The 72,089-nt window shown below is 43.7% G+C and overlaps 2 protein-coding genes across 4 annotated transcripts in view; both read right to left on the minus strand.

Annotated features, from left to right (window-relative positions):
* Nucleotides 1-27,206: 27,206 nt before the first annotated feature.
* ASB9 (ankyrin repeat and SOCS box containing 9) lies at nucleotides 27,207-59,732 on the minus strand (the record flags this gene model as incomplete). Its single annotated transcript, XM_079911112.1, has 7 exons — nucleotides 59,624-59,732; nucleotides 51,747-51,826; nucleotides 41,210-41,317; nucleotides 37,222-37,372; nucleotides 35,185-35,319; nucleotides 33,536-33,727; nucleotides 27,207-27,331 (listed from the first exon to the last, which is right to left on the minus strand). The coding sequence occupies exons 1-7, from the start codon at nucleotides 59,715-59,717 to the stop codon at nucleotides 27,207-27,209; spliced, it is 885 nt and encodes a 294-aa protein (XP_079767238.1). The 5' UTR covers nucleotides 59,718-59,732.
* A 9,588-nt stretch (nucleotides 59,733-69,320) lies between these two features.
* ASB11 (ankyrin repeat and SOCS box containing 11) overlaps nucleotides 69,321-72,089 on the minus strand; it is a gene marked incomplete at its 5' end in the record, with an annotated part of 25,000 nt that continues 22,231 nt past the window's right edge. For all 3 annotated transcript variants that reach the window (XM_079911109.1, XM_079911110.1, XM_079911111.1), the window contains one exon: nucleotides 69,321-69,910. In XM_079911109.1, the coding sequence (XP_079767235.1) occupies nucleotides 69,786-69,910 (125 nt within the window). In that variant the 3' untranslated portion in view covers nucleotides 69,321-69,785. The remainder of the gene's footprint in view (nucleotides 69,911-72,089) is intronic.

The raw sequence follows: 72,089 nt of genomic DNA on the forward strand, positions 1-72,089 counted from the left end.
TCCAACTCCCTCCAGGCACCTTGTTGGAGCTCCCTCCACATCCGGTACATACCTCTGTCTATCGCACTGCAATGCACAGTTTTCCAGACCTTGTCTGCTCCCCAAAGTGGACTAGGGGATCCTTGAAAATAGGGTCATTGTCTCTGTATCTCTAGCAACTAAAACAGGAGCTCTTCCTGAGTTTGGACCTGGAAATATCTGTTAGATAGATAGATAGATAGATAGACAGATTAGATAGATAGAAAGATAGATTAGATAGATAGATAGATTAGATAGATAGATAGATAGATAGATAGATAGATAGATAGATAGATAATCTCTGCTCTGGGTGTTCTTAGCCAGAAATCATGTGTTCCCTTTCACAGCAGTGCGATGGATAATTTTATGTGTTGACTTGACTGGGCCACAGGTAGGATGCCCAGGCATTTGAGTAAACATTATCCTGGGTGTGTCTGTGAGAGTGTTTCTGGATGAGATTAACATTTGAATGGGGAAACTGAGTTAAGCAGATTGCCCTCTATAACGTGAGTGGGCCTCATCCAATCAGTTGAAGACATAATACAACAAAAAGGCTGACTCTCTTGCAAGCCAGACAAAACTTCTCCTATCTGGCTCCCTTTAAGCTGGAACATTGGTTTTTTCCTGCCTTCAGACTTGAATTAAAACACTGGCTCTTCCTGGGCCTCAAGTCTGCAGGCCTCTGGACCGGAACTACACTATCAACTCTCTTGGTTCTCAAGTTTTCAGACTCAGACTAGAACTACAATATCAGCTCCCCTGGGCCTCTGGCTTGCCTATACAACCAAGTGAGCCAATTTCTTGAAATATATATGTGCATACACATCCTATTGGTTCTGTTTCTCTGGAGAACCCTGACTAATCCACATAGCTTTTTATTGGAGTCTTTTTAAAATGTAAGTCTACCACCAATATTTTACCAAAATCATAGACTATAAATTAAGATCACTGGCTAAGAAAATTCTGTCCCAAATCTCTAGGCAAATAGTGCAAAAATGCTATATATAGAAAATGTTAACCCTGGAGACACATTCACTTAAGTATTCATTTCTTATATGACTCAGGCGTTTTGGACTCATGAGTAGAGCACTACTTTACTCCCCAAAACTTCACCGTATTCTCCAGCATGCCGAAGAGCTACAAACCAAACCCCAAAAAAACCCCGAAACCCGAAAAACATCTTTAAAAATGCCACCTTCCTGAGCCATTAAGGAAGCATTATACGACAGATTATGAGCTGCAGTGTCACCTATAATCCTTAATTTTTTCAGTAAATTGTACTTTCCACTTCACAGCACCACACAGTACACAATTCCCAGCATCACTGCATCAGCGCCTGTGAGAATTCAGATAACACAGCCACCGCGTGCGTGTTAATGAGGTATTTATGGTTGGCTCATCCTTCCTTCTTTATTTACTTGCACTGACTTACAGAGGGTTTCAATTCCATGACTTTAAAAACTGCATTGTTTTGTGTCCGTCGGCTTGATACAGGCTGGCATCTCTCGGGAGACAAGAGGATATTCATCATCAAGGATCCCTTTTCAGGACTTCCCTGGTGGTCCAATGGTAAGACTCCACACTCCCAATGCAGGGGGCCCGGGTTCAATGCCTGGCCGGGGAACTAGGTCCCACATGCCACAACTAAGACCCCGCACAGCACGCATGCGTGCATAAATGCATAAGTAAATAAATAAATAAATGATCCCCTTTCTCTTGGAATGATTTTCACCTTGACTTCTAATGTAATATATTTGCTTCATTGTTCTAACATCTCTAAAAATACAGTTGCTTTCCTGTCTGAGATGGATCTCGTTACCTTCCTCTCACCTATTAACCATCAACAATGGCAAATCAAATTCTTAGATCTTTTCTCTCAATAAAATTAGATTATATGTGTATCAGTCAGGGTTTGGCCACAAAAACAGAAACCACTCTAGGTATTTTGAACAGGAAGGGATTTTTTCTTTGAATTTTATTTTTATACAGCAGGTTCTTATTAGTTATCTATTTTATACATATTGGTGTACATATGTCAATCCCAATCTCCCAATTCATCCCACCACCACCGCCCCCCCACCACTTTCCCCCCTTGGTGTCCATACGTTTGTTCTCTACATCTGTGTCTCAATTTCGGCCCTGCAAACTGATTCATCTGTACCATTTTTCTAGATTCCACATATATGCGTTAATATACGATATTTGTTTTTCTCTTTCTGACTTGCTTCACTCTGTATGACAGTCTCTAGGTCCATTCACATCTCTACAAATGACACAATTTCGTTCCTTTCTATGGCTGAGTAATATTCCATTGTATATATGTACCACGTCTTCTTTATCCATTCGTCTGTCGATGGGCATTTAGGTTGCTTCAGTGACCTGGCGGTTGTAAACAGTGCTGCAGTGAACACTGGGGTGCATGTGTCTTTATGAGCAAGAAGGGATTTGCCATAGGGAATTAGAGGCTTACACAGCTCCTGGAAGGGTCGTAGGAATGAAAGTCAGGGAAACTGATCAGGAAGTATAGAAGTCACAGGAACTGCCACCAATGACCTCAGATGCCTGCAGTCTTAAAGCGGGCAGTTTTCAGGAGCTCATCTACAGCTCTTGTCACCTGCTTCCAACCACCACAGAAAGATAATGGCTTTCCAAACTGTGCTCTCGTTAACAGAATGAAACTGGAACCCTCATGGCAAGGGATCTGGGAGATGTAGTTTCTAATCTACAGGAGAGGGGAGAGCTCAGAAGGCCTGAGACCCTACTCCGTATCCACAGAGGATATTTGATACACTACGTGAACACGTGCAGTAAAACAGTGAAGTGCCAAGGCTGCAGAGCCAAGAGTTCGCTCAGCGCTGGTAATACAAGATCTGAGCAAGAGCATTTGGCAATAATAAGCAGGAATGAATGAGTGGGAAGAGTGGGACAGGGAGGGAGGAAAAGCCAACATCAGAGTACCTTTCCAAAGTCACTGCTGTGAGAAACGAGGGCACCATGTTACAACAAAAGCAGAAAAAAGTGACCACCCTAAAGATGGCGGGTTGGAGCATTTATACATTAGCTTCCTTCTGTCATAGTGAGGGTAGATCCTGAGGGTACTTCCCTCATATTTCTGGCCTATGCTCGTACAAGAGCCTACTGAATTTCCAAGGTGTCAGAAGAGATCTTGAAGCAGAATGCAGAAAGGTGTGTGCTTGAGGTGGGGCCTTGTAATTGCAAGCTAAGTCTAGATTTTCAAGAACTGTCCAACTTGGCTGCAGCTGAAATCAGTGGTAGCCCAAGGAACATGACACAGGTTCCAGAGGCATCTTCCTTAAGAGATCAACCCAAAGCTTCCCCTTCCCTTCACTGGTTTCTTCCTAAAAGAGTGGCCATCTCCACTTCCTCACCTACCATTTGTTGCCAACCTCCATGATCAAATTTCAAACTCGATTAAGCCAAGTTACTGTTTGATTGTCGTACTGATGACTGCCATATCAGATGGTCACTTCTCAGTTCTTATGTTTGGGAGTTGTTGGTATAAAGATGGCATTTACAGCCATGAGGCTGGGTAAGGCCACCTGTAGCTTTATGGATCATTAGGAGTGTGGTGTCATTTTGCTTAAGAGGACAGAGACAGTGGACACCCTAGGTGGTGATTGATGGGATTTTCTGAACGTCCCTCTGAGCTCCACCGTCTGTTCTTCCAACCTAGAGAAGAATGACATTGGAAGCTGCTATTTTGTGTTCTGAGGACTCTTCTGTTTCCCAGAATCTCCAAATACTTTGCTAGAGGGTACCCTGGGCTTTCATGAACAAACGTCCGAGCACAAACAGTTAGCAGCTAGTAGACTCCAAGATGGTTGCATAAACGGATCATGGTTTCTATGGTGGGAAAAGGGACCACAAGAGGTGATTAAGGAGCGCCACTCATTACAAGTTTGCCCTACTTCACAATCTGCCGTAGGTCTGGTCGGAGTCCCAATACCATCTCCCACAACCCTGTAAAATGCGCTCCCTTACTCCTCTCCCATCATTTTCACTGTCCCAACATGGCCTTTCCTTTCCACAAGGCAAGACAGATCAGAGTTGGAATATTGTTTGAAGACCCATTTATCGAGCTGCGCCCAAGCCCTGAGAATCCGCCGCCACTGCGCAGGTTCCTGCGGCCGCCCTCGCCCCACAGATAGTTAAGACTTTATTGTTGATGTTTTCGTTAGGCAAGTAAAGAGTTTTTAGGCCCATCAGTAACTACGAACTCATCAAAGATAACAGAACTTAAGATCTGCTTTTAAAACTAATGATGTGAATGTTTTAAGACAAATGAAGAATTTGAAAAACTCATTTCTACTGTCTGATGTAAATTCATGTGAAAACAGAGAGACCTTCAAGATGGCGGAGGAGTAAGACGTGGAGATCACCTTCCTCCCCACAAATACATCAGAAATACATCTACATGTGGAACAACTCCTACAGAACACTTACTGAACGCTGGCAGAAGACCTCAGACTTCCCAAAAGGCAAGAAACTCCCCACGTACCTGGCCGTGTGCCTCACAGGGTCTTGGTGCTCCGGCCGGGTGTCAGGCCTGTGCCTCTGAAGTGGGAGAGCCGAGTTCAGGACACTGGTCCACCAGAAACCTCCCAGCTCCACATAATATCAAATGCCGAAAGCTCTCCCAGACATGTCCATCTCAACACTAAGAGCCAGCTCCACTCAACAACCAGCAAGCTACAGTGCTGGACACCCTATGCCAAACAACTAGCAAGACAGGAACACAACCTCACCCATTAGCAGAGAGGCTGCTTAAAATCATAATAAGGTCACAGACACCCCAAAACACACCATTGGACGTGGTCCTGCCCACCAGAAAGACAAGATCCAGTCTCATCCACCAGAACAAAGGCAGTAGTCCCCTCCACCAGGAAGCCTACACAACCCACTGAACCAACCTTAGCCACTGGGGACAGACACCAAAAACAACGGGAACTACGAACCTGCAGCCTGCAAAAAGGAGACCCCAAACACAGTAAGTTAAGCAAAATGAGAAGACAGAGAAACACACAGCAGATGAAGGAGCAAGGTAAAAACCCACCAGACCAAACAAATGAAGAGGAAATAGGCAGTCTACCTCAAAAACAATTCACAGTATTGATAGTAAAGATGATCCAAAATCTTGGAAATAGAATGGAGAAAATACAAGAAACATTTAACAAGGACCTAGAAGAACTAAACAGCAAACACCAATGATGAACAGCACAATAAATGAAATTAAAAATTCTCTAGAAGGGATCAATAGCAGAATAACTGAGGGAGAAGAACGGATAAGTGACCTGGAAGATAAAATAGTGGAAATAGCTACTGCAGAGCAGAATAAAGAAAAAAGAATGAAAAGAACTGAGGACAGTCTCAGAGACCTCTGGGACAACATTAAACGCACCAACATTCGAATTATAGGGGTCCCAGAAGAAGAAGACAAAAACAAAGGTTCTGAGAAAATATTTGAAGAGATTATAGTTGAAAACTTCCCTAATATGGGAAAGGAAACAGTCAATCAAGTCGAGGAAGCACAGAGTCCCATACAGGAAAAATCCAAGGAGAAACACACCACGACACATATTAATCAAACTATCAAAAATTAAATACAAAGAAAAAATATTAAAAGCAGCAAGGGAAAAAACAACAAATAACATACAAAGGAATCCCTATAAGGTTAACAGCTGATCTTTCAGCAGAAACTCTGCAAGCCAGAAGGGAGTGGCAGGATATATTTAAAGTGATGAAAGGGAAAAACCTACAACCAAGATTACTCTACCCAGCAAGGATCTCACTCAGATTCAACGGAGAAATTAAAACCTTTACAGACAAGCAAAAGCTAAGAGAATTCAGCACCACCAAACCAGCTTTACAACAAATGCTAAAGGAACTTCTCTAGACAAGAAACACAAGAGAAGGAAAAGACCTCCAAAACCAAACCCAAAACAATTGAGAAAATGGTAATAGGAACATACATATCGATAACTATCTTACATGTAAATGGATTAAATACTCCCACCAAAAGACGTAGACTGGCTGAATGGATACAAAAACAAGACCCATATATATGCTGTCTACAAGAGACCCACTTCAGACCTAGGGACACATACAGACTGAAAGTAAGGGGATGGAAAAAGATATTCCATGCAAATGGAAACCAAAAGAAAGCTGGAGTAGCAATTCTCATATCAGACAAAATAGACTTTAAACTAAAGACTATTACAAGAGACAAAGAAGGACACTACATAATGATCAAGGGATCAATCCAAGAAGAAGATATAACAATTGTAAATATTTATGCACCCAACACAGGAGCACCTCAATACATAAGGCAAACACTAACAGCCATAAAAGGGGAAATCGACAGTAACACAATCATAGTAGGGGACTTTAACACCCCACTTTCACCAATGGACACATCATCCAATATGAAAATAAATAAGGAAACACAAGCTTTAAATGATACATTAAACAGATGGACTTAATTGATATTTATAGGACATTCCATCCCAAAACAACAGAATACACTTTCTGCTCAAGTGCTCATGGAACATTCTCCAGGATAGATCATATCTTGGGTCACAAATCAAGCCTTGGTAAATTTAAGAAAACTGAAATCATACCAAGTATCTTTTCTGACCACAACACTATGAGACTAGATATCAATTACAGGAGAAAATCTGTAGAAAATACAAACACATGGAGGCTAAACAATATACTACTTAATAACCAAGAGATCACTGAAGAAATCAGAGGAAATCAAAAAATACCTAGAAACAAATGACAATGAAAACACGACAACCCAAAACCTATGGTATGCAGCAAAAGCAGTTCTAAGAGGGAAGCTTATAACAATAAATCCTACCTCAAGAAACAAGAAACATCTCAAATAACCTAACCTTACACCTAAAGCAATTAGAGAAAGAAGAACAAAAATACCCCAAAGTTAGCAGAAGGAAAAATATCATAAAGATCAGATCACAAATAAATGAAAATGAAACGAAGGAAACAACAGCAAAGATCAATAAAACTAAATGTTGGTTCTTTGAGAAGATAAACAAAATTGATAAACCATTAGGCAGACGCATCAAGAAAAAAGGGAGAAGACTCAAATCAACAGAATTAGAAATGAAAACGGAGAAGTAACAACTGACACTGCAGAAATACAAAGGATCATGAGAGATTACTACAAATATATGCCAATAAAAGGGACAACCTGGAAGAAATGGACAAATTCTTAGAAAAGCACAACCTTCCAAGACTGAACCAGGAAGAAATAGAAAATATAAACAGACCGATCACAAGCATCACATCTCTGAAATTGAGACTGTGATTAAAAATCTTCCAACAAACAAAAGCCCAGGACCAGATGGCTTCACAGGCGAATTCTATCAAACATTTACAGAAGAGCTAACACCTATCCTTCTCAAACTCTTCCAAAATATAGCAGAGGGAGGAACATTCCCAAACTCATCCTACGAGGCCACCATCACCCTGATACCAAAATCAGACAAGGATGTCACAAAGGAAGGAAACTACAGGCCAATATCACTGATGAACATAGATGCAAAAATCCTCAACAAAATACTAGCAAAAAGAATCCAACAGCACTTTAAAAGAATCATACACCATGATCAAGTGGGGTTTACCCCAGGAATGCAAGGATTCTTCAATATATGCCAATCAATGTGATACATCATATTAACAAATTGAAGGAGAAAAACCATATGATCATCTCAATAGATGCAGAGAAAGCTTTCCACAAAATTCAACACCTACCTATGATAAAAAAAAAAAAACCCACAAAGTAGGCATAGAGAGAACTTACCTCAACATAATAAAGGTCATATATGACAAACCCACAGCCAACACTATTCTCAATGATGAAAAACTGAAACCATTTCCTCTAAGATCAGGAACAAGAAACGCTGTCCACTCTCACCACTATTATTCAACATAGTTTTGGAAGTTTTAGCCACAGCAATCAGAGAAGAAAAAAAATGAAAGGAAAGCAAATCGGAAAACAAGAAGTAAAGCTGTCACTGTTTGCAGATGACATGATACTATACATAGAGAATCCTAAAGATGCTACCAGAAAACTACTAGAGCTAATCAATGAATTTGGTAAAGTAGCAGGATACAAAATTAATTCACAGAAATCTCTTGCATTCCTATACACTAATGCTGAAAAATCTGAAAGAGAAATTAAGGAAAAACTCCCATTTACCACTGCAACAAAAAGAATAAAATACCTAGGAATAGACCTACCTAAGGAGACAAAAGACCTGTATGCATAAAACTATAAGACACTGATGAAAGAAATTAAAGATGATACAAACAGGGCCTTCCCTGGTGGCGTAGTGGTTAAGAATCTGCCTGTCAATGCAGGGGACACAGGTTCGAGCCCTGGTCTGGGAAGATCCCACATGCCGCGGAGCAACTAGGCCCATGAGCCACAACCACTGAGCCTGCGCGTCTGGAGCCTGTGCTCTGCAACAAGAGAGGCCTCGATAGTGAGAGGCCCGCGTACCGCGATGAAGAGTGGCCCCCGCTTGCCGCAACTAGAGAAGGCCCTCACACAGAAACGAAGTCTCAACACAGCCATAAATAAATAAATAAATAATTTTTAAAAAAGAAATTGAATACAATATTTTTTTTAAAAAAGATGATACAAACAGACGGAGAGATATACCATGTTCTTGGATTGGAAGAATCAACATTGTGAAAATGACTATACTACCCAAAGCAATCTACAGATTCAATGCAATCCCTATCAAACTACCAATGGCATTTTTCACGGAATTACAACAAAAAAATTCACAATTTGTATGGAAACACAAAAGACCCTGAATAGCCAAAGCAATCTTGAGAAAGAAAAACGGAGCTGGAGGAATCAGGCTCCCGGACTTCAGACTATACTACAAAGCTACAGTAATCAAGACAGTATGGTACTGGCAGAAAAACAGAAATATATATCAATGGAACAGGATAGAAAGCCCAGAGATAATCCCACACACATATGGTCACCTTATTTTTGATAAAGGAGGCAAGAATACACAATGGAGAAAAGACAGCTTCTTCAAAAAGTGGTGCTGGGAAAACTGGACAGCTACATGTAAAAGAATGAAATTAGAACACTCCCTAACACCATACACAAAAATAAACTCCAAGTGGATTACAGACTTAAATATAAGACCAGACACTATAAAACTTTTAGAGGAAAACCACTGTTTGACATAAACCATAGCCAGATCTTTTTTGACCCACCTCCTAGAGTAACAGAAATAAAAACAAAAATAAACAAATGGGACCAAATGAAACTTAAAAGCTTTGGCACAGCAAAGGAAACCATAAACAATACAAAAAGATAGCCCTCAGAATGGAAGAAAATATTTTCAAATGAAGCAACTGACAAAGGATTAATCTTCAAAATTTACAAGCAGCTCATGCAGCTCAATATCAAAAAACCAAACAACCCAATCCAAAAATGGGCAGAAGACCTAAATAGACATTTCTCCAAAGAAGATATACAGATTGCCAACAGACACATGAAAGGATGCTCAACATCACTAATCATTAGAGAAATGCAATCAAAACTACAATGAGGTATCACCTCACACCGGTCAGAATGGCCATCATCAAAAAAACTACAAACAATAAATGCTGGAGAGGATGTGGAGAAAAGGGAACCCTCTTGCACTATTTGTGGGAATGTAAATTGATACAGCCACTATGGAGAACAGTATGGAGGTTCCTTAAAAAGCTAAAAATAGAACTACCATACGACCCAGTGATCCCACTACTGGGCATATACCCTGAGAAAACCATAATTCAAAAAGAGTCATGTACCACAATGTTCATTGCAGCTCTATTTACAATAGCCAGGACATAGAAGCAACCTAAGTGTCCACTGACAGATGAATGGTTAAAGAAGATGTGGCACATATACACGATGGAATATTAGTCAACCACAAAAAGAAACGATATTGAGTTATTTGTAGTGAAGTGTATGGACCTAGAGTCTGTCATACAGAGTGAAGTAAGTGAGAAAGAGAAAAACAAATACCGTATGCTAACACATATATATGGAATCTAAAAAAAAAAAACTTGGTTCTGAAGAATCTAGGGGCAGGACAGGAATAAAGACGCAGATGTAGAGAATGGACTTGAGGACATGGGGAAGGGGAAGGGTAAGCTGGGACGAAGTGAGAGAGTGGCATGGACACATATACACTACCAAATGTAAAATAGATAGCTAGTGAGAAGCAGCCGCATAGCACAGGGAGATCAGCTCAGTGCTGTGTGACCACCTAGAGGGGTGGGGTAGGGAGGGTGGGAGGGAGGGAGATGCAAGAGGGAGGAGATACGGGGATGTTTGTATATGTATGGCTGATTCACTTTATTATAAAGCAGAAACTAGCACATCATTGTAAAGCAATTATAGTGCAATAAAGATGTTAAAAGAAAAAACAACATTTATCACCCAGTCGCTCTACCGTGTGAGTTATGACTGCATTCAAGTTCCTTATTTGGGTAAGAGCTAAAAATAGGATTAACTAGGAGGATGACATAGGCACAATATATTATGATTGATATATGATAGATCACTATTCGGTGATAGTGTATCAATATTTTAGCATAAGATAACTGAACGAAGGAGTTCCAAGTGTGGACGCTTTCCTGGGTGGTACCAGAGCCTTGCTAGCCTTCCCTGATCCTGGCTGCCCCTTTTTATGCACAGGAACCATGAAAACAGGAGAGAAGCGAGTAGCTTCCATGAAGCAATCTTAAGTCCAAAGCAGAGTCGTGTTTGGAAGATGCGTCAGAACAGACAAAATGGTATACCTTTCCTTCCCTTCTTTCCCTGGCCACTTTGGTCCTCCTTTGAGACGCTCGTCTCTGCAAGCCTGACGCTACCAGGCAGTTCTGTGCACCCTTCTCTACGCCAGGGTTTCACACTGTTGGCTGCTCACGGTCTAGGCCAGGGTTCCCTGTGGTGAGTGCTGTCCTGAACCCTGTAGAATGTTTAGCAGTATCATCAGCCTCTACCCCCCAGACGGCAGTAAGTATCTTCAGACATTGTCAAACGTCCCCTGGGAAGGGCCTAAATACCCGCCACTGAAGGACACCCACAGGCCCAAGACGTCAGCGAACCCAAGAGGACTCCAGAAGATTCTAGTGCATTGCAAAGGATGGAGGAAGGGCTGCTGGATTAGATGTTGGATATAAGCACTGAATTTAGATGATTGCCAGATGCGGTTAGAACCCAGATCAATAACTGAAACAGAACCTGAGGGGTGCATAGTTCTCAGCCTAGAGGGTACGGCTGAGCAAGCCTTTTCTCTTTCTTTTTTTTTTTTTAATTTTTTTTTGCGGTACGCGGGCCTCTCACTGTCGTGGCCTCTCCCGTTGCGGAGCACAGGCTCCGGACGCGCAGGCTCCGCGGCCATGGCTCACGGGCCCAGCTGCTCCGCGTCATGTGGATCTTCCCGGACCGCGGCACGAACCCGCGCCCCCCGCATCGGCAGGCGGACTCTCAACCACTGCGCCACCAGGGAAGCCCTTTTCTCTTTCTTTAAGTGGAGGCTTCAGCCAAAAGCATTTCTGAATAGCCGAGCCCTATAAACAAATCTCTGGTTACCTGAGAAGCGAAAATCAGCAGAGGTGCAGGTTCCCTGCTGTGTTCACGCATCTCCTTAAGCTTTCATTTTACCCTCAGCAATAATGTGCCCAATGCCAGTCCATTTGCGACCTGCTCATGGGGTGCAGTTTCAGATTCTTCTGCCTTCACGTTGTCTGTGGCCTCTTTGGGAACGCTCCCTGATTGCTCTCCAATCATTTCCCACCCCTTTCGAGAACATTAGGTATTAATTCAAGCTTGTCAAATCTTATATGATATATTCCATTCAGGAGATAATACCTCATCAACCTTACCTGGCACTGGAAAATTCAGCTTCTCAAGATACCAGCTGTTATCCTGGAGACCTCGCATATCTGTTTGGAACAGCTAATAGCAAATGTTCTTGCTGAGCTCATTTTTTATTTTTTGCAGCCAGTAAAGTTCTATTAATTATACGTAAAGTCTACCTCAGTGAATCTTACAAAATAAAGAAAATGAATCAATTTATGACGTGTAAGTCAAGTGCTTCTCTGTCATCGCCCTAAATAACAACAAATACAATAACACTACCGCACATACATGCAAGTTACAGGATTTTTTGGAAGACGTTTTCGTGTGAAGGCTATTGTTGCTTGGTTTCCAAAAAAGAAAACACTGGACTGTGGAGTAGTCTTTGATAAGGCTGGGGGCCCATCTTTTTGGATATCTAATCAACATGACACACATCCTTTTCGTTTGTTTTAATGGTTACCGGTGTTGAAAAGTCAATCCACAGAGGCACATTGTTACAAATGGAATTAAACTTCCACAGCTCATTTTACAAGGCGCAGATAATCTTCTCTCAAAGACATCAGAATTCTCCCGAGCTGTTTGTTTGTTTGGCTTTGTTTTGGTGGTGGTGCTGCTGGGTTTTTTTTTTGTTTAATTGAGGTGTACTTGACATATAACCTTATATTAGTTTCCAGTGTACAACATAATGATTCCATATTTGTATATACTGCAAAATGATCACCACTACAAATCTAGTTAACACTCATCATCATACATAGTTACAGAATTTTTCTTGTGGTGAGAACTTCTGAGATCTGCTCTCTTAGCAACTTTCAAATCTACTCCCTTAGAACTTTCTGAGTTCAACTCCAGTTATGAAAATAATCAACAGACAGGAAGATCGTGGTCATGCGTAATCTAGCAGCAGGTTAATAACTACAGGAATTTCAGAAAAGTGAGGAACAGAAAAGGTATTTCAGAATATTTGCAAGAACTACAGTGTGATACAAAAACATCTGGGAGATCTATGGATAGCAGTGTTAACAAGTACTGCAAATACTACTCTGGTTGCCTGGTTTGTTTGATTTTTTTTTTTTCATTCAGTGCTGACCTTTTACTTGACATTTTATTTTCTTTTATATTAGAGTATAGTTGATTTACAATGTTGTGTTAGTTTCAGGTGTACAGCAAAGTGATTCAGTTATACATATACATATATGCCTGAATCCTTAATTGAAAGAAATGCTCAACTTCAGTTAGAGGTTAATGAAAATATAGATTTTTTAAAATTCAAATTTACAGGTCTCTTGAATTATATCCAGAGACTCCTAGGTTAAGAATTCCTATTCTGGGGACTTCCCTGGTGGTCCGGTGGTTAAGACTTTGCCTTCCAACGCAGGGAGTGCGGTTTCGATCCCTGGTCAGGGAACTAAAATCCCACATGCCTCAGGGCCAAGAAACCAAAACACAGAACAGAAGCAATGTTGTAACAAATTCAATAAAGACTTTAAAAATGGTTCACAGCAAAAAACTCTAAAAAAAAAAAAAGAATTCCTGTTCTAATGGACTGACAGAGTCCATTGCAACATGAAGGGAAAAACAAAGCAAAGTCCAGAAACGTTTCAAAGGCAACATGATTCAGATTTCCACCTGGTATCTGCTCCTTACCTCTTTGAGATCATCTACTAAGTTTTTCCCCATCATTTATTCAGCCTTGACCTCAGAGACCCCCTTGTGTTCCCCCTGAATACAATCCTGCCCCAGGGCCTTGGCATTTGCTGATCTCCCTGCCAGGGGCGGTGCGGGGAGCTGCCTTCAGATTTCTACATAGCTGCTTCTGTCACCACCCGGAGATTTTGGCTTAAATGCCACGCTCTCAGTTAAGCTCTCCCTGACTTAATATTTAGAACTGCAGTCTGTTATAGGTTATTACAAGATATTGAATATAGTTATATAGTGCCCTGTGCTATACAGTCTTTATCTACTATATATATAGTAGTGTGTATCTGTTAATCTTAAACTCCTAATTTATCCCTTTTGTAATAACCTATGATGGAAAAGAATGTGAAAAAGAATATATATATGGATATAGACATATAGATAGATAGATAGATCTGAATCACTTTGCTGTACACCTGAAACTAACACAATACTATAAAATCAACTAGAGTTCAATTAAAAAAAAAGAATTGCAATCTGTGCTATGGGAGTTAATTGCAGCATGCCTATAACTAGCCTAAGCTGTTCTTTTGAAATAAGAAATGCATCTGTATGGCACTGACCTCTGACCAAGGCATAAAACCTATTAATTAATCATGCTGCTGTGTGACCATGGGTTTGAGGACTTTGGGAAGGTTTGTACCAGCTTGTCAGCACTGTTTATTGACAATAGATTAACGATCTGCGTCTGGTCAGGGTGAGACCCTCAGAAGTCTCTGTTGTTAAAGCTGGTTACACAGCAGAAATATGCATAGGGAACCAGAAAAATATGAATAACCCCAGCCAAGACTCCGTTTGGGGTTCCCTGATTCCCAGGGGTGCCATGTACACATCTATGGCTCCTGATCAGAAAGCAAGAGTGCATCGTGCCACAGCCCTTACAGACAGAGGACGATAGATCCCTATGAATGCTCTTTTCTCTAGTGGCTATTCTTCTCCTGTAATAAACTGCAGATTTGTAAGCATTTCACCGAAGTTCCTACGTGTCTTCTTCAGCAATCAAACCCTGTTGAACTGTCACCATTAGTGCGTAATTCTGACCACGACTCTCCCTCCTGCTTGTCTGGTTTTCCTGTCTCCATGGCACTTAGCGTCCTCTGACATACTATATATTTTACTTATTGACTGTGTTTATCACATTAACATATTCATTGACGGTTCCTTTAGTATTAATTTTTACAGTCCTCTCGCTGGGGAACTCCATGAGGGTAGGGTTTCTGGTCCATGTTTTTTTTTTTTTTTACTGCAGTATCTCTGAACCATAACACAGCAACTGTATTTATTATTTGATGAATAAAAGAATGAACTGAAGGGGACTTCCCTGGTGGCGCAGTGGTTAAGAATCCGCCTGCCAATGCAGGGGACACGGGTTCAAGCAAGCCCTGGTCCGGGAAGATCCCACACGCCATGAAGCAACTAAGCCCGTGCGCCACAACTACTGAGCCTGCGCTCTAGAGCCTGTGAGCCACAACAACTGAAGCCCGCGCACCTAGAGCCCGTGCTCCGCAACAAGAGAAGCCACCGCAATGAGAAGCCCACTCACTGTGATAAAGAGTAGACGCCGGTCACTGCAACTAGAGAAAGCCCGCACGCAGCAACAAAGACCCAACGCAGCCAAAAATTATAAATAAATAAAATTAAATAAAATAATTTTAAAAAAAATAAGATATATCTATATACCATATCTTCTCTACCATATCTACAATATTCCATTGTATATATATACAGAATGGAATACTCCTCAACCGTAAAAAAGAATGAAATAATGCCATTTGCAGCAACATGGATGAACCTACAGATTATCATACTAAGTGAAGTAAGTCAGACAGAGAAAGACAAATACCATATGATATCACTTATATGTGGAATCTAAAAAAATAGTACAAATGAATTTATTTACAAAAGAGAAACAAGCTCACAGACACCGAAAACAAACTAATGGTTACCAAAGGGGAAGGGCGTGGGGGACGGATGGATTGGGAGTTTGGGGTTAGCACATGCAAACTATTATATAGAGAATGGATAAACAACAAGGTCTTACTCTATAGCACAGGGAACTATATTCAATATCCTATGATAAACCATAATGGAAAGGAACATAAAAAAGAATGCGTATATATGTATAACTGAATCACTTTGCTGTACAGCAGAAACTAACACAACATTGTAAATCTACTCTACTTCAACCAAATAAATTTTTTTTAAAAAAATAATGAGCTTCCCTGGTGGCGCAGTGGTTGGGAGTCCGCCTGCCGATGCAGGGGACGCGGGTTCGTGCCCCGGTCCGGGAGGATCCCACATGCCGCAGGGCGGCTGGGCCCGTGAGCCATGGCTGCTGAGCCTGCGCGTCCGGAGCCTGTGCTCCGCAACGGGAGAGGCCACAACAGTGAGAGGTCCGCGTACCGCAAAAAATATATATAAAAAAATAAGCTATTGTCATTATGTTGCCTCCACTAGGTCAGGTAAAGCGTTTGCTGAAAGGCTCCTCTAAACTGAGCGCAGCCAAACGTCCAATACTGTCCTGTTAGTCCACATCAGATGAAAACAAGCTTCCTAACTAATTTCTGAGTCATTCTTTTCATGACTAACCAGCTTATTCAGAGAAGCTCATTATGCCACGACTCTCCACTTAAAGACAGACCTTTGCTCACTGTGACAAACCTAAGACGATGAAAGTTTACAGGGAAAGTCATCTGTTTGGATGAGTTCTTCGAGCATGCTAGAGTTGGAAGTCTCACATCAAACGAACGTTTTTCTCCCTTCTAAAGTAGCTGTCTCCACAGATGTAGAAAACAGGCTTATGGTTACCAGAGGGGAGAGGGGAGGGATAAACTGGGAGACTGGGATTGGCATATACACACTACTATATATAAAATAGATAACTGATAAGGACCTACTGTATAGCACAGGGAACTCTACTCAATACTCTGTACTGACCTATATGGGAAAAGAATCTAAAAAAGAGTGGACATATGCATATGTATAACTGACTCACTTTGCTGTACGCCTGAAACTAACACAATATTGTAAATCAGCTATACTTCAATAAAATTTTTTTAAATAAAAATAAAAAACTTAGGGAATATAAAATCCATGATGCTAAAAAATAAACAAATAAATAAAAATAAGGTAGCTGTCTCCAATCCGGACCTAGAGTGGAAATCCCATGAGACACAGAAACCCACAGCATCAGGAAACTATCTACCAGCCTCATTGAACAACCAATTTGGCATCACTACCATGGTGGGGGATGCCTAGTAGAATGGCTGCCTTCCATCCACCGTTTATTGAACTAAAGACAGAGAGCTGCTTATTCATTCATCAGAGGGAAAGGAGTCATCATTGATCAGGCGTGGAAAAGAGAGTCCGCGTAGAGCCTTGGAATCTGAGACATCAGGATTTTCACTGATCAAAAGCTTTCCACAGCTCTGGGGTAGTGTTTTCATAGTAGCTGGTACTAGTACACATGCTTTGTTCTTCCTTTCTTCTGCTGCTAAATCCCCCAACAGCAGAATACATTTTCACTAAACCCAATTAACATAGGAAGTGATTGGATCAGAAGAACTTATTAATAAGCCAAAGGGCACAACAGGGCCTGTCTCCATCAGTAACTGCCAGTAGTAGCTAGGGGCTCTGGAGGAATTTTTTTTCTTAACTTTTTTCCATCACTGCAGTTTGACAGGTTCGGAGCATAACTGATGCAACCACATTTGAAATACGTTTCTACAAACACCACGGTTAATGTCAGTTCTGGAAAACGTAGGGAGGAAAACGACCAAGGTGATGTTCTAGTTAATAAAAACCTTCTGAGGAAACCATGTGCACCTCAAATGATCACTCTTAGCTTTGTCTGCAAGTATCCCTAGGCTATCTTTGGGTGGCAAATAACCCCAGGGGCTCTTGCTATTCAAGTGTCAGTCCTTCCTAGTAAGACGAGAAAAGTGTATCTGTTACAGAAAGTGTACCTATTGACTCGCCTTAGTGCTGTTTGTTGACCGTCGTCCCAAGGGTAAAGACTGATCTGCATTTGAGCTGCTCCCTCCATATTGTTTTCTCCTTATGACAAAGGGTACAAAGGACGACTGGCCTGGGGAACACATCTTAATCCTAAAAGAGACAAGACAATGGACCCCCTTATGACCAAGAATCTGGCACTCAAGACTGTTTCAGTAATCATTTGGTTCTAAGGAATAGAATCTACTCAAGCTAGTTTAAGTGAAAGGACAAACATCTCATGGAAGAAGAAGCCGTATAGATTTCAGGTTCCACAAAGAGAAGGAATAAAAAAGATAATTTCAAGAAGCTTAACAAGAGGCACACATGAATATTTATTTAGTCCGGTGCCCCACCATTCACTTGACACAGATGACCATTCTCTGAGTCTTTGTTTTGCTTGATTCAAACTTTCCAGAGAAGGAATGTGAGTGACCCCCGGCAAACCTCAGATCGACTATTCTAGGAATGCTATGTTTGCCTGTCTCATTACACCGGGCAAAGCCATGTAGGCCAGTTTGCCATTCTTAAGACTAATAGCAAGGAACAAGGTAAGCTAGAACAGGAAATTGGTTGTGGCAGTCAGATCCACTAGCATCTTTGCTCAGTACCCTAACAAGCCACAGGGTCGTGCTATAGCCTGCGGTTTATGTTTGAGTAATTGGCAATCTGGATTTGCAACCTGATGAAATTTACCTCAGTACATTTCATACATTGTAATCACCTACGCTGGCTCTGGCTTACATGGAAATATAGATCCACGCGCAGAGTTAAAGTGGCCAGTCGTTCTGTCATTTCAACCATCCAATGGGTTGATTTCACTGTGGAAACAAAATATCTATTGAGTCAAAATGTTTGATCTGGTGACCGAGAGCAGACCCAAACTGAAAGGAACACAAATATTTGAAGTGTGTATGGCAAGATAAGTTATTGTGATATTAATTGTGCTTTCTTTTCACTGTGAGGTTAATATTCTTCACTGCTAATTCGAGTTCAGGGGTCGGCAAACTTTTTTCTGTGAAGGACCTGACAGTAAGTGATTTAGGCTTTGCAGGCCTTACGGTCTCTGTCACAACTACTCAACTTTGACATAGTGCCAAAGCAGACATTGAGGATATGTAAATGAATGGGTGTCACTCTGTTCCAATAAAACTTTATTTACAAAAACAGGAGGCAAGATGGATTGGGTCTGCTAAGCATTCTTTACCAGCCTCTGTTCTAGATCATTTCTATTCCTCCTCCCTCAAACCTCTAACTCCTTTTAAAGGAATATCGCCAGAGGATACAACCCCCCTCCCCTCCTTGCTACGGTCATCAACAAATGTCTGGCTTTTAGACCTAGCTCTCTGTCTCCCTCTGAATCTTTTATGCTTGTCGTTGTTCTTGGCAATTTTCCCGCTCATGGAGAAGGTAACTCACCCTGTGTCCTCACTTCTCTGTTCCTTGCAGCCTTCAGTGCCAATGATCTTTTCCTTAACCCACCCACTTAATGCGCTCACTTTTTCATAGGTCTGTCATCTCCAATAACCAAACTACCTCCAAAATCTCGATTTCCAGCCTCTCACTAACAATCAATCCCTCTTGCTCTACATACCAATAGCTCTTTGACTCACTGAGGTCACTGGGACTTCCAACCCACTGGCCGTACCACTTTTTTACTGTCTACCAGCCCTGTCCTCCTATCCCTCCTTGCCCAGTTTACACAGCAACCATACCACTGTGTACTCCTTTTTTTTTTAACATCTTTATTGGAGTATAATTGCTTTACAATGTTGGGTTAGTTGCTGCTGTATACCAAAGTGAATTAGTTATACATATACATATGTTCCCATATCTCTTCCCTCTTGCGTCTCCCTCCCTCCCACCCTCCCTATCCCACCCCTCTAGGTGGTCACAAAGCACCGAGCTGATCTCCCTGTGCTATGCGGCTGCTTCCCACTAGCTATCTGTTTTACATTTGGTAGTGTATATATGTCCATGCCACTTTCTCACTTTGTACCAGCTTACCCTTCCCCCTCCCCGTGTCCTCAAGTCCATTCTCTACGTCTGCATCTTTATTCCTGTCCTGCCCCTAGGATCTTCAGAACCATTTTTTTTTTTTTAGATTCCACATATATGTGGAATCGAAACAGCGTACGGTATTTGTCTTTCTCTTTCTGACTTACTTCACTCTGTATGACAGACTCTAGGTCCATCCACCTCACTATAAATAACTCAATTTCGTTTCTTTTTATGGGTGAGTAATATTCCATTGCATATACGTGCCACATCTTCTTTATCCATTCATCTGTCGATGGACACTTAGGTTGCTTCCACATCCTGGCTATTGTAAATAGAGCTGCAGTGAACATTGTGTGTGTACTCCTCTTAACTCCCTTGTCCCCCTTTCCCAGCAGGTCACCCATGCCAGGGCTGCACCTGAGCGCTGAGTGTGGCTGGAGGAGAAACACAATCATGACGACAGATCTCAGGTGGGTACTCTGCATACCCAACTATCCTACCATGGTTCTCTGGTACAGTTAACTTTTCCACTCTTGGAGACAATCACTTCACATCTTTTCCACCCTCTGACCTACAAAGTCGCCTTCTCCTACTCACTCTTCCTGTTTCATTGGAATAATAGAAACTACCTGAGCCTGGACTTCCCTGGGCTCTCGAACATTTATGATTCGGGACTGGAGGCTGGGATTCCCTAAAGGCAGCCACCTTTTGTGTTAAGTGCCCACTTTCCTGGCTTGCATTTCTGAAACTCACTGAGGGGATCATGTTAAGTTTTCCCAGAGCTTGAAGGCAGAAGACCTAGGATGGAATCTGTTAACATGGGGAGACATTAATTCCCCCGAGCCTGAAAGGGGACTGTGGTCTGGGGGTGGGTGCCAGAAGTGTGTGCTCACGCCCTCTTCCCACACAACAGCTTGCTGAAGTGGCACAGCGTTGAGAGAGAATCGCTACAGGGTGTCTCGAGGGAGGCCGGCTCTCAGGCACCAGGGCTCCCAGCCGCCATCTGAGCATTAGGTCACGTGGTTGCCACAGAGCCTCCTGTATCCAAGAAACCACGTGGGACTGGACAACAAACATCATCAGCGCCCACCTCGACCTAAGACCAGGAGGCCCTCCTTGCATGTTCCGGGTACCATAAGATGCTTGAGATCTCTGCTTAACCCTTCAGTGGGGTCCATATTATGACTGATGCTGAATTTCCAGCCAGGATGAGAGTGGTTTGGAACCAATTCACTTGAGAATTAAAAGAAATGGGACATTTCTTATATCCTATGTAGAAGGGTAAAACGCAGACCCACTACATTTGAGCCTGTACAATGCAACTCAGAGGAAGAAATTTCCACCTGAGGCTTTCGGAAGTGCATTCTTAAGTCAAACACACAACATGTGAATTGATCAAAAAGCAGGATGCTACCGCCCCCAGTTTTCATGGTCCTAGCCCAATGTTTACAACGTAAATACTCAGGCATCCAGCAGTTATCTTCTAACAGAAGTATCTTCCAACAGAGGTATCTTCTAAGCCAATGAAGCTTAAACACTTAAAACATCCCATTAAAATTCCCACACAGGCCTGGAGAACCACCTGATTTCACTGTACTTTAAAAATGAAAAAGCTTTTCAAAAGGGCATAGAAAGTTGGAAAAAAAATCTCATATCGCCTGGAGCGAGCAAAGAGACCTTGGGTGGGGAGGAGAGTGAGCGGAAATCAATTTCACTTGCTTCGGCCTCACAGTGGATTTTGTGAAGTAAAGGGTAGAAAATCAATCTTGGCAAATCAGTGAGAATTTATACACTTGACGGAGTCCAAAGGTCTCGTAGGGTGTATTAGACAGGAGGACGCTCTCCTCCAGCACATCAGGGGGGATACGGCGTGAAGGTTGGGCCCTTTTCTGTACTGAGGAGAGCGTGCTAAGAATGCCTGCCGCATTCCTCGTCAAGACAAGTCCGTGGCGGAAGCCAAACCGGAGCGCAACCTCCTCAGCCCACACACTCTGAAGGGTGGGACCAGAGAAAGACACAGGAAGGCCTGGAAGCTCCTGTTCCCGACTCACCAAAACAAGCCTCCAGGTTACATCCAACAGAAGTCCCCCTTATCCTGCCTCTGATGGTGAGTGCCTCTGGCATTTGGGGGCTGCCAGGCCATCTGATAGAAGAGACTTCCTGTGACATCCCCAAGGAATCAGACAGGAAAGTAGAGTATGCAAGGGAAGTTGGCCAGGGGCCAGGAGGTGGACCAGTAGCAAACATAGCTGCGTGTTATAAGCATGTTACTTGGTTTCCCTTCTGGTTTCTATAAACGGTAGTGAAGTCTCCTGTAAAACATCTGCCTGGTTGCAACTGTCCTTCCTTGTCTTGGTCCCATTCGAGCTGCCATCACAAAAACACCATAGCCTGGGCGGCTTAAACAACAAGTATTTATTCCTCACACTTCTGGAGGCTGGGAAGTCTAAGATCAAGGCAGCAGTAGATGTGGTGTCTGGTGAGGACCAGCTTTTGGCTCTTAGATGGCCATCTTCTCACTGTGTCCTCACATGGTGGAAGAGGCAATAGAATGCTCTGGGGTCTCCATTATAAGGGCACTAATCCAATCATGAGGGCCCCATCTTTATGACCTAATCACCTCCCAAAGACATCACCTCAAATACCATCACATTGGGGGTTAGGATTTCAACATATGAATTTTGGTGGGACACATTCAGTCCACAACATACCGAGATTTATAGAAGCATCGTGACAGCCAGTACAAGGGAGAGCCGCACTCACCCACAGGCAGGCATGCCAGTGACCTTGTACTTAGTGAGCAGGCTCCAGAGGGAATGGAGGCAAGGCTGAGAAGTCCCACTTCTTGGCCCCACCTAGCCCTTCCTTCATCATTGCCAAACTTGTTGATCTAGGCTTGATGTGATTAAAGGAATTATGTGGTCCCTGACAGTCCTGTATGACCTGGGGGAAGTTACCTGACCTCCCTGTGGCTGTCTCCTTAGCTGTAAAATGTATATCACAGGATTACTGTAAGTATTAAATGACTTGATGCTTGTGAAATTCTTAGAGCCACGCCTGATATAGAGTAAGCACTATATACATGTTTGATTATATAACAAAAACAATCATTATCATGTTATTATATATCGGACCTCAGATAAATTGACACAACATTGATGGTTATTAGCCATTAGTAGGTATGGTAGGCAGAATTCTGAAATGGCCCCCAAGATTCTGGGTCCCTGGTGTACACACTCCTTCTGCTAGTTATTAAATTAAACACTAATCTAGGTGCTCATTTGAAGGGATTTTTCACGTGTAATTAAGGTCCCAAATCAGGAGATTATCCAGGTAGGCCTGACCTCATCAGGTGGGCCCTTTAGAAGCAGAGAATTTCCTCCAGCTGCTCACAGCATAGGAATGCAGGGAGATGCACTCCACGGCCTGGAAGAAAGCCAGAATCCATGTTGTGCACTTCCTACGGAGGGGACCACATGGCAGGGAACTGTGGGTGGTCTCTAGATGCTGAGAGCAGTCCTCAGCTGACAGCTAGCAGGCATGAAAACAGGGACCTGAGTTCCACAGGTGCAAGATACTGAATTCTACCAACAACCAGTCATCTTGGAGGAAGACCCCTGAGCCCTGGATGAGAACTGTGGCCTTAGCCAGCACCTTGATTTCAGCCCTGTGAGTCCCTGAGCAGAGAATGCAGTCACGCCATGCCTGGACCTCTGACCTACAGAAACTATGAGATAATAAATTCATGTTGCTTTAAGCCACTAAGTTTGTGATACTTTGTTATGCGGCAATAGAACACTAATACAGCGAGAGAAAAAAAACATGCAGAACTCGCAAATGCACAGCCAGACGATGTTGTTCAAAGCCCAGACAGCTTCCCCTCCACCCTGCCCATTCCAGATAACGATTTTTCACTGACGAAATCAGTACCAAATACTCTCAGTTCGAAAAAAATTTCCTTTGCCACGCGGGGTTTGGTCCCCCGGGAAGGCATTGTTCGCCAGCATCACTGGCAGGGCAAGGCTGACCCACCTGCTTCAAGACGCAGCAAGTCTGGGGGCTCCCAGGCTGGTTCCCGTGGCTGGGGTAAGAGTCGGGTGATGTTCGATCTAAACCCGACACAGCCTCCTGACCTCATGCCGAGACCTTTGACCTAAGGACGTGGCTCCGCCTCCACTTCCAAGGCCTTCTGGGAAACTAAGCAGGGGCTTTAGGACCCAGGAACCAGAGCGCTGGGATTTCCTGAAGAAAATAGAAGGCAGGGCGTATAATGGGTAAGAGCTCTGGCTTCTGCATTGAAGTCTGGCTTCAGGCTTCCCTGGTGGCGCAGTGGTTGAGAGTCGGCCTGCTGATGCGGGGGGCGCGGGTTCATGCCCGGGTCCGCGAGGATCCCACGTGCCGCGGAGCGGCTGCGCCCGTGAGCCATGGCCGCCGAGCCTGCGCGTCCGGAGCCTGTTACTCCGCAACGGGAGAGGCTGCAGCTGTGAGAGGCCCGCGTACCGCAAAAAAAAAAAAATCTGCCTTCACCACCTGTGACTTTTTGCAAATTCCTTTCCCCCTGTGCACCCCCATCTGTAAAATGGGGATACCAGAGTTGTGAAGGTTGGAAGGTAAGGCTTCTAAAACACTGGTGCGAGGGGTCTAGCCCTTAGCAAGCCCTCCAAAACGCGAGCTGTTGTTTAGCTGATTTTGTTGCTGATCAGGTCTTCTAAACTAGCCCTAATGCTGGGCTTTCATCACATTGTAAACGTCCACCCCGTGCCCCAGATCAGACAGCAGAGCACATCTCGTTCCATTGTTTCTGAGCCCGAGTGACTGCTTAATGATTAACTACTCCAGCCTGGAACATGGAGTATCAAACCATGTCAATTAGCCCCAATATAAACGCAGAATAAAACAATCATCCTACGCTGGCCTCTTCTTGCCTTCTTCTTGTACCAAGTGGTCAGTGTTTCTACTGGATAAAACCAAGAGAATGTAGTAAACTTCCAATATGAGACTGGGCTACAAGAAATGTGTGGGAAGTTTGCACTCTTAAAACAGACAAAGTAATTAGCATTTTTAAAAGATGGTTTCACGATGCTAAAAATTTACATCCCTCATTCAGAAAGGTGGGGTTCTATTAAATGTCACCGAACCAGCTTTGATGATGGAATTTATGAGGCTGTGCCAGGTCGTGATGATAAAGCGTTCAAAGGTGTATATCACTTACAAATATAACCACATCTAGACTCATAAAAATAGACTTCCTATTTGAACAGCATCTTCTTTCTGAGCACTGCTAAGTGAAGTAATTTGAAATTTTCCTAAGTTGCAATGAGGCAGGTGGTGGTGGTATTTTTCCCATTTGTGCAGATGACCATCTATTATATGGATGTGCAAATTGGTTAACTGGCTGGAAGATCTGAGAAGAAAAATGCTGTTCTAGTACTTTTGTACAGTCCTGGGTTAAACTCAGAGAATTTGGCCAAGAGTAGATTAACATAAGCAACATTCTGTCCGATACATTTTCTATGAGAAACCAGGCTATTTAAAAAACAAACAAAAACAAACCTAGTGTTTTCAAAAAGAAAACTATAGCACAATGCCTAAGCTCCTTACTCCTTAGCAAATGATTCTCCCGGGGCTTCTCTGGTGGTGCAGTGGTTGAGAGTCCGCCTTGCAATGCAGGGGACACGGGTTCGAACCCTGGTCTGGGAAGATCCCACATGCCGCGGAGCAACTAAGCCTGTGGGCCACAACTACTGAGCTCGTATGCCACAACTACTGAAGCCTGCATACCGCAGCAAGAGAAGCCACCTCAATGAGAAGCCCGCGCATCTCAACGGAGACCCAGTGCAGCCAAAATTAAAAAAAAAAAGTTAAAAAAAAAATGATTCTCCCGACTAGAGTGTGAGATCCAGAAAGTCAGAACCTTTGCCCACATCTCCTTCACTGTGGCTACCCTGGTGCCTAGAATAGTGCCTGGCACTCACTAAATATGTCCTGAACAAATGACCTAATGAAATTAACTGAACTAGCAAGTGGTATGCTGTTGGTGTTCGTTTTCTGTCTAAATTCTGAGCAGTTAAAAATGTAAACATGATCAGACCAAGAAAGAAAAAAAAAAGCAGGGAGGTGATATAAATTCACATTTGAATTTCTGAGCACACTGGAAGAGAAGAAAACCCAGTGTCAATGGAATTTACCACTACGAAGTTTTCATCCCTGCATGGAAATTTCCAGAGCCTATGTTGTAAACCATCTTACAATGGGTCATTTATGAGGAGGAACTGTTTTGCTTAAATGATTGTGTGCCAGCAGCGCCATCTTCTGGGTAACTAGTTGGGCATTTTAGAACAAAATTCTGGAGTCTTCTTTTTCATATAGCAAACTGAATTTAGAATCACAAAAAATTACATAGGAAATATCCTTACAGGTCATCTAGGCCATATGTCATCTTACAGGTAACGATTTGCCTTCAGTGGGTACAACATTTTCTTACTTTCTCTTGATCCAACGGAGCACCAAATTCATGTCTCAGCGAGAAGACAAACTACAGCCATCATTACTAAATTATATCACAGGTCTCATATAAACCAGAAACTGAAAGGCAGTTAAAATCCATTTGTCGAGCATCTGAACAGTGCTGTCGAATAGGAATTTCTGCAACAAAGGAACAACAGAACTTTCTGCGATGATCTATACGTATCTGTGCTGTCCAATACAGTAGTCACTGGCCATGTGTGGTTATTAAACATCTGAAATGTGGCTAATGACTCTGAGGAACTGGATTTTTAATTGTATCTAATTTTAATTAATTTACATTTTTAAAATAGCCACATACGGCTAGTGTAGGGTTTCTCAACCTTGGCACTATTGACATTTTGGGCTGGATCATGCTTTGCTGTGGTGGCTGTCTTGTGCACTGTAGGGTACTTAGCAACACCCCTGGCCTCTACCCACTGGCCAGGCATACCCTCGCCCTCAGTTGTGACCATCATAAAAGTCTCCAGACATTGACAAATACCCCCTAAGGGGAAAAATCACCCCTGGTTGAGAACCACTGGGCTAGTAGCTATCGCACTGAACAGCGCAGTTCTAGAAGATGCATGATGTGTCCTGAACAAGTGAACTAATGAAATTAACTGAACTAGCAAGTGGTATGCTGTTGGTGTTCGTCTGGTTGCCTGTCCTCACTGGGGGTAAGGGGACAAACTGACTTCCCTGAGTCTCAGGGTCTCACCTGGAGAAGGGGAGAGCATAGGACCCACCTGGTGGGGTTGCTGTGAGAGCTAAATTAGGTGAAGCATAAAGCGTTCCCAGCTCAGGGCTTGGCACGATCAACACCATAGTTGTTATCTTAACCACCCTCTTCCAGGCGGCAGGGGGGCGGAGGGGTGTGGTGGAATTTTTCATGCCCTCCAACCAATAACACAAAAGTACTCAGTATGTTCCTTTACAAATAAAAATCTCCTTGAAAAAAAAATCTAGCCAAACTCTAATCAACCTGACTTTATTTTAAAATCCCAGTGGCCTCAACACTCGATAACGTTTGTCTGTCGTTTGTGATGCCATTCCCTTGACACATTTAAATGTGGAGGAGAAACCATTTCAGCTCCTCAGGGAGGCTGAGTCCGGTGATCTTATGATGCTGCTTGATCCCAAAGCACTTCCAAATTCTAAGGCGGCATAACTGCATCAAAGAAGGGGGCCCTGGAGAAAGATGATAAGACAAGTCACCCATGGGTTTCACTGATCTAAGACTTTTCCCTTCCTTCGTTGAAAGCATACAAGCTATGACACTATTATAAGGAAATAATATGGTCCAGCTTAAGACCATGTTCTGCTTTTTGTAGGAGGCATTTTTAGGCCATGTTCTCTCTTTTCTGGTATCTCACTGAAATGAGTTTGCTAGGTTTTGATTTAGAACAAAGACCTTCAAAGCTCAGTCTCACCAATGGAGGCTTATGGGAGCTAATTTTGGAATTACAAAAGTATGGAAATCCCAGCAATGACACGAAAATCCATGTTTAATGCCTTTCTTGTCTTTACCTTTAAAAAAAATAAGGTCATATTTCTGGATGCAAATACTTTTATAATTTAGCAGTTTTAAGATATTCAAATATAAGAAGCTATCAGTGAAGCATTAATGTTACCTGAAGTCATATTTTTTTGTTTTTAACATCTTTATTGGAGTTTAATTGGAGTTTACAATGGTGTGTTAGTTTCTGCTTTATAACAAAATGAATCAGCTATACATATTCATATATCCCCATATCCCCTCCCTCTTGCGTCTCCCTCCCACCCTCCCTATCCCACCCCTCTAGGTGGTCACAAGGCACCGAGCTGATCTCCCTGTGCTATGCAGCTGCTTCCCACTAGCTATCTACCTTACGTTTGGTAGTGTATATATGTCCATGCCACTCTCTCACTTCGTCCCAGCTTACCCTTCCCCCTCCCCATATCCTCAAGTCCATTATCTAGGTCTGCATCTTTATTCCTGTCCTGCCCCTAGGTGCTTCAGAACCATTTTTTCTTGTTTTTTTTAGATTCCATAAATAGGTGTTAGCATACGGTATTTGTTTTTCTTTTTCTGACTTAACGTTACTCTGTATGACAGACTCTAGGTCCATCCACCTCACTACACATAACTCAATTTCGTTTCTTTTTATGGCTGAGCAATATTCCATTGTGTATATGTGCCACACCTTCTTTATCCATTCATCTGTCGATGGACACTTAGGTTGCTTCCATGTCCTGGCTATTGTAAATAGAGCCGCAGTGAACACTGTGGTACATGACTCCTTTTGAATTATGGTTTTCTCAGGGTATATGCCCAGTAGTGGGATTGCTGGGTCATATGGTAGTTCTATTTTTAGTTTTTTAAGGAACCTCCATACTGTTCTCCATAGCGGCTGTATCAATTTACATTCCCACCAACAGTGCAAGAGGGTTCCCTTTTCTCCACACCCTCTCCAGCATTTATTGTTTCTAGATTTTTTGATGATGGCCATTCTGACTGGTGTGAGGTGATACCTCATTGTAGTTTTGATTTGCATTTCTCTAATGATTAGTGATGTTGAGCATCCTTTCATGTGTTTGTTGGCAATCTGTATATCTTCTTTGGAGAAATGTCTATTTAGGTCTTCTGCCCATTTTTGGATTGGGCTGTTTGTTTTTTTGATATTGAGCTGCATGAGCTGCTTGTAAATTTTGGAGATTAATCCTTTGTCAGTTGCTTCATTTGCAAATATTTTCTCCCATTCTGAGGGCTGTCTTTTCATCTTGTTTATGGTTTCCTTTGCTGTGCAAAAGCTTTTAAGTTTCATTTGGTCCCATTTGTTTATTTTTGTTTTTATTTGCATTTCTCTAGGAGGTGGGTCAAAAAGGACCTTGCTGTGATTTATGGGTCAAAAAGGACCTTGCTGTGATTTATGTCATAGAGTGTTCTGCCTATGTTTTCCTCTAAGAGTTTGATAGTGTCTGGCCTTACATTTAGGTCTTTAATCCATTTTGAGTTTATTTTTGTGTATGGTGTTAGGGAGTGTTCTAATTTCATTCTTTTACATGTAGCTGTCCAGTTTTCCCAGCACCACTTATTGAAGAGGCTGTCCTTTCTCCATTGTATGTTCTTGCCTCCTTTGTCATAAATTAGGTGCCCATATGTGCGTGGGTTTATCTCTGGGCTTTCTATCCTGTCCCATTGATCTATACTTCTGTTTTTCTGCCAGTACCATACTGTCTTGATTACTGTCGCTTTGTAGTATAGTCTGAAGTCCGGGCGCCTGATTCCTCCAGCTCTGTTTTTCTTTCTCAAGATTGCTTTGGCTATTCAGGGTCTTTTGTGTTTCCATATAAATTGTGAAATTTTTTGTCCTAGTTCTGTGAAAAATGCCAGTGGTAGTTTGATGGGGATTGCACTGAATCTGTAGATTGCTTTGGGTAGTATAGTCGTTTTCACAATGTTGATTCTTCCATTCCAAGAATATGGTATATCTCTCCATCTGTTTGTATCATCTTTAATTTCTTTCATCAGTGTCTTATAGTTTTGTGCATACAGGTCTTTTCATATTTGTTTTTATATTGTGCATTCAGAGTTGTCCCAGTGCTTCAACTCACAGGTGAAAAGTGAACTAGCACAAACCTTGCATGGGGATCCAGCCAAGTGTTTACATCTTAAGACAGTGATTCTCAAGAGGGGGGAGGGAGTATTTTGCTCCCTAGGGACACTTGGCAATATCTGGAGCTAATTTTGTTTGTCACAACTTGTGGGGGGGTGTTGCTACTACCATCTAGTGGGTGGATGACAGGGATGCTGCTAAACATCCTACAGGGCACAGGACAGGACGGCCCCCATCTGGCCCAAAATGAGCTTGAAAAAGCCTGTCATAGGGTAAAGAGATGGGAAATGATTTCCCATCCCCAGCCCCTGCACTAAATTGTAATGGGAATTCCCTTTTGGTTATTAAAAACTTTTTAAAAGGCAAAGCTGTATACCTTCAAGAATCCCATAAAGCAGTAGCCCTCAAGCCTGACTGGGGGGGGGCGGGGCGGGGAGGGCTTTAAACTCCACCCCAGGCATGTTGCTTCAGTTACTGTTGGGTGGGGCCTGTGCATCTGGTTTTTGTAAAGGCATGTGTCCCAGGTCACTGTATTGTGTGGCCAGGGTTGAGAATGCAACCAAAAGGGTACAGTGGCCTCTAACTTTGATACCAAGCAGGACCCTGTGGGACTCCAGGGCACAAAAGCCCTTCCGTGTCCCCCTTTTTTTTTTCCGGTACGCGGGCCTCTCACTGTCGTGGCCTCTCCCGTTGCAGAGCACAGGCTCCGGACGCGCAGGCTCAGCGGCCATGGCTCACGGGCCCAGCCGCTCCGCGGCATGTGGGATCTTCCCGGACCGGGGCACGAACCCGTGTCCCCTGCATCGGCAGGCAGACTCTCAACCACTGCGCTACCAGGTAAGCCCCCCCATTTCTTGATTACAGGAAATAGGCTTCATTCCGCCTCCCTGACCTTCCCTGAGTTCCAAGAAGCAGGTTCAAACCGATGCTAATTAGGGAATGGAGGGGATGCAGAGACAAGGGAGGAACAGTCAAGAGAAACAACAGTGCAGACTTGGGGCAGGGTCCTGGTTCCCCTCAAGGGACCCATATAACAATATCTTTGAGCTGTTTAGCAGATGCTGAAGCCCCCACCAGGTGGGAGAAGTTAACTGCATGCTGCCCACAAGCACAGAGACCCCAGACCAGCTGGAACCAGACGGTTCCAACTTCACCACCAACCAATCAGAAGAATGTCCACGAGCTGATCACACCCTCCTTGAACCATTACTATAAAACTCCTCACCACCCCCTCCAGGTCGGGACACAGTTTTGAGGGCATTAGCCCGCCGTGGCCCCCTTTCCCTGGCAAAGTAATAAAGCTATTCTTTTCTACTTCACCCAAAACTCTGTCTCCGAGATTTAATTCAGTGTCAGGGTACAGAGGCCGGACTTGGCTTCAATTTCCTATAGCATCACCGCAAGCTACAGGATAAACTGGGTTGCCTCCTTCTCAGGTGATGGAAAACAAGGAGAGGTAGAAACAGACATATATACAAGGAAAGAAAGAAAGGAAATATTTTCAATCAGGTCCTCAGAGCACAATCACAAGGTCCCTGTTGAAATTTAGGGCACCTTCCAGATACGTTCAGTGTACTCAAGGCATATATTAATGAAGGATTTCCCAGTGAGTGTGCTCAAAGCATTTATTAACGAGCTGCAAAAGGCATAGTGTGGGGCAACTGAACTTAATCTCCTCTCACTAAGGCACCTTGAAGGAAGTTACTAATCACATGTGCTAGATACAATGTCAGGGTCAAGTGCCAGTATAAAGATGAATATAACCCAGGTTGAGTTTTATTCATTGTTTTTCCTTCTGATTTTAAAAGAAATTAAAACATTTCTGCGGGCCCCTAAAAACATGGTGGACCCCACGCATTGTGCCATCTGTGCCCCGTCTATAGAGATACAATTTTTTGAAAACAAGAAATTGTCAAAGTACGGGCAGAGTTGCCCGGGGGTGACCCCACTGCTTCTCATAAAGGGGTTTCTATTGGACTGTTCCTTGTGCCTCGGCTCGGGGAGCACAGGCCTTGTTTGGGAGGCCCCAAGGCAGGCTATGGCCACAAGGACGCTGGGGCAGTGGGTGTAGCAGGAAGAAGGATTCAGGGGCCACTTTACAATTCTGCCCAGAGCCCTAATTCTCAGCATGTGGGGAGAAAATAACCAGATTACATGACATCAGAATCCTTCTGGGACTTCCCTGGTGGTGCAGTGGTTAAGAATCCGTCTGCCAGTGCAGGGGATACGGGTTCGAGCCCTGGTCTGGGAAGATCCCACATGCCACAGAGTCACTAACTAAGCCCGTGCGCCACAACGACTGAGCCACGCACCTAAGCCCGTGCTCCACAACAAGAGAAGCCACCGCAATGAGAAGCCCGCGCACCGCAACGAAGAGTAGCCCCCGCTCGCCGCAACTACAGAAAGCCCGTGTTCAGCAACGAAGACCCGATGCAGCCAAAAATAAATAAATTAAATCAAATTAAAAATAAAAAAGAATCCTTCTGGTAGGGAAGCCTGCTTCAAACTCCCACAACCCCTAAGACTCAACAAAGTCCACACTCTGGTAAAAAAAAAAGCAGGTCCTGAGCTGGCTGCTCTCCACCTCTAGGGACAATCAAGAATGCAATCTGAGGGGTCTCTGCTCCCCACCCCAGCCCACCCGTGACCTCGCAGCCCAGGGAAGTGCCCCTATCCCCTTGCACACTGCTCAACCCCAGTGTTTAGTGGTTTGGGTCAGGAGTGTCAGTTTTTATTTATAGAGGAGTGTGGACTCAGTGTTGATTAACTTATTATATTGGATTGGCCAAAAAGTTCGTCCGGATTTTTCCATAAGATGGCACGGAAAACCCGAACGAACTTTTTGGCCAAGCCGATAGTAAATGTCTCCCAATTGCTGTGCATCATGAAAGTAATACCGTGTAATACTCAGTGAGTTGCATTCTTACCCACCATCCCAGAAGCCAAATGCCCAGTAGTTCAGCCCATCTGTACTGCAGTAAGACATCCTGGGGCATTGTACAACCCCAAAGACCCTTCTGCTGCATCTCTCTAAAGCACGGCTTACAAATACCCTATCAGATCACTTATATGTGGAATCTCAAATATGACACAAGTGAACTTATCTACAAAACAGAAACAGACTCACAGGCATAGAGAACAGCCTTGTGGTTGCCAAGGGGGAGGGGGGTGGGGGAGGGATGGATTGGGAGTTTGGGGTTAGCAGATGCAAACTAGTATATATAGAATGGATAAACAAGGTCCTACTGTAGAGCACAGGGAACTATATTCAGTATCCTGTGATAAACCATAACGGAAAAGAATACGAAAAAGAATGTATAAGTGAATCACTTTGCTGTACAGCAGAAATAAACGTAACATTATAAAATCAGCTATACTTCAATAAAATAAGTTTAAAAAAAAATAAAGCATGTCGTACACCTGAAACTAACACAACATTGTAAATCAACTATACCCCAATAAAATTTTTTTAAATACAGCATGTCTTAGGTAACATTAACATTTAACATTTTAAAACAATATCTGAATTCTTTGAAAGCTGGCCTATCCCACAGATGAACATTAGATCATCCAAACAGCCTGTCTCCAACATGCCAAAGAGCAGGATGGTTATTTATTATATAACCAGTACTGTACCTTGCTGAATACTAAACTATCTCAGCTCCCCACGTTTCGTGAAGGCAGAGAACAATCTTTTTCATAAGACCCGAAGTCAGAACTCGGTAAGTACCTGCCTCCTGCTAGAGCCCACAGGAGTCTATGGATTAGGGCTTAGATTCAGGCAAAGGAGAAGCACCTTCTCTCTGCAAGAAGAGCTGGCTCAGGGGGCTCTCTGGAGGCACCAGCTCCAAGGGACGGTGGCCTTCAGCATCCCTGGCCTGGGTGTCTGCTCCAAAGTCCATGAGCAGGCAGGCCAGCTCGCCACTGGACGCCCTGGCCACCGCGTGCAGAGGGGAATCCAGCCCCCGGCCTTGGTTCACGCTCGCTCCTAAACAGTCACGAGAACAACAGAGTCAGAGTCAGCAGAGTGCAAGCGCCCCCTTCTCAAAGCACTGCACCTCAAAATTCCCTAACAAAAGGGCGTCCATAGCAGGCACAGTAGTTCTCCTGAGAAAACAGGAGACGACTTGATTCCATTGAATAATATGGAGAAAATGCCACTTGACAGTGTGACTGAACGTACCACGGGAGCTCTGTGACATATGAGGTTGGAAAGCTTGCCTTTGAGCACTCCACACAGGTGTGACACATGCAAGAAGAATCCTGGTGGCATGAAAGCTGCACATTCATTATTAACGGAGCCCAAATATTAGCCGGTACAGGCCGGAGGTGAGGCTAGATGGTGAAATCTCACCTATGGCGATTATCCACATTTACACGCCGAGCAACTGCCGTGAGGTTTAAACCAGAGACTTGGGACCCTGTGATGTGGACTGTGAAGGGCAATCCATTATGGCAGCATTGTCTAGATTGGGGTGGCCAATCCCAAGATCACGGGGGAGAGGGCAAAGCCCTCCTCTTCGGGGATAAGGTAGAATTCGAGGACCACCCCCACCCAGTTCCATCCTTACACTCTCAGCAAATCCCTACCCCAGTCCAGATGCTGGTTCCCGCTGTGATGTGTGGGGACATAGGACTTTGCCTGGGCTGCTGTCCCTCTAGTAAAATGGGAATCTATGTCCAGTCAACAAATGTTAACTGAATTGTTCTTGTATTGGTCTTGGCTTTGTGAGGGGTGGCAAACATGGCCCTTTCCTGACTAGGAGCTTAAAATCCACCTAGGGTAATAGAAAAAAGAGAGGGAGAGAAGGAGAGAGAGAACCACTCTCCTAATTCATGGTAATGGCTGTCAAGTGAGTAGAAGGCAATGGGAACTGTAAGAGCATTCAGTGCAGGGCAAGATTACTGGGTTTTTAAAGAATAACCAGGACTCAAATAATTAAAGAGGTGTTGAAGTGGTATCCCAAGTGTTGAAGAAGGGGCTGGATAACAGCAGGAAGGTGAAAAAGAATGATGCGACCTACGACTTTTCAAAAATATAATATTTACAATGGACTAAAACTGGGGCAAGTTCTATTTCCAAATCAAAGAGAACTGGTGAAGGCGGCCCCAAACCTGAAGATTCAGCCCTAATCCAGCAGCTGTGCAAGTTACTCAGGGCCTAATAGTATCAATGGCCAGACGGAGGGAGGAGAAACTAAGAATCACTGAGGACCATCCTGGGAGATGTCATCATCATTATCATTACTATTCTCATTACAAGTGAGAGAACTGAAGTTGAAACAGTTTAAACTAATTCCCCGCAGAAACACAGTCAATATGAACTCCGATCCCGTGCGACTCCATTGCCCGCGCTCTTTCCTCTGCTACAATAGAAAGAGCTTTCGGAGACCTTTAATTTGTTTTTCATTTACTTTCCTTGTTATGTTTTGCTTTTGGTTTTACCTGATTCCAGAAGCTTCTTGGCACAGGCCACCTGCAGGTTTTCACAAGCCAAATATAACGGGGTGCCCAGGTGGCTGATGTTACGGTCAACGTCGCCCCCATGAGCCACAAGAGACTCAATGCACTCCACGTGGCCTGCAGCCCAAAGAGGGAGAAAACAGTTACAGCACAAATTCTCGTAGCTAGGGAAACCACCTCGCCCATGTTTTGTGTGCTTAAATTTTCCAACAACTTCTCCAGCGACCAAAAGCTATTTCCTCTATTCAGAATAGGGAATGATCTTCAACACTGTCACCAGTTAATGGGTTGACTATAAGATGGCACCTGTAGCTCTGGGTGGAACTCCACTTGAGTTTACCAGCCACGGTAAGCAACGAGCAGCCAGCCACCTTTTTCAATTGTTGGTGGCTCTGTAATCAGTCTGATTATCGAAATCAAAGTGAGCGCTGAGGAGAGATATGAAACAACAGGGACTAAAGGTGGACATGGAGAAGAAAGGGCACAGAGCGGACCGTGGAACAGGGAAGGAAAGTTACAACCTCACCAAGGGCAGGCCCTGGGACAAACAGGCCACGGTGGGCACAGGCGAGGCTTAGAAGAAGGTGCCAAATCCAGTGTGAGTGAGGCCCAGTGTGGCCAGCTAGGTTTGGTGAAAGCGGAACCACTCTTCCTTGGTCTAGGACATCATACTTGAAACATTGCTCCTTTGCATCTATCTTGTTATACCATTTTAGCTCTATGTGTCCAGTGAATATGATAACATGTCTCCTCGTGAAGAAATGCCAGTGCTTTGGGAGATAATTATAAAACGGGTGGATCCTGGGGCTGCTGTAAAGATGAGGGGAAGCTATTTTGTGAAGCCACTGTGGAAATAGCCCTCGGGGCAAGGTACGGTCATCATGATGGCAAGGAGGAGGAGAAATATCAGAGAAAAGCAAAACTTACAATTTTATTTTTTGTCTCAGTGTTAAGAATAGCAGGAAAACTGTGACTTTACAAAAAGAATTATCCCGGATGAATAAGTTCTGGGGATCTAATATACAGCATGGTGACTACAGTTAATAATATACTGGGCTTCCCTGGTGGCGCAGTGGTTGGGAGTCCGCCTGCCGATGCAGGGGACACGGGTTCGTGCCCCGGTCCGGGAAGATCCCACATGCCGCGGAGCGGCTGGGCCCGTGAGCCATGGCCGCTGAGCCTGCGCGTCCGGAGCCTGTGCTCCGCAACGGGAGAGGCCACAACAGTGAGAGGCCCGTGTACAGCAAAAAATAATAATAAAAAAATAATAATAATATATATACTGTACTTTAAATTTGCTACAGGAATAGATCTTAAATGTTCTCACCACAAAAAAAGGTAACTGTATGAGGCAATGGCTGTGTTAATTAACTTGACTACGGTTATCCTTTCACAATGTATACGTATATCAAGTTATCACACTGTACACCTTAAATATATACAATCTTATTTGTCAATTATACCTCAACAAACATGGGGATGGGGAGACTTACCCCAAACTGTATATAACATCTTATATTTCCAAAAATTGAAAGTTTGTTTCACTTAGCAAACTTAGGTGGCCCTGAGACAATATTCTTTAAGGCCTTAAAACAGAAGACTATAATTTGTTTTATAAAATGACTTGACTTTACGGGGTCATGGGTTCAACAACACATTCCACACATTCTGATGGATAGTCTATTATATGCCAGGCCCTGTTCCGGAAACACAGCAGTGAACAATATTCCAAATGTTCTAAAAGGGTTCTTCTCAAACTTACTTGCATCATCAATCACCTGGAGGGCTTGTTAAACAAAGCACAGATGGCTGGACCCCACCCCCAAAGTTACTGATTCACTGGGTCTGGAATGGGGCCCAAGAATCTGCATTTGCGTGCCAGGTCAGGCTGACGCTTCTGGTCCCAGGATCCACACATTGAGAACAACTTCTCCATATACCTCCTTTTCCCTCGTCCCTTCCACAATAAGGTGTCCCTTGGAGGAGGGGGTGGAAAACTTAAATTCTCAGCAGATTTACCTCTCTTAGCAGCTTCGTGCATGGGGGACGCCAGATCACTCTCAGGGTGGGGACTGGCTCCATGCTGCAGAAGCAAATTCACGCAGTCCAGGCTGCCGCTGACACAAGCATTAAACAAGGGAGTATGCCAGTCTGTGGTAACACCATTCACCTAGAAAGAAAAGCTCCAGCGTGAAGGCGGGCAGTGGGGTGTCCTGGATTCAGACCTAAGCTCCACCATTTTCAAGCTATTATTTCACTTGTCTGAGCCTTAAATTCCACAGCTAAAAAATGGGGACAAAAAATAACAGATTCCCCAAGGTTGTTGTGAAAAACCGGATGAGGTATAGAATGTAATGCCAAGAACGTTCCCAGACCAGGGATTGAACCCGTGCCCCCTGCAGCGGGAGCGCGCAGTCCTAACCACTGGACGGCCAGGAAATTCCCACTAATCACCTTATTGTAAACATGCCATCCTAGACCCATCCCACACCAATCCAATTTCCCCACAGAAGTTAGAGTAACCTTTTAAAATTGTTAATGTATTATTTTTTTTTTAATTTAAAAATATCACTTTCGGGACTTCCCTGGTGACACAGTGGTTGGGGGTCCACCTGCCGATGCAGGGGACATGGGTTCGATCTCTGGTCCGGGAAGATCTCACACGCTGCGGAGCAACTAAGCCCATGCGCCACAGCTACTGAGCCTGCACTCTAGAGCCCGCGAGCCACAACTACTGAGCCCGTAAGCCACAACTACTGAGCCCGTGTGGCACAACTACTGAAGTCCACGCGCCTAGAGCCCGTGCTCCACAGCAAGAGAAGCCACCACAATGAGAAGCTCGCGCACCGCAACAAAGAGTAGCCCCCGCTCGCCACAACTAGAGAAAGCCCATGCACAGCAACGAAGACCCAACACAGCCAAAAATAAATAAATTTAAAAACATCACTTTCATCCAAATATAGAGTGAACACAAGCCAAAGATTTTATTCAGCTCATTCATTAATGAGGGAACCAGTAAAATGGCAAGGATGGCTAAAAGGAGAATTTATATAGTCAGTCAGTGCAATGCTGAAATAAATTTGCTAATAGATACAAAACTGGTTAATATCCTATAGGGCCATAAAACTATAATCGTTGGGCTATCTTTTCTAACACTGGAAATCAGACTGAAACTTACAAGTTAACATCTAACTTCACAGTGTTTGGGCTATAATTGAATGGCAAAGAGCAAAGGCAAATGCACATGCACTTTCCTCTATCAAGGAATTCTTTGGTGAACCTGTTAAACGATGATACTGTGAAGACAGGGACGTCATTCTCAGGCCCTATTTCCACGCAAGGCCAGAACTAGTGATGCATGAAAGATGTCCAGGGTGCAAAGTTTAAGGAGACACTCGCTCCCAGGGTTACAAAAGTGCTGAACGACCCTGCGAGTGAGCAGAGTTTAGAGTTTGCACCCCAGGCTCCTTTCTCGCCTCTGCTTAGTCCTGGGCCTGTTTCCAAGTTTGGGGTAAGTTTTCTTAAGCAAAATATAAACCTCTTGATGCACTCATCTATGGCTCTCAGCTGCTCTCACGACAAAGCCCATTTTCTTGGCCTGGTCGGCAAGCTTGTTTGTGTTCTGACCCCTCTCACCTGCTCTACTCTGCTGCCATAAGGAATTATTTTTTTCAGTTTTTTAAAAATTTATTTATTTTATATATTTTTGGCTGTGTTGGGTCTTCGTTGCTGCGCGGGCTTTCTCTAGTTGCAGCGAGCGGGGGCTACTCTTCGTTGCGGTGCACAGGCTTCTCATTGCGGTGGCTTCTCTAGTGGCGGAGTACGGGCTATAGGCGCGCGGGCTCAGTAGTTGTGGCTCGCAGGCTCTAGAGCGCAGGCTCAGTAGTTGTGCACATGGGCTTAGTTGCTCCGCGGCATGTGCGATCTTCCCGGACCAGGGCTCGAACCCGTGTCCCCTGCATTGGCAGGCGGATTCTTAACCACTGCACCACCAGGGAGGTCTCTAAGGAATGATTTGAAGGAACGATTTGAAGCCCCCACTTTCACTTCTAGGCCTTTGCGTTTGTTGTTCACAGGGGGTGGGAAGTCCATCATTTCCCCCAACCCCCTGTTGAGCTGACTAACTCCAACAGGTCCTTTAGGTTTCAACTGTAACGTCATTTCCTGTAGGAAGCATCTCTTGACTCCCCCTCTCCATCAGAAATAAATGGGTTAGGAACACTTGTACGTGTTCCCAACAATCCCCTTACTATTAATACTTATTACATTGTAGTGGTTTGCAAAATATGGCCACAGATTCTCTGCCCAGGATGCATATCCCTTTGCAGAGTGGCTTAGTAACTCCTCCCATCCCAAGACGGAGACTATATCTTTTCAATCCTTGAATCTGGGCTTGCCCACATGAATTGCTTTGGTCAGTGGGACAGTTAACAAGTGTGACGCAAAGCAGAGAGCTTGCCCTCTGTTGCTGCTCTTGGAATCCCTGCTACCATGTGAACAGGCCCGGGTCGCCTGCTAAAGGATGAGAGACCACGTAGAGATTTTCTGTCTCTCCAGACCTCCCAGCCATCCCAGCCATCCCAGCCAAGGTCATCATGAAGTAGCCTGCCCCAGCCCATCTATCAGCTAGCCTGAAATGCCTCAGTAAGCCCAGCTGAGGTTAGCTGAAGCAGCCAGACCAGACGAGCTGTCCAGAGAACACAAGGAACTGTGAGATCAATGGCTACTGTCTTAAGTCATTAAGTCAGGGCGGTTTGTTACACAGAAGAAACTCACAGATAAAAACAGCTATTGTAATTGCCTGCTGTGGCTGAGATACTATGCGTTAAACAAACTCATTTCCTCTCTCTTGGGCGCAGAGGCATACTACACTTGCCCTCCTCCCTGGCAGTTAGACATGGCCTGAATTCTGGCCAATGGGATACGAGCAAAAGTGACATATGTCACTGCCAAGACTGGCCCTTAAAAAGCTTCCATTCACAACCCTCCGTGTCGTTTCCCCTTCTAGCCATCTAGCATGCAGCACACGTGGGAGCCACTTGTTGAAGACAGTGGGGCAACAGGATGAAAGGAGCCTGCGTCCTTGAATCACCCTCGGAAAACAGCCACCCAACTGGGAACACCCACACTGGATTCTGAGTTGAACAAGAAATAAACTTTTATTATATGAGGCTACTGAGATTTCAGGGTTTATCTTTTGAAGCAGTTAGTGTTACATGCCGCCATTTACCTGTTTATCTGGTCGTCTCCTCATTTAGTTTAGAAGTTCCTGAAAATCTTTATCTAGAGTTAGGCACATAATAAATGCTCAGTACAGACTGGTTGAGAAAAGATGAGAAACCCATACAGAATTTCCTGATCAGATTTTCCCATCACTCCTGAGCAAGAGGGTACTTAAGTTAATGGAAGATCTACTGGTCCCTGCTTTCAAATGCAATGATTTCGTATCTTCCTTCTCTAGAATCTCATTATGTCATCCCGATTCCCATTCTCCAAATAATAATCACATGCCTTATCCCTCTCAGTCCTCACAATACCACAAAATATGCTACATAATTTTTTTTGGTATTTTCCCTGTTTGTTTTTTTTTCTCATATATAGACTCTAAAGCTTACAGGCTAAGTAACCTGTCCAAGTTTCCAATGTTAGTAAATGGTAGAGATGGTCTGGAACCATTATTCAGGTCTTATGGAGACAAACGTTATGTGTTTTCTACAATACGTCACTACCTTCCAGCCACAGAAATGAAGGCAGAAATCTAACAGTTATTTATTAATAGTGACAGTCAAAGAAAATGATAGATAGTCAGACCATGACTTTCTAGCTAAAAATGCAGTATTTCATCTACCACTAAAGTAAATAAGCTTAATAGACATAATACTTTTGAAAAAGAAAAACCTTCATATTTCAAATCAGGCTAATCAAAAACGCTAGAAAGTATTCAGAAGGGATAGAAATCGTCATTTTTCAGTCATGGTGTCTAAGGTGTGATTTGAGCTGCACTTACCTGAGCTCCATGCTTTAATAAAATGTTTGCACAGGAGGGATGACCTCCGAGACAGGCTTCATGGAGCGGGGACACACGATCTGCCGTGACGAGGTTCACGAGCCACCCCTGGAGGAGGGGAAATGGGCAGAGTAAGGGATGCAAAGCAACAGTTCTGTAGGATTGGGTTTCAGTCATGAAGTCAGTACAAGACAATTCTTTTAAAAGTTGACCTGGCTCACCTATGATAAACCATAATGGAAAAGAAGATTAAAAAAAGAATGTATATATATATATATTAATATATATATATAACTGAATCACTTTGCTGTACAGCAGAAATTAACAAACACAACATTATAAATCAATTATACATCAATTTAAAAATTTACAAAAATAGTTAATCTGGCTCATAAAAAAGAATGAAATAATGCCATTTGCAGCAACATGGATGGACCCAGAGATTAGCATACTAAGCAAAGTAAGTCAGACAGAGAAAGAAATACCATACGATACCACTTATATATGGAATATAAAATAGGATACAAATGGACTTATCTACGAAACAGAAACAGACTCAGAGAACTATTACAGACTTGTGGCTGCCAAGGGGGAGGGGACTGAGGAAGGGATGGATTGGGAGTTTGGGACTAATAGATGCAAACTATTATATATAGGATGGATAAACAACAAGGTTCTACTGTAGAGCACAGGGAACTATATTCAATATCCTGTGATAAACCATAATGGAAAAGAACATATAAAAGAATGTATATATATATGTGTAACTGAATCACTTTGCTGTATAGCAGAAATTAACACAATGCTGTAAATCAACTATACCTCAATTAAAAAATAAAATAAAAATAAAAAAATAAAACCCCAACAACTTAAAAAAAAAAGTTAACCTGGCTCAGAATCTGACAGTACACTAAGGTGTTGACAGTGATGTAAAAAAAGAAACAAAAAAAGGAAGCATCATACTGCTGGCGGGGGTGTAAAATTATACAAGCACTCAGGATAACAGTTTGACAGTATCTATTAGAGTTGATGACACACATACCTATGACCTAGCCATGTGACTCTTAGGTGTACACACTCAAGACTGACTTTCAACTTGCTCTCACTCTCTCCTGTCCTCTCACTTATTGGCTCATTGTTTTGATGAGGGCCATGACAAGGAACTTAGGGCAGTCTCCAGGCAACAGCCAGCCAGGAATTGAAGCTTTTAGTCAAAAAACCCAGAAGGGGGCTTCCCCGGTGGCGCAGTGGTTGAGAATCCAATGCAGGGGACACGGGTTCGATCTGGTCCAGGAAGATCCCACATGCCGTGGAGCAACTAAGCTCGTGTGCCACAACTACTGAGACTGCGCTCTAGAGCCCGTGAGCCACAACTACTGAGCTCGCGTGCCGCAACTACTGAAGCGCACGTGCCGCAACTAAAGAAGCCCACGCGCCTAGAGCCCGTGCTCCACAATGAGAGAAGCCACTGCAATGAGAAGCCCGCGCACCACAGCAAAGAGGAGCCCCCGCTCGCCACAACTAGAGAAAGCCCACGCGCAGCACCGAAGACCCAACACAGCCAAAAATAAATAAATAAATAAAATAAATTTTTTAAAAAAGATAAAAGAAAAAGGGCAGTTTCTAGTGTGTGTTTAAAAAAAAAAAAAACCCAGAAGGAACTGAATCTTGCCAACAGCCATGTAAGAGAATTTGGACTGAGGTCCATCCTTAGTCAAGCCTCAAGATGCCTGAAGTTCTGGTCCACACTCTTATAACTGCAGATTCATAAGTGTCCCTGACCCAGCTAAACTGTGTCTAGATTCCTGACCCATAGACACTGGGAACCAATACATGTCTGTTACATTAAGCCGCTAAGTTCGGGATTTCTTATATACCTACAGGTATATATAAGAAATACGTATACGTATTTCTTATATACGTACAGGTATATATGAGCGCACTCCAATGGCCCTGGACTAACACAGGCCAAAGCATTAGGCGAACCTCCACAGACTGAGAGGCAGAAAGTCCCGAGGCTGAGGAGCAATCACCTTCTCACTCTAGCACGCTAGGGCTGAAGAAGCAAGAAAGTGTCTGAAAGGCCCTGGGATTCTTCATCCTCTGGGAAAATGTGCTCTCCAGGAGATGGATCACGAGCCCAACCCAAGCCAAACATCAAAGAGCTCCAGGAGAGGCTCCACAGACGCCCCCCGATCTTGGACCATATCATCTATCCCTAACAGGAAGAAATCAGGTACAATAAAAGTTCTTTTCCTTAGGCCATGTCAATTAAGAGCACGGATAGTTTAATTAACATCTTGGTAATATATTATACCTTTTCTTCCCAGAAGAGTTTAAATTTGCCTAAAATCATTCCAATAAATTACTTCACTCACCATCATTCCTAACATACATTCTTCTACTTCCGTGGACATGTACAAGTCAGCCCCCTAGTCATGCTGTCCTTTGGACTTCTACCCTCTGACTGGCAAGCTCGTGCATTTTGAGATACACCTGGACATACACCTGAGTCTACAGGATCTCAAACGCAGAGCCTTTTTAGGTGGGTCTGCAAAGGGGTTCTGGGAGACTCAAAATCATCTGCTTAAAAATTAAAATTCCAATATCCTTTATACTACTTTGTCATCCCAGCTCTGCTGTTTGCAGGGAGGGATAGGACTGTATCTTCCCTTCCTTCATAACCTCAAAGTCCATCTGTATTCAGTAAATGCTTCCTGACCCTCTGACTCGAGAAGAATTCGAGTTACAGCATTTATTCCCTTCACAAGCACTGCCCATGGACTTCACAGTGTGGCATCTGCTGTCTTATTATTGTCATTATTATTTTATTACAGGCATCCCCTCAAAGATCTGTTCTCAAATCCTTTTTTTCCCCACTCTCAATGTTCTATATTTGTCCAATCTCTTCCCCACACACTGCCAGAGGACACAAGAAATTCACAGCAAAATGTTAACTGCATTTTTCGCTGTGCAACAGATCCTGAGCTGAAAGAAGGCTGTCCTTTAAAGGAATTCTTTATTGTGTTCTGTTAACTGCAGTCACCACTGCTATTTCTAAATCATCATTTAGGTGCTTATACATAAATCCAGGTAAATGAAAATGGAAAAGAGGAATTATTCACAGTACTAAAGTGTTCACCACTCATTACACATTCACATTACAACGAAGTTCCTTTAAATTAAGTTTCCCTTTGCAAACTGCGGACTGTATTTATAGGTACAAGTACGACTTTAAATGAACGGTGGCATTTTGTTTGAATTATTGACAAGGCTGAATCATATACTATTATAAGGCAAATTCTAACCCGTTACTTCAGAGAGGGTCCAATCTACAGTGGGTTCTCAGTTAAAAAAATGAATAGCTTATCTTTAATTGTTCTATCATCACTTGTCTGTCCCCTAGTCTCAGCCTATATTCAGAAGCTCTTTCTGATGGGTCCTTGGGGTTGTATAATATCAGGGCACCCATGGGTGACAAAGTGCTTAGTACCTGGCAACTTTCTGTCCCAGCCCCAAATCATATGCCTACCCGGGCTGAACCAACTGACTACAAGAAACTGAGGCTTTATCCTTTGTCCTTCCCACAGTTATCACTTCCTTCTCTACACTCAGCAGAAAAGAAAATCATGAACACCTATGGTACTCACGTTCATCAGAACACATCACTTCCTTCCTACTTTACCAAGGTCAAAGCCATCTGATGTGAGAACTTTCTACATTCCCTTTCTCCCCACACCTAAAATCTCTCTGCATCCCTCCAGTCTTCTTTTCTCCCATTGCTCCTTTCTTTGAAGAAGAAATACATGAGTGCAGTCCAATAGCCCATGACTGCACCCGGGCCCCCCCAGCTCCCGCCACACCTGTGACATTCCTTCATCCACCTTCTCACATGCGTCCCCTGCTCTCTCGAGATACACTTTCTTTTTGCTTTCAAAGTCTCCCCATCCCTCAGTCCTGACCCTCGGCCAACCATCCATCCATGTGCTTCTTCCCTTTGCTGCCCCCTCCTTTTTTTTTTTTTTTTTTTTTTGAAAATAGTCTATCCCCATCGTCTCTACTTTTACCCCTTCTCTCATTTTCTACCAACACAATCCTGCTGATACTGCTTTTAAAGACCATCTGTGACTTCCGGAAACCAGTTTGCACTGCTCTGTCCCCCACCTCCTTCCACCTCTAAATTTGCCACATGTTCATCCTGACCTCGTGAAACCTCTGCCCTGGCTTCTAAAACAGAGTTCTACCTGGAATTATCTCCGACCTCTGACTGCCTTTTTTTCTGTCTCTTTCACTAACTCTGTCCTTTTCATCCTTAATCTCCTAATGCAGGCATTTCCTCCAGGATTTGCCCTCAAATCCTTTTCTTTTTCTCTCATATATTATACATGGCTTTCAAATGTAAATCTCGGGACTTCCCTGGTGGCGCAGTGGTTAAGAATCCGCCTGCCAATGCAGGGGACACGGGTTCGAGCCCTGGTCTGGGAAGATCCCACATGCTGCGGAGCAACTAATCCCGTGTGCCACAACTACTGAAGCCCGCGCACCTAGAGCCCACGTTCTGCAACAAGAGAAGCCACCACGATGAGAAGCCCATGCACTGCAACAAAGACCCAATGCAGCCATAAATAAATTTATTTATTTTTAAAAATAAAAAGTCTGACTCTCCATCCCCAGTACATGTTGCTAATTCCCTGCTAAGACATAACCACCCAGAGACCCAGCTCACCACATAAATTCAGCCTTTGCCAACCAAGCTCCCCTGAAAGGAGCTCCTTGTCTTGCCAGACCCGATTCTCTGAGTGGTGCCACTATCTTCGTTTCATACCTAGGACTGAGACCTCAGAGAGAGGATAGCAGAGTGATTCCCGAGTTCAAATGCTGGTACCGTCACCTAACAAGCAGTGTGACCTTGCGCCAGCTACTTCCCTCTTGAAGCTTCAATTTCCATCTGTAAAATGGGGACAATTTCACCTACCCTACAGATTGTTATGAAGACTAAAAAATGAGGTATGCAAAATGCTTAGCGCTCGGTAACTTCTAGGCAGTTATTATCTGAGATTTCTTTTCATTCTTTATTACTTAGCCTTCAACGTGCTGCCACATCCTAAAGGTCCGATGTTTCAGATGCTCAGGATCGTTCCTAGTATCTACACCCTGAGAGCGGCTTAGCTCTTTAAAGATTGCAGGGAGCAGCATAAAACGTTTTATTCAAGAAACAGAAAAGCCAGTCCTTACCCGCTGCATGCAGTGGGACTCTACTGGGAAGGTTTATAGGGTTGTGCATTCAAATCTCCAGAGGAGCTTTAAAAAAAAAAAGGCCAGATACCCAGGCTGCATCTCAGAGCAACTGCAGTACCATCAAAGGTAGTCGACAGAGATGCAAAGGCAATTAAATAGAAAAAGGTTAGAGTGTTTAGCAATGGTGCCAGGACAAAGGGACATCAATATACAACAAAAACATGAATCTTGACCAACACCTCACACCTTGTACAAAATTGAACAAAATGGATTATAGACATAAATGTAAAATTAGAAAACTTTTAGAAGAAAATATTTGTGACCTTGGCCATATGTGGTCTTTTTTTCTGGCCTCTCTATTCTGTTTCATTCATCTATCTTATCTTCATTATCACCTGGTCTTGATTTTAGTAAGTTCTTATATTTTTGTCCCTCCCAGAATGACATACAAATGGAATCATATAGTGTATAAAATATGAGTATGCCTTGCTTCGCTTAGAATGAAGAATGTCTTTGAGATTCATTAAAAAAAAAAAAAAAGGTAGTTGAATTCAGGCGTCAGCATTTTTAGGAACCCCTACCCGATCCCAGCCCAAGGGGATCCTAATGGGCACCAAATTAAGGGCACAAGATGCCCAAAGGCTGCCTTAATTGCTTCCCGCTGGCCTAACAAATTGTCATTGCTTTTTAAAAAATAAATTACTATTGAAGTGCAACAGATATAAAGAAAGGTTCATAGATCCTTAATGTAAACCTCAGTGAATTATCACAAAGAAAATCTATCTGCGTAATCACTGTACAGGTAAAGGGAGAAAGGAAAAAAATTACCAGAAACCTATGTATGTCCTACCCGAATTACTACCCACCTCTCATCGGCAAAGGCATATAGAATACTAACATCATAGAATCGTTTTCCTTGGTTTTGAACGTTATATTAATTGAACCATGAAGTATGTATTTTTGTGTTTGCTCAGCTACTTTCACTTACCTGTTTTTTCAAATTCATCCATTTTCATTGCTGTATAGGGTTCCACTGAGTAATATACCAAAATATATGTACCCATCTTACTTTTGATGGACACTTAGGCTGTTTTCAAGGTGTTTTTTTTTTGCTGTTATGAATAAGGCTGCTATGAATATACCTGTACGTGTCTTTTGATGAACACGTGTATACATATCTGTTGCATATAAACCTAGAAATGAAACTGCGGGGTTGTAGCATAGAGATATTTTTAGCTTTAGTAGATATTCCTTAACAATTTCCCAAAGTGGTTTATACAAATTTATACTCCCACCAGCAATGTATGATAGTTCCAGTTGCTCCACACTCTTGCTGACACTTGGTGTTTTCTGTCTTTCCAAATTTAATCCTTCTCATGGGAGGAACTGGTAATATAATTTCTTATTCATAATTTAAATTACTCCAATTACTATTAGCACAGGTTGATATATTTACTGAACATCTGAATATCCTCTTTTATGAAATACCAGTCCAAGTCTTTTGCTGATTTTTCTGTTAGGTTGCCAATCTTTTTTGTATTGATTTTAGGCTAAGAATATGAGTTCTTTGTGAGATATATATATAGCACAAATATTTTCTCATGTGTGGCTTGACTCATTGCTTTCAAAAATACTACCTTTGATGAACAAGCCCTTAACTTTAATCAAATCCAACCTATCAGTCTTTTTGTTCCTTTCCACATACTCTTTTTTTTTTTAAGATGTTGGGGGTAGGAGTTTATTAATTAATTAATTTATTTTTGCTGTGTTCGGTCTTCATTTCTGTGCCAGGGCTTTCTCTAGTTGTGGCAAGCAGGGGCCACTCTTCATCGCGGTGTGCGGGCCCGTCACTATCGCGGCCTCTCTTGTTGCGGAGCACAGGCTCCAGACGCGCAGGCTCAGTAGTTGTGGCTCACGGGTCTAGTTGCTCCGCGGCATGTGGGATCTTCCTGGACCAGGGCTCGAACCCGTGTCCCCTGCATCGGCAGGCAGATTCTCAATGGCCTTTTTAAAAAAATTCCTGGGCTTCCCTGGTGGCGCAGTGGTTAAGAATCTGTCTGCCATTGCAGGGGACACGGGTTCAAGCCCTGGTCTGGGAAGATCCCACATGCCGCAGAGCAACTAAGCCCGTGCGCCACAACTACTGAGCCTGCGTGCCTGGAGCCCGTGCTCCGCAACAAGAGAAGCCACCGCAAGGAGAAGCCCACGCACCGCAACGAAGAGTAGCCCCCGCTCGCCGCAACTAGAGAAAGCCTGTGCACAGCAATGAAGACCCAATGCAGCTAGAAATAAGTGAAATAAATAAATTTATTTTTAAAAAAATCCCTGAATGTACTGGTCCTACAGGAGCTTAAAAAATACCAATGCATGAAGCCTGCCCTAGGCTAAATCAGAATATCTACAGTGAAGCCCAGGCATTGTTATTTTTTTTTAAATCTCACATTATTTTAATGTGAAGTCTCGGTGAAGAATAATTAGCTACAGTTTCAGTTTCTCCCTTCTTGGACCAAGTGAGAATTATTTTTTGTAATTTTCTTTTCTCTTTGTTATAGCCGTTTGAATGTTTGGTCTTACTCGCCTTACTAAAATATGTTTGTTTAGTTTAGCAGGAGCGTTTTCCAGTATGCTTTGATCACCTGAAGCGCTATGTAGATTGTAATAAGAAAATAGATACTCCTCATTTATGAGGATTAACTGGAGCAGGTAATTTACACAATGTCACCTTAGTTAATTCTCTCAAACTCATACAAGGTAACATAATAGATTGAATTTTTGGTCTCAATTCTTCACTCTCCTGTAGCAGTGTGATACAGTCACACCCTTGCCATGACCTCATAGTTGACAAAACGTATCAATACTTCCTTGATCCTTGAATTTGGACCTGGTCATCTGACTTGCTCTGACCAATGGGGTGTTAGCAGATGTGACATAAGCAGACTGGAGGTATTCTTTCATGGTGGAGCTTGCCCTGCTGTGCTTCAGCCTTTTGCCACGAGGAGAAAATTCCTCAGGTAGCTACTGGTGAAATGAGGATGGGAGGCGTGTGCAGCAGAGCTGTACCCAACCCACAGCTTGGAGCCAAGCTCAGTCCAGATCAGCTGATCCAAAGTCTCATTAGCAAGAAATAAATGTTAATTGTATTATGCCACTGAGTTTGGGGTGTTTTGTTACACAGCAAGATCTGACTAATACAGGTAGGTATTGGAACACTCATTTTATAAAGGCAGAAATTGAGGTTCCATGAAAATAACTTGCTTAAATAATGCAAAAGAGCTTAGATAAAGACGTGATTCCAGCTGATATTCAGTAAACACGTAAATACTAAACATAAATGAATATCAGTCCAATTTAATAAGTCATATATAAAAGCTGCAATGATCATTTTTCACCCTATCAAAAAAAGGTAAATGCTTCATTTTATCTGAGAAGCAGCTTAGCTTCATTTAGCTAGAGTTACGTGTTACTATCTGTATTTCTATTTATAAGAGGCTGCTGTTACCAAAAACAGCTTAAGATAGTGGCTTAGAGTAGTCTGAAAATCGTCTTTAGAAACTGTTTTCTCATGGGAGGATTTCTTAGTCTATATAGGTCCGTGAAATTGGAATTTTTTCAAAGCACATTTCCACGAACTACCACCTGAAATTTATCATGTCTTTTGATTGTGAATTTAGATCACAGACCACAGTAGTAACAGCAGTATATAGGACTATCACAGAGAGGAATCTCAGATATTTTTAATTGCAGTATGAATATTGCAGATATCTAAACTATCTCAAAATATACATTCATCCTACTTAGAAATTACGGTAGTAATTAGAATCACCACTAAATCTTCTTATTGAATGCATTAATAAAGAAGTTCATATATTACAACGTCACACATTTGTTTATAGAGTTCCTCTATATTGTGTTTTATGCTTTTAAAACATTAGTCTGAGAAGGGGTCCATAGGCTTTGCCAGACTATCGAAGGGGTCCGTGAACGGGCCAAGAGCGTCTAACCTAAAAGGTCCATATTGTCTCTTCAGAGAACAAAACACTATGAATAAAAACTTCACTGGAATTTTGAATGGCGATTGAAACCGCTTTCTTGAAAGCGCCTTTGCTTAAATTCCCAATAATTTCAAAATATCAAAACTCAAATTAATGTGTACTTGAAATGACACCCAAGGAGCAGAGACACTAATATGAAACTGGGCAGAGCCATTTCTACTGGAGATTCAACAGAACTGAACAAGTCTTTGAAATTATACGATGTCGGGTTTTTTTTGTTTTTTTTTTTTTTTTTTTTTTTTTTTTTTTTGCGGTACGCGGGCCTCTCACTGCTGTGGCCTCTCCTGTTGCGGAGCACAGGCTCCGGACGCGCAGGCTCAGCGGCCGTGGCTCACGGGCACAGCCGCTCCGCGGCACGTGGGATCCTCCCGGGCCGGGGCACGAACCCGCGTCCCCTGCATCGGCAGGCGGACTCCCAACCACTGCGCCACCAGGGAAGCCCGATGTCATATTTTAAAAGACATTTTCAAGCATTTATTTTACATGAGAGGTTTTCAACCTCTTTCAGCACTACTGACGTTCAGGGCTGGATAATTTTTTAATGTGGAGAGCCGTCCTGTGCAGTGTCAGATGCTTAATTACTTCCTTAGTCTCTAGCTACTAGATGCCAATATCACCACCACCCCACCTCATCCCTGCTCCTGCTTCCAGTCGTGACAACCGAAAATGTCTCCAGACATTGTCAAATGTCCCCTTTGGGGCAAAACTGCCCCAGCTGAAAACCACTTTTTACATGATAATTTTCAAGAACATAGTCTATTGAATAAAGTGACAGCAACTTGAATGCACTAATTTGCCCGCTATTCATTCAATAGATATTTAGTATAGAATCTATTCTGTGCGTAGAATTGTACCATACTCTACTATTATGCCAGCCTGCAAATAAAGGACAGGATTCATCTCCTTCTGCTAAAGAGGAAATTTATATCTTAATATCTGACTGTGATGTCTTTTCCTCAATGTGGTGAGCAGTAGAATGTGCTTAGTATTCACCTTTTTTTTTTTTTTTTTTTTTTTTTTGCGGTACACGGGCCTCTCACCATTGTGGCCTCTCCCGTTGCGGAGCACAGGCTCCGGACGCGCAGGCTCAGCGGCCATGGCTCACGGGCCCAGCCGCTCCGCGGCATGTGGGATCGTCCCAGACCAGGGCACGAACCCGTGTCCCCTGCATCGGCAGGCGGACTCTCAACCACTGCGCCACCAGGGAAGCCCAGTATTCATCTTTTTTTCCCAAAAAACTTACTTACCTGGCTGATGAGGTTCCTCAAAGACAGCAGACGTCCATGAATGGCTGCTTCATGTACAGGAGACCAATCAGACACAGTATCTGTATGGAAAAGGGAGGAGCAGGTGACATCCCGCTAATGCACTTTAGACCCAGAGGCTCATCCTTGCCCATCAGTAGAGTCTAACCGGTCTTACTGGAGGGAGACATTGGAGTCAATCAACCAAAACTCCACCAGGACTTCAGAATTTCTCCCCACTATAGATGTTTTTTGAACACCGTTTATTTGAAATGTCTAGCTAGCTAAAGAAATAACTACAGCCAGTGTCCAAACTGAGGACAAAGTGGTGGACTGGGATGACAGATTACTGTACTTCCATTTAGACGCTGGTTTCAAAGGCAAATGGTCCATTTAGTTAAATGAGAGCTTCGCTAATTACCAGCATTAGTGCGTTAAGTGGTGGTTGCCAGTCTAGTTTCCTGTGCGAAATACAAACTCTGGCCATATACTAATAGTAGTAATCATGTCATTACATACGCCATTAGGTTTGGAATCAAATCTAAACAAAACCATATTTATGGATTACCTCCCGTCCCCATATCAAGCACAAATCAGGGCTCAGTCTGACCTTGTAACAGGGACGTGATTTACCCCCAAAGGCAATGCGCCAATGTGATTAAGAGAAAGCTGTGAATTCAGAACCGCTTGACTGCTTCTGAGCTGTGGGTCCCTGGGCAGACCCCGAGCTTCAGTTTCCTTCCCTGTAAAGTCAGGACAGCAATATTCTTACCTATGGCTCAACCCCTATTAGCTACTATTATTATCCTGCCCTAACATTAACCAGAGAGTCTTGATTAGACCCCCCCCAGTCACTGCTATTTAAAAAATAGCAAATGTCTTCTCCAACCATTTGGAAAGAATACACTTTCTTAGGAAGGAAGCTTGTAAAACCCATCCCAACACGTTAAATGCTTTCCTCTCTTTCTAACTGACTGGATGTCAACTGACTGCGGCGCAGACCTGAATTTTTCTCATCTCCAGCTGCATCTGGTTTCTAGAACAAACAAAGGCAGGAAGTCAGAACGTGAGGAGGCTGGTCTGAGCTGCAGCTCCAGCTCTGCTTCTGCTCAAGTAAACACACTACACACAAACGAGGCAGGATGGTCCGATACCAGTCATGCCTCGTAGACGAACTGGTATCTCCGAAAAGCCCAGAAGACCTGGAGAACCAGGGTAAGTTTCCAAAGCCTGGCCAACACCAGCCCATCAAGGAGGACGCTAGAATGCTTTGGACTTAACACGTGTTGGCCGACGTGGGCCTGCCACCTGGAGCTATCAGTGTCCCAGAAAACCTGTCCCAGTGAGCAAATTACCATCCTTCCAGATGGATTCATGAGGCATTTAATAGAGAAGAACAAGCTGAATGAGCCTGTCTACACGCTGCCCTTCCAAGGCTTCCCTTCCGGGCTCACCAACATGCTCGACGTACCTTCAGTGACATGGCTTCTTCTAACCTCCAAAACCTGACGCTCAATAGAAAATTAGTGTCCTCACAGTATTCTCTGAGGGCCCTAGTGCTTTCAGGAAAAATACTGCTGCTTCTAGGGCTTGGAGCCTACAATCCAAACAGCAGCTCTGGAAGATTGATCTCCAAATTAGCATTAAAAGGACGACTGATTCCACCCTGTTGCTGCTAAGGCACGAGCCCATCCACACGAAATCCCGAGTGAGAAGAACCAAACGCTGGGAAAGGTCTTGAAAATCATGTGTGGGATGATTAAGTCATTTTTTCCAGCCAAGTGCTCAGCTGCTCAGAAGTATCGCTGCCACACTCAACCTTTGTGAAAGCTACCTCAGATAATTCGAGCTGACAGCCGGGCAGGTAATTTGGGCCCTAAGTTGTTAACTGTTTAGATTTCATAAAAGCGATGCAATTATCTTATCAAGTGTAGACCAAAATGGGCTTTGCTTTCCGTGCATTCATCATGGAAACATGACTCCTTCTATTTGGAGTAAATAAAGAATTATGTACTTCTCCAAGAGAGAAAAAAAAAAAAGACTACCTGAGGTTTTTGCACTCATGCATTAGGACATAGTATTTACAAAGCAGAGATGGCCTGTGTCTTCGAGAAGCATAGGATGTTGTCCTGGGACACGTGGTGGGCGGCTACCCATCTATCTACCAGCTTTAATGATTTATCATTCACATACTACACAATTCACCTCTTTCAAGTGTACAACTCAATGGTTTTCAGTAGATTGCACAGTTGTACATCCATCATCACAATCAATTTTAGAACATTTTCATCATCCCAGAAAGAAACCCCTTGCCCATCAGCTGTCACTCCCCCCATTTCCACTTCCCCCAACCCCTGGCAACCACTGATCTACTTTCCATCCCTCTGGACTTGCCTGTTCTGGACTTTTCACACAAATGGAATCATACGATATGCGGTCCTTTGTGACGGCTCCTTTCCCTGAGTGTAATGTTTCAAGGTTCACCACATTGTAGTATGTATCAGTATTTCATTCCTTTTTATGGCCAAATATTTGTATCGATAGACCAAAAAGTTCATAGACATTTGTGGTGTTTCCACTTCTTGGCTGTTATTGATAATGCTGCTCTGATTTGCGTGTACAAATTTGAGTGGCTGTATGTCTTCAGTTTTCTTGGGTAGACACCTAGGAGTGGAATTGCTGTATGACATGGTAACCCAGTGTTTAGCCTTTTGAGAAACGGCCAGACTATTTTCCAAAGCAGCTGTACCACTTTATATTCCATCAGCAGTACGAGACTTCCTTTCCTAATTGAAAGCCCTTTCAGACTAGGATTTGGTGAATATATCATAGCTTGCCAATACTCCAGGCCAGAAGAAAAGCTTAGGTGCTTCTAAAGCCAAAAGTCATCTCAAATTTATACAAAGACCTGAGCCTCAGCTGGTCTCTGAACACTTGAGTGATTAGCTAAAGACTAATTAATCCACACACTCTCTTCGGCTCTTGAAAACACTGACGAGATATCCAGGAGATGTTTCTCCAGGGTTTCCAGAGCCCACATCACAAGCAGGCAGTGAGCTACAAGCTCAACACATGAGCAATTAAACCCCAAAGCAGCTTTGCCTGCCTTCCTGCTGACAACTGGAGGGAACAGAATAAGCAGGAAAGGGGACCTGTTCCTGCCAGAACATGGACGCTGCTCATAGAAGGAGGCTATGGATGAAGGGAAAACTCCAGGTCACATGCCCTTTTCCACTGACCCCAATGAAGTCTTTGAAACTCAAGGGCCATTCTATCTATACAACACGTCATCCAAGCGCTTGGTACATGTTAAGGATCCTTCCGCAGTACTTTTTGAACCAAGATCCATTGGTTTAACTGCCAAGAAACAGACACCAAATGGGGGTCATGGGCAGCGCCACAGATCCGTTAGTGTAGCTCATGGTTAACATGGGGCAGGGAGCTCTCCTAAGGAAACGACCCCACAAGTCCTCCAATCGGGGCCATTCAACTTACATTTCTTTTAAACTGAGTCTCCATCGAACCGTGCAGCACATTAGGAAGGGTGCCGTTTCATTTTTACTGAAATTTCTGGAATGACTTTTTAAATGTCCATTATTTCAGAAGAGATTTCAAATGCACTAATTGGTACATTCTGCAAAGAGCTATTCACGAAGCTCCGGGAGCCTGCAGTGGATGCTGGGAGTAGCACCAATCTATTCCTCCTGGGAAACATTTTGCAAGGTCAAGGAGGGAGAAGAGAGCTTGGGTTGCTCTCAGAGTGTTGGAACACTTGCTTTCAGTCTTTGGGACGTGATGGGGTGGGTTCAGTGGAGATCCTCTCCAACATTGGAAAGAGGATCTGGGTACTGTGTGAACAATTACAGTGTTGGTTGGATTCCAGGACAAATCAAAAAAGGAGGAAGAGAAACAGAGGCTCACGGCAAACAGATAAACAGAAAGGTCCATTGAGGCAACTGTTGGGCACATTGGCCCTGTCTACTGCAATTCTTTCTCCACTGCTAAAAATCCACCCTAAGAGAATGAAATGATTTCCTTTCCATGCCTGTTCTTGCCTGTCTTCTGTTTAAATGTGAATACTCCCTACAGGGTGGGCTCAATTTTGTGAAGAAGAAAATCTCCCTACAGGTGTGAGCCTGCAGGCAAAAACCTGAAGGAGAGACGCTAAAAACAAGAACTCAGCGTGATTACGGGAGATTGAGAGTTTATCCTTCGATGTATTTTCCAAAGTTTCTCTGACTAGGTGTGAATTAGTTTCCTAGGGCTGCCATAACAAGGTACCACAATCTGGGGGGCTGAAAACAGTAGAAATTCATTGTCTCACAGTGCTGAAGGCTAGAAGTCTGAAATGGAGGTGTCATCGGGGCCAGGCTCTTTCCAAAGCCTCTAGGGACGAATCCTTCCTTACCTCTGCTGGTGGTGGGGGTCCATCTTTGCTGTTTCTTGCTTATCAGATGCATGCTTCCAATCTCTGCGTCTGTCATCGCATGGCATTCTCCCTGTGTGCCTCTTCTCCTCTTCTTATAAGGACCAGTCATTGGATTAAGGGACCCTCCTACTCCACTAGGGCCTCATCTTAACTAATTACACCTGCAATGACTCTATTTCCAATCAGGTGGCATCCTGAGGTACTGGGGGTTAGGACTTCAGCCTGTCTTTTGGTGGTGGGGGGGGACACAATTCAATCCATGACAAGGTATTTTCAGGAAAACAAAGACATTCTTTTCCTGCTCCTGGGGCAGAAGAGTCAAGAATTAAATCTCTGTAAAGAGTTGGGGGCTTCCCTGGTGGTGCAGTGGTTGAGAGTCCGCCTGCCGAGGCAGGGTACGCGGGTTCGTGCCCCCGTCCGGGAGGATCCCACATGCCGCGGAGCGGCTGGGCCCGTGAGCCATGGCCGCTGAGCCTGCGCGTCCGGAGCCTGTGCTCCGCAACGGGAGAGGCCACAGCAGTGAGAGGCCCGCGTACCGCAAAAAAAAAAAAAAAATTACAGTTTATAAAGAGTTGGTTGCCACTGTCATACCCTTTCCACCCTTCCTCCGAAGAGAGAGGCAAAGAAAAGCCTGCAAGTGCGGGTGGGAGCAGCAAAGTTCCCCAAGAGCAACCACACCTGGGCCCTGGTTTGCCCCTGGCCCTGGCCCTGTGCCAGGGGATACGCTTCACCTGAGCTGAGTTTCCTGTCAGCGCCATCCAGAAACACTCTGTGTTGCACATTCCACACTTCACCAAGGGCAAGCCTCCTGAAGCATAAACAAAGGCAATCCAGCTATCAGCGAGGTTCTGCCCAAGGGGCGGGACTGACACACAGTAAGGAGAGAGAGCCTCCACTTGGGTAAGGAGGGGCAGGAAGCCTGGGAGGGCTCTATGGGGGCAGTGGCTTGGCCGGGTGGAAGGAAGGATGCAGGAGTTTGCGGGTCAGATGTAGAGAAGAAGGACTTGGGAGAGCGGTAGGGTCCTGGCACCCACCCTTGGGACTCCTGCTTCTTGGAAAACTTCTCTTCCTTTAGTCCCTGTGAAATGACAGCATCTGAGTCTCTTCTTGCTTCTCTGTCCAACTTACTGGTCCTACGTCCTCAACTGGAGGCCTGTCCCAGGGCTCCATCCTTGGCTCTCATAAATCAGCCATCAGACAATGTCTCCTTCTCCAGGATTTCAGCCCAGCCCCTCTGCAGAACAGCCTGAGGTGTGATTCCCAACCCGTATTCATTCCCCAGCCGGTGTCCCACCCATCATGCCGGGCCCTGGGCACTTTCACGTTCAAAACAGAAGTCCTTCTCCTCCCTCCCTCACTCTGCCCGCAAGCCAGCTCCCCTTCCCAACTTCTCTCTTGTGTAGCCCTCTGATCTGACATTTGAAAACTTGGCACATTTGGCCACCTTCTCTCCTTTAGCCCCAATATTTAATCAAGCAACATAGCTTGATTTCTCTTTCCTTTGAAGTTATCAGCCATATTTTCCCTTTCTCTGTCATTTCTGAGGCTTGACCCAGATGTCAGCTTCATGCAGTGGTTCTCAAAGTGTGGTCCCCAACCGGCACCATCCACATCACCCGGGAGCGTGTTATACAGATTCCCAGGCCTCGCCCAGGCCTAGCCTCAGAAGGGGTGGGGCTCAGCCAGCTGCATTTTAACAATCCATCCAGGTGATGCTGATGTATCCGAGTTGGAGAAGCAGCGGATTAGTGCAAGAGTATCTCGTAACTCCGCCATAATCCATCCTGAATGTGGCTATCAGATTAACCACTTGCAGTCTTCATTATGGCCAAGTCTCCGCTCCAGAACCAACTGTGGCTCCCAACTGCCTGGCTCATGAAGGCTAAGCTCCTCCACTTAGCTTCTGAAGCTTCATTTTCGGGTTCCATCTCTCCCAACTTGTTCTCACTAGACTGGCCAAGACACTGCACTCCAGTTGTGACTGTCCGCTATATACTGGGTTGGCCAAACCGTTCGTTTAGGTTTTTCCATAAGATCGTATGGAGGGGCCCGAACGAACTTTATGGCCACCCAATATATGCCCGGCTGCCGCTGCCCACCCACCCGGCCCTAACCAGGGTTGGATTAGGACCTTTAGAAGCCCGAAATGGTGAAAAGCGGCTGGCGCCCCGCTCTCAGGCCAAAATAAAAATAAACATAAAACTACTCAGCACTAAAATAATCATGGAGAAGTCAACCGCATTACTGATTCTTCCCCGTATTGATTGGTTTGCTGCTTTAAAAATGTATTTATCAAATCCATTTTTTAAAGTTAAATTTGGTGCCACTCTGCCTTCTGCTGCTCCAAGTTCATGCTCAATATCTCTGATGACTCCAGGTCTGCCTCTGGAGATCCAAATTCTACTCGCTGCTGAGGGCTCGTCTCATTTTACGAGCCAAAGTGGATAAACGAAGGAATAAATGAGCAGTCTTGTCTGCTCAGTGAGCCAGAGAGAAGGAATTTTGTTTTTGTTTTTGTTTTGGCGGTACGCGGGCCTCTCACCGCCGCGGCCTCTCCCGTTGCGGAGCACAGGCTCCGGACGCACAGGCTCAGCGGCCATGGCTCACGGGCCCAGCCGCTCCGCGGCATGTGGAATCTTCCCGGACCGGGGCACGAACCCGTGTGCCCTGCATCGGCAGGCGGACTCTAGACCACTGCGCCACCAGGGAAACCCGAGAGAAGGCATTTTGTATTTTATTTCTCCTGTCTTTTCCCCCTTCAACACCTAAACAGTAGGAGAGTAGTAAGTCCTAGCTGACTGCAGAGTCCCTGCTTTTTGTCCCTTTGACCGCTGAATGTAATCATCTCTCCTCTAATGCCTAGACCCATTTTTTCAGAATCCTTTCAGTCAGCAGGTACCTGCTAAGTGCTCAGAGGAAATGACAGTTTCCCGGAGGCGTGAGGCTCTATACATTAGCAAAGATACCACGAGACAGGTGAGAATCATACCTGTACGACACTTCCCCAAAGTGTAAAAGGCTCCTTTTAAAGTGAATCAATCAGTGCTCAACGTTCGAACATCATTTATAAACCCAGCCCCACCTCAATGCCAAATACCTAAGACCTTTTAATAAATGTTTTAGCAATAAAGATGTTCCTATTTAGAAAGAACTGTAATGTAAATGATACATTTGACCCACAAAGAATAATTCTTTGGAGCTGAAGCTTTTCCTGGAGAGTAAATGGTGATCATTGACTTGGTACGGTCCACAGGACCCTGCGGAAAGAGGTGTACACATTTCTGAACAACCGTGTGAAAGATCCCAGCAAGCTGTGGACATCTGTCCAGTTACTGCCCCGTGGCCACGTCTCAGATGGAGTCACTGAAATTGCCCCACCCTTTTCTCTCCTCTCTCCTAAGCACGTTAACCGACCTCCCCAGCAGGCTGACTCCACAGCCCCTAGACTCACCCCCCATCAATGGGTTGGAAAGGAGCCTGACGTCCGGAGAGTCTCCCAGCCTCGGGGGCTTACTGCCGTTGCTGCCCCGTGGTTCACCATCCATGGTGCTCTCCTGGGCTGGGCAAGCTCCGCTTCAGTTGTTCAGGAAAAGTCCAAATTCCATGCTCCCCCAGCTCCTGGGAAATTCCAGGGCTTTGACTGGCTGGGCAGCACCGTCCTGGTCAGATGGCAGAGAACAGAACAGGGCAGGGTAATCTGAATACTACCTGTGGTCAGACACACACACGTACACACACGCTCTCTCTCCACCTAACTGGCTAGAGGCTGCCCAAAGCCCACAGCAGCCCCCCAGCCCCAAGTCTGCAAAGTTGCTGATGTCACGTCCTTTCCAAAACTGAGACCAATCAGGGAGGAAGCCTTGAGGTTCCTCAGGAAGGAAACACAGTATGTAACTCTGGGAGAGCCCAGGGTTGGGGTGTGCGGGGGCGGGGAGAAAAGCACTGGTCTGCTGCAACGTTGTTCCCCCTGCTGGGATCCGGTTGTTGTTTGGGGGTTTCTTGTTGTTGAGACAAGCCCCAGAACCCAGGAGCTGAGAGAGCTGGTTTTGCTTGCAGCCCTGCTGAACTGCTTGCACAGCAACTTACACAGCACGCCCTGGCCATCTGCACATGTGGTTTCAATTTTTCTGGGAGTTGCTTATAGGAAAAAGTCTCTATATGTTACAAAAATGCACGTTTGGAAAGAACTTCTATTTTCTTCCTCTGACTGCCAGGGTTGTGCTAAATGTCCCGTTCACCCTCCTCCAAAATAATTCAGGGTTGCTATCGCAAAAACAAAAATGGATTGCTGGGCGGCAGGGAGCGCTGGAGGAGAGCTGCTATCTTTCAATGATTCGTTATAAAAGGTTTTACTTTGTGAAGGTTCCGCCTATTTGCCTTTACAAAACATTTGGGGTTTTGTCTGTGTGTTTTCAGATAAACCCTGTTTCCCCGCACCACTTGGTGCTGGTTCAGGCTGATGGCCACCCCCGGACTACCCCCCCTCCTCCCCGCACCCAGCTCCTCTCTTCCAGGTAGAAAGGGATTTTTCTTCCCTATTCAGGAAGTCTCTGAGTTCTTCTCAAGCATAGCCTGGCTATGCAATAATTACAGATTATTTTTAACGCCAAAGATACAGCCTTACTGTTTTGGATTTATGAAGCCTCAGTTGACCCACGTGGTAGCCACTGTTTACAGTCTGAGGAATGTCCTTCATGTTTTAAAATGCATTTCCACGCACACGTGTATGTGGATACACATTTACTCCTTTACATTTTCCACATAATTGTAATTAGATTATCCTATATGCTTTTTACACTTGTCTTGGAGATCTTTCCATTTCAGCAGAATAGCTCTGTCCCTTTATTTACTACTGCATAGCATTCCATAAATATTTCATGCCAAAAGTATTTCATTATTCCCCTAACGATGGAGGCAGAATGTTACCATTTTCTTTTACTACTACAAAAATACTGCAGTCCCTAGATCTCTCCATCTGGCTTCCTGCACATATTGAAACCAAGTCCCCCTAAAACTGAGTTCCTCCACCAAGTTTATGATTAACCTCTGTCCAAAATTTTATTCCCTTTCTTGTCCTGAACCTGTTCCCCTCAGACTGAGGGGTATCAAAGACAAGGGGGGATTCAAGCCATGTACAAGCCCCTGTGTCCCTGTCCTTTGAAGTAAAAGCCTTTTGCTTTAGTCTCCCAGGCCTCCCTGAGTCTCAAAAGACTGTCTCAAGAGTTAACGATTGGGAAATGTGAAGATGTAGAAACAAAGAATATTATAATGTTGCGTGGGAAAACTGGTGACACTTTAGACTATAAACCAGCTACCAGCAGAATCACTGAACTCCCAGCTCCCTAAAAGATACAGCTAAAGGTCTGACACACATGCCTAAGCTGTTTTTACAGGAAGCAGACCTGCACCAGATGAAAACTGCTAACTGCAAGCATGTAGACCCTAGACTGGTCAAAACCTGAAGGTTGATGATGCTTGAAACTTCATCTTGATGCCAACCAATCCAAGAATTGTGCACGAGCTCATCAGGCAACCTGCAGCGCCCTCCCTCACACTGCCTTTAAAACCCCTCCCCTGAAGGCCATTGGAGAGTTTGGGTCATTTGAGCATGAGCTACCCGTTCCCCTTGCTTGCTGCCCCACAATAAACGCTATACTTTCCTTCACCACAACCTGGTGTCAGTAGATTGGCTTTACTGTACAGGCGAGTGGACCCAAATTTGGTTCAGTGACAATATGCAAATATTTCTGGAGGCGAGATTCCTAAGAGTGGACATGCTGGGTCCAAGTTGTGCTCATACACACTTGATCATTTCTATGGAACTAAAGACACACACAAGAGTGGGTACAGGGCTTCCCTGGTGGCGCAGTGGTTGAGAATCCTCCTGCCGATGCAGGGGACACGGGTTCGTGCCCCGGTCCGGGAGGATCCCACATGCCGCGGAGCGGCTGGGCCCGTGAGCCATGGCCGCTGAGCCTGTGCGTCCGGAGCCTGTGCTCCACAACGGGAGAGGCCACAACAGTGAGAGGCCCGCGTACCGCAAAAAAAAAAAAAAAAAAAGAGTGGGTACAAGTCAAACAAGAATCCCAAATGAGATCAATGGATGGTCTCAATGTTGATTTCCTGGTTGTGATATCGTACTACAGTTTTTTTGTTTTTTTAAATTTATTTTTGGCTTGTTGGGTCTTCGTTGCTGAGCACGGGCTTTCTCTAGTTGCAGAGAGCGGGGGCTACTCTTCGTTGCAGTGCACAGGCTTCTCACTGCAGTGGTTTCTCTTGCTGTGGAGCACGGGCTCTAGGCACACTGTCTTCAGTAGTTGTGGCTCACAGGCTCTAGAGCACAGGCTCAGTAGCTGTGGCACACAGGCTTAGCTGCTCCGTGGCATGTGGGATCTTCCCGCACCAGGGCTTAAACCCGTGTCCCCTGCATTGGCAGGCGGATTCTTAACCACTGTGCAACAAGGGAAGTCCTGTACTACAGTTTTGCACAAAGTTATCATTGGGGGAAACTGGGCAAAGCTATAGGAGATCTTTCTGTATTATTTCTTGCAACTGCATGTGAATCTATAATTATTAATTAATTAAGCTGTTCACTTAAAATTGAAACACTGCCAAACTGCCCTCCGGCTCTATTATTTGCCGAATTAACCGAGAAGGCCATAAGCATATACATTGTTCACTACTGCGTCAGGAAAGATTTGAAGAACAATGCAGCTTGTATTTGGCAGAGAGGGAGAAATTTACTCCCAATGTAGACTGCTGACAAGGAGTTAAACAGAGGGGTGCAGTGGGAAAGCTAGATACCATTCCATTCTTTCTGAGCAAAATCTTCATAGTAGAGATTTTATTTACTTTTCGTTAAATTCCAAGAAGATAAGGTTTTTGCATATTCAAATTTAACTTGATTGCCCGAAATGACAATAAAGAAGATTGCCAGGTTGTTGCCTTAGTACCTGGGAGGGAATTAATCACCATTTTATCTTCTCATTATATTTATAATGTTGATCAACACCTGTGGACATTGGAGGATGGGAACTGATTTTTTTTAAACTATTTAACAGCAGTTCTAGTCAGGAATTAGAAAACCACTACAAGGGAAGTTCATGCATTTTTAAGGATCTACATGGGGATAAAGTTGAATTACATGTATATGAGCTGGGATTATAGAGAAATAGGTTGGCTTACAAAAAGCCACAAGAGCAGAACAATCTTACCAGCTTCGAGTCAGTCTCTGTGTGTGTCTGCATGTTCAGGAAACTTGGCCCAGGTTAGGTAAGAAAAAAGAATTCTGGCCTGTAGCAGCAGTAAGGCCATAACCCTCTTTATCACGTGCAGACTTAACACTAGCCACTGCCCCACCCCTAGATGTCCATGGCTGACATCATTCATGGATTATAAGACTTTCCTCCCGAGGCCTTGGGGAGCCTTGACAGTCACCTCCAATCAGTCGAAGTCGGCCCAGGAGCTGAAACCTCTTGTCAATCCAGCTGGCAATCTTTCTAACACAAAACCTTTAAAAACCTAAAGGTGCACGTCTCCTCTGGTCATTTGGAATGATCTGCTTTTCCTGCGAAACTCCTATCTGAGTTGTGCTCGCCTAACTGGCTCTGCATATGCTGAGCTGGCTGATGTCGTGACTTTAGAAAGCTGTCACTCACTCTTACTCCATCGACCAGCGCAGTAAGATTCAAACAAGGGTGTGTTTTTAAAAAAACTGGCATAATGCAGTATTCTTGAGGAAACAATTGGGCAAATCGAAATTGAGAGAGGGTCTCCGTAACAGTAAGTCTGAACTCTTCAAAAATGCCAGTGGGGTGGGGTAAAAGACAAAAGTGGTGGAGGAGGTTTCCAGATGAAAGGAGAATGAAGACACTTGATCGTTAAATGACATGATCCTTGACTGGGTCCTGATTGCGGAGGACAAGACATAAAAGACATCAAAGCCACAACCGTGGAAATTTAAATACAGACGTTTATCGGATACTCATAGTGCATCAATATCAAATTTCCTGTGTGTGATCACTGCATCACCCGCAGTTATGTCAAAGAAGCTGTGTCCTTAGGAGATGCTCGCTGAAGGGGTCAGTACGGAGACGCGCGGGAGCGTGACGCAGGGGGAGAAATGCATGCCCCTATGTACACGTTTTGCACCAAATAGAAAAAGTTAACGCAAGCCCTACAGTGAAAAAGCTTGAGTATATATAAAGCCCACATTGCCCACTCTGCTTACAAGCCATTGTCATTCCTCATAAACCCAGCAGTCCCATGTCCCAGGACCTTGGGCTGATGGGGAACACTGTTCTCATTGCACAATTATGCAGGGTCCTAAAACAAACAAACCACAGCCTGTCTTTATCAAAATTTTTGATATTTTGGTCATCAGGGGATTTTTTCCCTTAACATTTGTATTTTCTAATATTGCACTAAAATTTTTCTCCCAATGATCACATTTTTGGTGCCCCCTTAAATTTTTTGCCTCACTCACTTCCTCCTAATCCTAGCCCCGGTGAAGAATGACGATGTCGACAGTTTACTCACAAATGATTCATTAAAAAAAATATATGTGTATAGGTATTCATTATACATGGGCTTACTCATATACGTATATATTATATAGGTGTGTGTACACACCTGCACACATACATACGTACACACACACACAAAGACATAAGCAAATGTGGCAAAATCCTATCAATTGACAAACTGAAGTGACAGATGTACAAATATTCATTGTATTATTCTTGTAATTTTTCTGTAAGCAGAAAGATTTTCAAGATATAACAATGGCAGGGGAAGAAATTAATAAATGAAAATAAAAACCTGATATACATTTTTTTATAGGTTAAACTCATGTTGAAAAATGAAGCTGCTATTTTGAGCATGACCTGGGTCTTGTCCTGGTACTGACTCTGCTAAAGGAAGGAGATGATGTATTTCACATGCAAACGTCCATGCAGGAGCGGCCCCTGGCGAGGATTTGTGATGGGAGGAAACGTGAGGTCCTCCAGCGCCGCCCCCCCCCCCAGAGCGCCCTTCCCTGACAAGGATTCATCCCTCAGGCAATGTCTCTGAAGCGTCAGCTCTCCTCTTTGTGTTAAGCGCATAAAACTGTCTCAGCAATGAGCGTTGTTACTGAAAAAAGTATTATCTGTAAACCTCAGGTTTGTTTGACATGGCAATATTAGAAATATCAGGGAGGAGGATTACTTTGGGAGAAATGGTTCCTTAATAAAATATGAACAAAAACTTAGAGATGTTGAATGACGTACCCAACCTTTTAAATAATTTATGGGCTTTTCAAAGAGTTGAGGTTTACATCTTCAAGTGACACAGGCAAGCTTATTTTTTTTTAAATAATGGGTCAAGGCAGATGATGGATACAGTTAGATAAATGATGGATGGACAGACAGATGACAGACAGACACATGGTATGTAGATAGATATATTAGATGTCTATATAGAGAGACAGATGGCATATGAACAGATAATATGTGGTATTTGGCTATGCAAATACTTTTCCCTTAAAATGATTCATTATATATATATTTAAAATTATTTTATATTATTTGAAATAGTTTTCTTAATCAGTAAATATCACTTCTGAACATCTAAGAAATAATTCAAACATTTTAAAAGATTTATAAAAAATGAAGTTCAGGGCTTCCCTGGTGGTGCAGTGGTTGAGAGTCTGCCTGCCGATGCAGGGGACACAGGTTCATGCCCCGGTCCGGGAAGATCCCACATGCCTCGGAGCGGCTGGGCCCGTGAGCCATGGCCGCTGAGCCTGCGCGTCCGGAGCCTGTGCTCCGCAAAGGGAGAGGCCACAACAGTGAGAGGCCCGCGTACCGCAAAAAAAAAAAAAAAAAAAAAAAAATGAAGTTCACACTAGTATTATTTAAAATAGCAAGAAATTAGAAATAATCTAAGTATCCAACAATATGGAAATAGCTAAGAAATATGATACAGCCATTTTGAAGGGTAGTTTCAAAGGGTTTGAAACTTAGAAAATCATTACAACATACTTTGTGGGGAAAGCAGGAATGAAAACATACTTTTATAGCAAAAATAAACAAATGAGACCCAGTCAAACTTATAAGCTTTTGCACAGCAAAGGAAACAAAACAAAAAGACAACCTACAGGATGGGAAAAAATATTTGCAAACGATGCAACCGACAAGTGCTTAATTTCCAAAATATACAAACAGCTCATACAACTCAGTATCAAAAAAACAAACAACCCAATCAAAAAATGGGCAGAGGGGGCTTCCCTGGTGGTGCAGTGGTTGAGAGTCCACCTGCTGATGCAGGGGACACAGGTTGGTGCCCTGGTCTGGGAGGATCCCACATGCCGCAGAGCGGCTGGGCCTGTGAGCCATGGCCGCTGGACCTGCACGTCCAGAGCCTGTGCTCCGCAATGGGAGAGGCCACAACAGTGAGAGGCCCCCATATCGCAAAAAAAAAAAAAAAAAAAAAATGGGCAGAAGACCTCAATAGACATTTCTCCAAAGAAGACATACAGATGGCCAATAGGCAGATGAAAAGAAGCCCAACATCGCTAATTATTAGAGAAATGCAAATCAAAACTACAATGAGATATCACCTCACACTAGTCAGAAGAGCCATCACCAAAATGTCTACAAGCAATAAATGCTGGAGAGGATGTGGAGAAAAGGGAACAGTCCTAACACTGTCGGTGGGAATGTAAATTGGTACAGCCACTATGGAGAACAGTATGTAGGTTCTTTAAAAAACTAAAACTAGAGTTGCCGTATGACCCAGCAATCCCACTCCTGGGCATATATCTGAAGAAAACTCTGATTTAAAAAGATACATGCAACCCAGTGTTCACTGCAGCTCTATTTACAATAGCCAAGACATGGAAGCAACCTAAATGTCCATCGACAGATGAATGGATAAAGAAGATGTGGTACGTATATACAAAGGAATACTACTCAGCCATAAAGAAGAATGAAATAATGCCATTTGCAGCCACATGGATGGACCTAGAGATGATCATACTAAGAAAGACAGAGAAAGACAAATACCATATGATATCACTTGTATGTGGAATATAAAATATGACACAAATGAACTTACGAAACAGAAACAGACTCAGACACAGAAAACAAACTTACGGTTACCAAAGGGGAAAGGGTGTGGGGGAGGGATAAAGTAGGAGTTTGAGATTAGCAGATACACACTACTATATATAAAATAGATAATAAACAAGGACCCACTGTAGAGCCCAGGGAACTATATTCAATATCCTGTAATAAACCATAATGGAAAAGAATATGGAAAACAATAGACATATGTATGTATCACTGGATCACTTTGCTGTACACCAGAAACAAACACAACAATGTAAATCAACTATACTTCAATTAAAAAAATACTTTTGTAATAGGATTGCTACATATATATATATATATATATATATATTTTTTTTTTTTTTTTTTTTTTTTTTTTTTTTTTGCAGTACGCAGGCCTCTCACTGTTGTGGCCTCTCCCGTTGTGGAGCACAGGCTCCGGACGCACAGGCTCAGTGGCCATGGCTCACGGGCCCAGCCGCTCTGCAGCATGTGGGATCTTCCCGGACTGGGGCACGAACCCGTGTCCCCTGCATCGGCAGGCGGACTCTCAACCACTGCGCCACCAGGGAAGCCCAGGATTGCTATATTAAATCAGTCAAAGAAACAAACAGAAAACCATCATGATGTACTGAAAATACACTGGAAAAAAGTCACTAAAACCTTAATAGTAAAAATTAAATAATAAATGTTAGATACACACATGAATAGTTCTTTTAAAATCCTGTCACCCAGCCAGGGACCTTGCCTAATCAACTTATCTAAAATAGTGGCTCTCACCATCACTCTTTACCCTAATCTCCTTCATTTTTCTTCTTATTTCCTGACATGATGACACGTGTATGCTTATTCCTTGTTGCCTCCACTAACACACAAGCTTTTCGAGGGCAAGGACCTTGTCTTTTTCACAGCCTCAAACCGTGTCTGGCACATAACAGATACTGAGTAAAAATGTGTGAATGAATGAATGGAGAAGTTACCCTAGAGCACTTCAAATATGACTGAAATTGTGAGAAATCACACCACTTTGGGAATAAAACATTCCACATCCTGTGAAAAAAATGAAATAATCTATATTAGTGCTCAGAACCCCCCAAAGCAAGCCTTATAATCTCATCTAAACTAGATGATTCATCTGAGGGTCTAACTCTAGCTTGATGGACTGGAAGGCTCAGAGGGAATCTAAAGACTATCTCATGCCCAATCACAAATGCTAAAACATCACAACCCCAAGATGCAGGGATCTGGACTTGTTCTGCATCCGTTCTGGATCCAGAAGGTTCGGTTCTGGTGAGTGATTCACACACGCACACACCCCTACCAGAGTTCGGAGGTTCGTACAAACGATTCGTGAAATCCATGGTCCGACGTTTCAGAAAGTGAATGCCACAGCAGGATTCTAGACAGACTGAACCCCCTAGGACATCCTGGGGCTTAACACAGACTTCAGACATTCAGCAAGATGCAGGTTGACCACAAAATGCACTCTCGAGAACACTTTGAAGATAGAAAGCCTCCAATTCCTGCATATTCTATCATATGTATTTTAATTTAGCAGTATTTTCCTTTAAAGTTTCTGCCTTTGATATTATGATTAGAAAAGAGCTTCCCTCTCATGTACGTTCACGAAAATTTTATTCCAGTATTTTATACTATCGTTTAAAATGTTTTAACATTTTTCAAAAACCAAAATTCGTTTTTAGATGATTATGTGAAATAAGAATTTAATCTTTATCCCCAAATAGTTAACTAATTAAGATTAACTTATGTGATATTCCAGAGTTGTGAAAATCAGAAAAGGTCCTGAACAGTATTAACAGAAATATAATGCTAGCTACATGTGTAATTGAAAATTGGACTGTAGTCACGCTTAAAAAGTAAAAAGAAGTGAAATTAATAATGAAATATACCTAATATATTCAAAATATTATCATTTCCATGCGTAATCAACATCAACCAGGACCTCAGTAAGTGCAAGTCTCAATTAACTGTGATGGTTTAAAGTATTTGGCTTTTTTATATATAAAATAAAACACAAGAAAATAAAATTTTAGCAGAGATTTATTCATGGAAGGAAAGAAAGAAAGGGGGAAGAAGGGAAGAACTAAATCAGGAGCCCATCTTCGAATACTCATATTCATCCTAATCTTACCCACCCAGATTTATGTGTCTACACGCTATTCAGAATGGTGATCCTTAATCAAAGATCATGAATCTTGAAAAACAGCCTATTAATTTCACCCTACTTAACAATTTTTTAAAGTTTCTTAACAGCAAGAGCTAAAAACAGAAAAGTTTCTGATTGCCCCTTGGTTAAAGAGAACATTAAACTAACCAGGAGTTTTCATTCCCCACGTGTGCCAGTCCATCAGGGATGTGCTCTAACTAGCTTAGCTCATTTGAGAGTCTAGCTGTTGGGTGTTACACTAGGGAGTCTAGCTGTTGGGTGTCTATACTAGGTACTCTGGGTACAGCAGGCAACAACCTGTTTATTTCCAAGTATCTTCCCGTGGACAGTTGGGACTACTGGTATAGGAGGAATTTTTCCAGTGGCTCCGGCAGATACAGTTTGTGGATGGTCTGATGACAGGTGCGACCCAAGCACTTCCGGACACACAGGCGGCACAGCTGGGAAAGAGCAGGCGGGCCTGAGGGAGGAATTAAAACGCGCGGTCACAGAGGCGGTGTCAGGAGATGTGCTGGGGCCTGACAGTCAGGCCACAGGGACCTCCTGGCTCTAGCTGCCCATGCGGCGGTGCTGGCTGGGTCCCCACTCACACTCGGCAGGGACCTCCATTCTCGCAAGGATCCCAGCTCAGCAGAGGATCTGGAGAAAGGATCCAACTCACTTAGACCCCATTGTACCCTGAACCTCAGTCTCATGGGGTCTCATGGAGTCACCGTGCCCAACCAAGGCTTTGAGTCCCGAAGGAGAGCAAACTAACCAGTGTCCAAAATATGGGTGAATAGGCTGACTGAACATTTGGCTGGGATCCGTGTCACACAGGGGCATTTGTAATAATGCCCCATTATTTCCTTACCTGACTGTATCAATAAAGATGGATGCAAGTAGACGCATGTGATTACTGGACTAGACAAAGTTTTCCTTTTCAAGAAAATCCTATTGTCACAGCGTCTAGCACCCCATGAGAAACGGTGACTACACAGGCAAGTAAGTAGCTGCATGACACGTGGGTTGATATTGCCAAGGAGCACCCACGTGACAGAACGCTACTTGGAGGAGCAGACCATCGCCCTTCCTTAAAACCTTGGGAAGCGAGAATGCAAAGTGTCTCTCCTGTCACACAACTGAGTGACCTCTGACATAGCTGCTGTTCATCCTTCTAGAGCAAGCAGCTGTATTTATGAAGACAGAGACAGAGGAACTTGTTTACAAGAAATATGAATCCTGGACCTGGAAACATTTTTGATGCAAGCAAACAGGAAACGTGACAACTGCTATAAACCATATTCTCGGCTAACAGTTGTTAAGTGTCCCGTGTTTCCAAACTGGGAGCCGGTAAGGAAGGTCCTAATTCTTCCAGTAGAGGTTCAAATCAAAGAACAATCATTAATGACACAGACTACTGGAAATAAGCTAGACCCATCTTACTCAAAGTGACCTCAGACTGGCAGCATCAGCTTCACCTGAGAGCCTGGTGGCCGTGCAGCGTCTGGGACCCCACCCCAGAGCTCCAGAATCAGAATCTGCGTTTTAAGGAGACCCCCAGGTGATTCATATGCACATTGAAGCTTAAGAAGCACTTGTCTGGAGAGTATTCCTAAAACTATTGAACCAAGCATCCCACCTGGAAGGTATACAAGACGTGGGGGCATTTTCACAAGATGGAACTGGTGAGTGAAATTAAACTCTTCCTCATTAGAAACTGTTTCAGAAGATTCAGGATTGGGGCATCAGAACATTAAGAGTGCACATTGGGGCTTCCCTGGTGGCGCAGTGGTTGAGAGTCCGCCTGCCGATGCGGGGGACGCGGGCTCGTGCCCCGGTCCGGGAAGATCCCACATGCCGCGGAGCGGCTGGGCCCGTGAGCCATGGCCGCTGAGCCTGGGCGTCCGGAGCCTGTGCTCCGCAACGGGAGAGGCCCGCATACCGCAAAAAGACAACAAAACAAAACAAAACAAAAAAAAGAGTGCACATTGGAAACTTATAGTTACCAAAGGGGAAGAAAGGGAGGGATAAATTAGGACTGGGGGGTTAACAGATACACACTACTATATATAAAATAGATAAACTACAAGGACCTACTATATAGCACAGGGACCTACACTCAATATTTTGTAATAAACTATAAGGGAAAAGAATCTGAAAAAGGATATCTATACACACACACATAATACTTCATATATAGCTGAATCACTGTGCTGTATACCTGCAACACATTATAAATCAAGTATACTCCAATAATAAAAAAAGACAGTGCAAGTTGGAATCCTATTCCTTGGTTAGCATCCTAGACCTACTTTTTAGTAGCCGTGTAACCTTCTGAAAGCCCATCTCTTCATGCCCCTCATTTCCCGCTTGCAGCTGGGATAGCACCAGTTACTATAAAGTTCTCATGGCTTTAAAGTTTTGAGAATTCAGTGAGATGAATCTATGTTTCAGACCTAGCTCAGCGTCTGACACGTGGAAAGCTGAATAATTATTATTACTTTAATAGTCTCCCGAGCATACAAACGCTCAGAAGAGGCTCAGATAGTGTTCTCTTTCTGTAGGGACACAGCACGGTTCTCTTTAGAATCTGGGATATGAAGCCTTGTAGACGCCACCTTCCCTCCTCTAGCGTCTAGAGATGCTTTAGCCCATGT

This window comes from Stenella coeruleoalba (genome assembly GCF_951394435.1).
Source record: "Stenella coeruleoalba genome assembly, chromosome: X".
Classification (NCBI taxonomy): Eukaryota; Metazoa; Chordata; class Mammalia; order Artiodactyla; family Delphinidae; genus Stenella; species Stenella coeruleoalba.